Source organism: Rhea pennata, chromosome 19 (assembly GCF_028389875.1).
Source record: "Rhea pennata isolate bPtePen1 chromosome 19, bPtePen1.pri, whole genome shotgun sequence".
NCBI classification, from domain to species: domain Eukaryota; kingdom Metazoa; phylum Chordata; class Aves; order Rheiformes; family Rheidae; genus Rhea; species Rhea pennata.
In genome coordinates this window covers 808644-869591 of record NC_084681.1, presented here as the reverse complement: position 1 = coordinate 869591, position 60948 = coordinate 808644, and the positions used below count along the sequence as shown (strand labels likewise).

General features: G+C 56.4%; 4 protein-coding genes across 6 annotated transcripts in view; 2 read left to right on the top strand and 2 right to left on the bottom strand.

Annotated features, from left to right (window-relative positions):
- The first annotated feature begins 3662 nt into the window (after window positions 1–3662).
- On the top strand, window positions 3663–8602 carry CBX4 (chromobox 4). 2 transcript variants are annotated; one of them, XM_062592054.1, is made up of 5 exons: window positions 3663–3802; window positions 3908–3951; window positions 4820–4885; window positions 5726–5792; window positions 6391–8602. In XM_062592054.1, exons 1-5 carry the CDS (start codon window positions 3734–3736, stop codon window positions 7726–7728), a joined length of 1584 nt encoding a protein of 527 aa, XP_062448038.1. In that variant the 5' UTR covers window positions 3663–3733; the 3' UTR covers window positions 7729–8602. The 2 variants fall into 2 exon arrangements, with proteins under 2 accessions (XP_062448038.1, XP_062448039.1); XM_062592055.1 differs by lacking the exons at window positions 3663–3802; window positions 3908–3951; window positions 4820–4885 and adding an exon at window positions 5347–5423.
- Window positions 8603–31146: 22544 nt separating this feature from the next.
- CBX8 (chromobox 8) lies at window positions 31147–35775 on the top strand. 2 transcript variants are annotated; one of them, XM_062592057.1, is made up of 5 exons: window positions 31147–31253; window positions 31771–31814; window positions 32002–32067; window positions 32166–32232; window positions 32467–35775. In XM_062592057.1, the coding sequence occupies exons 1-5, from the start codon at window positions 31185–31187 to the stop codon at window positions 33298–33300; spliced, it is 1080 nt and encodes a 359-aa protein (XP_062448041.1). In that variant the 5' UTR covers window positions 31147–31184; the 3' UTR covers window positions 33301–35775. The 2 variants fall into 2 exon arrangements, with proteins under 2 accessions (XP_062448041.1, XP_062448040.1); XM_062592056.1 differs by having other exon boundaries at window positions 32142–32232.
- Window positions 35776–42491: 6716 nt separating this feature from the next.
- On the bottom strand, window positions 42492–47659 carry CBX2 (chromobox 2). The gene is made up of 6 exons (XM_062591834.1): window positions 47588–47659; window positions 47457–47500; window positions 46714–46779; window positions 44319–44383; window positions 44006–44049; window positions 42492–43841 (listed from the first exon to the last, which is right to left on the bottom strand). Exons 1-6 carry the CDS (start codon window positions 47657–47659, stop codon window positions 42492–42494), a joined length of 1641 nt encoding a protein of 546 aa, XP_062447818.1.
- Window positions 47660–58028: 10369 nt separating this feature from the next.
- ENPP7 (ectonucleotide pyrophosphatase/phosphodiesterase 7) overlaps window positions 58029–60948 on the bottom strand; it is a 4908-nt gene continuing 1988 nt past the window's right edge. Inside the window, exons 3-5 of the mRNA XM_062591833.1 lie at window positions 59843–60463; window positions 58986–59199; window positions 58029–58117 (exon numbers count right to left, since the gene is read on the bottom strand). Of these exons, the coding sequence (XP_062447817.1) occupies window positions 58029–58117; window positions 58986–59199; window positions 59843–60463 (924 nt within the window). The remainder of the gene's footprint in view (window positions 58118–58985; window positions 59200–59842; window positions 60464–60948) is intronic.

Below are 60948 nucleotides of genomic sequence, written 5' to 3'. Positions count from 1 at the left end.
ATCAAGCCTCGCAGTGCCACACGCTGCACACACACGGCGAGAGGTGGCCCGAGCCCCAGCAGCCTGGTCTACCTGTCGGCAGCTCCTTACGCCCTCCGTGTGGGGCAAAGTCTTGCTTGCTGAAAGGAGTGATGTCCATGTTGACTATGCTCTACAGAGAAAGAAAAAAATGAACATCTTTTTGCACAGGTGTGTAGCAGAGGAACAAAATATCTGCAGAATGCGTATCTGCACCTCGTTCCTGCTTTAGAAACAGGCACATAATAAACAAAACGTGTGCTGTTAAACAACCGTTATAGTCAGCTTTAAAAGGCAGCAGTCGGTTCTCATTTCTTTTGGTTGGAAACTCTTTTTCTTTTCTCACCTCTGTGACACGCCCAGGCCAGCCAAGAAGAGGCAGCAGTCAGAAACGTTTGCCTCCTTTCTTTATTTGGGATATTTTATGTGCTTCAGATAAGGTGTCCTCTTTAGAATTGACAAAAGGAAAGAACTATCAGTTCATGAACTGCTTGCTATCCGAGCAAGGCAAGAGATAGAAAATCACCACCATTACCATCATTACTGTGAATCATGTGCAATCAGCCTGGTAACAGAAAGCAGATGAACATCCTGCAGAAATCTACAGGAGAGGAGCTGGTGCTGAGCTGCTGGAGCCACGAACTCGAGAATGATTAAAATGCTTTTAATACTGGCTTTCAGGGTTGTTTTCACCTTATTTTTTATATTATATTTCATCAGCGGTCTCTCATACTCCTTCCGAGACAGGCTCTATAGAAATACAAAGGATGCCTGGTCAAGTTAAAAAAAAAAAAAAATGTGTGCAGCCAGCCAGCCCTCTGCCCTCCTTATCTCTCCTCCTCGGCTGTGTCCTAGGAAATGCCAAGCTTTCCCCATCTTGTCCTGGCAGATGCCGGGCCAGGCTCGGGCACGGCTGGGCTCAGCCTGGGCTTCAGCGCCTTTTGCAGCTCACCCACGTTGCAGGGGGGGTTGCACTGAACCGCGCTCGTCCCTGGGCATTTAGTTTTATTGCAAGCATTAGTGGTTTGTGCTCGGCTTGTCTCCTCTGGCAACAGGAGAAGCTTGAAATGTCAAAGGGGAGGGTTAACAAACTCCGCTGGCATAAATTTCAATGAATGTATGTTTCTCAGGAAAACCGCTAAGTTAAAAAATTTTAAAAAAATTTTCCTGTCTATGCTTTCTTTCGGCTGCCGTTCACAATGGATAATAATTCTTACATTAAGCCCCTTCGGCCCTCCAGGGAAATCAAAATTGTAATATCAGTTTGCTTTTTATTGGCTCGGCTCTGCGATCTCGGCGGCTGCGTCTTTGTTATGGTCTGCGAGGCGGTGACATTCAGCGGAGCCTCCCCAGGTGCCCTCGCACCCCGGGCCCGCTCGGGGCCCCCGCTCGGGGCAGGCTGCTGCCGGCCGGGGCCGCCGCGCTCGGGGTCCCTCCGGCGCCGAGCACGGCGGGGCCGCGCCGCAGCCGGCGAGCGGCGGTCGGGCGAGCCCGCAGGCCGGGAGCGCCCGGGGCCGCGGGGCTGCGCCCCGGGCGGAGCGGGGAGCCTCCCCGGCCGCCTCGGCCTGCGGGGAGCGCGGTGCCCGGCCTCCCGTAAGGAGCGTCTCCCGGCCCCGGTGCCGCTCCGCGCTCAGCCCCTCCGCTCCCGCACGAAGGCGAAAGTTGCCGGGAGCTCCGCGCTCCACCGGCCCCGGGAAGGAGGGGCGGGCGGCCGCCGTGCGCCGAGCAGCTGCCCCGTCCCCCGGCCCGGCGAGGAAGCAGCGGCCTAGGCACAAACCCTGCCCCTTGCCCAGCCCTTGCAGGCGGCGCGGCCCCGGCGAGAGCCCGGGAGGGGGCTGCGCACCGGCACGGCGGGGCCGGTGCCCCCTCCCCAGCCCATCTCCGCGGCGGCTCCCCCGCCCCGCCGTGAGCCAGGAGCCCGCAGCCGGGCCGGCGGCGGGGGCTCCGCCCGGCCTGCGCCAGCCGCAGCCGCGGCCCGGGTGGGCCTGCCCTCCGCGGCACCCGGCGCAGCTCCCGCCGGCCGGGACCGGGCAGGCTCCGCCGCGGGACGCGGCTGCGGCGAGGCTCAGCTCGGCACCTGCCCAGGGGCGGCGCGCGGTGCTGCGCTCCGCGGAGCAGAGCCCCGCGCGGGCTCGGGCCAGGGGAGCCATCCGCGGCGAACCGAGCCGAGCTGGGCCGTGCGCGCCGGTGGCACCGTGGCCAGCCGCTCACCCCCGCCCCTGGGCAGCGCCTTCCCGGGAAGGGCCTCACGCGCGGCCGCCTCCGACACGGGGGGGCCCGTCCTGCCGTGGGGGGCCTTGGCCGGGGCGCAGCGGGGCCTCGGGGGTGCGGGCGGCCGCCTTCTGCCTCCTGATCGGCGGCGGGGAAGGCGCGCAGCTGCCCGCCCCTGTGGCGGGGGTGAGCGGAGCCGCCGCGGCGCTGCACCGCGGACGCGCCTCGCTGCCGGCGCGGCTCGGCGCGGCTCCGGCGCCCCGGAGGCCCTGGCCCAAGCTCCGCTCCACCTGCTCGGGGGAAGCGCTTCGCTCCGGCCCCGCCGGGTTTCCAGGAGCGAAAGCAAAGAGGGGGCGGGGCCGCGCCACGGGCACGCGTGGGCCTCGGCCTCCCCGCGGGGACGGCAGAGAGGCTGCAGCGGGAGCCTCGGCACCGGCGAGCCGCGGGGCCGCTGTGCCGCCTCCGTCGGGACGGGCCCCGCTCCCGGGACTTCCCGTGATTCGCGCACACGGGAGGCGGGAGCGCAGCCCCGCTGCCCTGGGCTCGCCGCCGTGGTCCTCCGTGCCGGGAGCCGGCGTCCCGACCGGCCGGGGCCGTTGGCGGCCGCTGCCGCGCGGGGATTCCGCCACCGCCGCCACCTGCCTCGTGGCGCCGCGGGGATCCGGTCATTTTGGGCGCTTTGGTTATTTTGCAGAGTGGTGAATCACCGCCGCTGGGTGCTCCCCGGGCCGGGCTCCCCGGGGCCGCGAGGTCCCGCGGAGCAGCGGTGCGCGGCCGCGGCTCGCTCCGGCGGGGTTCGCGCGAGCCCGGCCCGGCCCGGCCCGGCCCGGCCCCGCGGCTGTGCGGGGGCACCCGCTCCGCTGCCGGCCGCGGCCTGGGCACGTGCGGGCCGGGCCCCGGGTAGGACCAGTCCGGTCCCCCCCACGACCAGGGCGAGGTGCAGACCCCTCGGCAGCGCGGGGGTCGCCCCCACCCCAGGGCCCACCGCTCCCTGCCCTGCCGGTTCCCCCTGCGCGCTTCCCTCGCGCATCCTCCGCGGGGGGCTCCGGCTCCGCGCCTGCATTTCAGGCCCCTCTAGGGCTCCCCGGGAGCACCCCCTCCCTCTCGGGGGGGGGCAGCGAGGCGGGGGGCGCACTTGCCCCGTGCGCTCTGCCGCCCCCCGCCGGCCGCGGGGCCCGTGGGGCCGTGCTGAGTCACGCGTGGGGCGGGGGCCGGGCTCCCGCGCCCCCCGCGCCGCTCCTCCCAGGCCCCCGCCCGCTCCCTCCCCGCCTCGCTCCCCGGCAGGTCTGCGCCAATCCCCCGGCCCCGCCGTTGACGGGCAGCCGGGCCCGGGAGGCGCCGCCTCCCTGACGTCTCGCCCCGGGATTTGCACGGGTTGCGGTGCCGCGGCGGCCGCGGCTCAGTGTCTGTCGGGTCGGCGGCGCGGAGCTGCCGGAGCCCCGCTCGGCTGCAGCGGCCGCGGCGGGCAGCGCGGACGCCCGGCGCGGCCCCTCCCGGCTGCAGCATGGAGCTGCCGGCGGTGGGAGAGCACGTCTTCGCCGTGGAGAGCATCGAGAAGAAGCGGATCCGAAAGGTGAGGCTGCGCAGGCAGGCAGGGAGGCTGCGGGCGGCGGCTGCGGGCGGCCGGGGCAGGCGGCGGGGGCTCGGGCTGACGCCTTCTCTTTGCTCCCCGCCGCAGGGCAGAGTCGAGTACCTGGTGAAATGGAGAGGCTGGTCGCCCAAGTGAGTACGGAGCGGCGCGCCGGGCGGGCGCGGGCTGGGGCAGGCGCGGCGGCCGGGCCGGCCCGGGCAGCGCCTCTCCCCGCCGCCGCTCCCGCCGCCTTCTGCACCGGGAAATGCCCCGGCGGCAGCGGGGAGGCGGGGAGGGGGGGGCGGTCGGGGCGGCGGAGCCCGGCGGCGGCAGGAGCGGAGCCAGGCAGGCAGGCGGCGGCTGATGTGCACCAGAAAATGGCTCCTTCCCCCTTTCCCTCCTCGGGAGCCAGGCTCCATATTGCAGAACCGAGCGGGGAGGGCGGGGGAAAGGGGGAATAATTACAAAAATAAAACGCGCAGCCCCTGCAGCCGGGAGCCTGCCCGCGGCGGAGGAGGCGCGGTGGTCGCGGGCTGCCCCCGCAGAGCTGCCCGCCGCCGCGGAGGGACCGGCCGCTGAGCCGAGGGCGGCTGCTGCGGGCTGCGGAGTATTTGGGGTTTACATGACAGTGCCTGCTGGGGGGGTGGCGGGGGAGAGGGTCCGCGCTGTTCTTTAGGACTCCGCTGTCGGATCCCTCCTCCACGCTAGAGCTGCTTTAATGGGTCCAGGAAAGGGGATTTGGAAAATTTCATCATGACATGCTTAGAATTCCTCCGGAATAATAACTGCGCTAAATAAACAGTTCCGTCCCCGTGTCCCTCCTCCCCCTCTGCCCATCCCCCTCCCCCGGGGACCTGAGCCCTGGATGCGAGCTCCGAGATGGGCCCAATGTGCCAGACCTGGAAATGGCCCCGAGCAGCTGTAGGCCGGGAGCACCCCCGCCCCGGGGGCCTCGGCCCCAGGCCCCCTCCCGTCGAAGGGCCACGGCGGCTGACGGCTCCTCTTTTCCCCTCTTGCAAGGTATAACACGTGGGAACCGGAGGAAAACATCCTGGACCCCCGTCTGCTGATCGCCTTCCAAAACAGGTGAGCGGCGGAGAGGAGGCGCAGCGCTGCGCGCGGGGCGGGCGGGAGGAGCGCCGCGCCGCGCCGCGCAGCGCTGCGCGCGGGGCGGGCGGGAGGAGCGCCGCGCCGCGCCGCGCAGCGCTGCGCGCGGGGCACCCTCGCCCCGTGCCCGGTTGTGCAATTGCAAATGCGTCACGGAGCGGCACGTTAGCCCGGGGGCCGCGGTGGGGGCCCCGGGCGGCCCGGGGGCGCGGCCCCGGCGGGGCGGGCGAAGCGGGACTGCCGGGAGACGCCTCCGGTTCAAGGTCCCCCGCGCCGCGCTCCCCCCACGCCGCCTCGCCTTGCGCTCCTGCCTGGCCGGGGATTTGATGCCTGCGAGTGAAGGAGGCGGCGCTGCTGCTGCTGCGCTTGAACTGGCTTTTTTTTTTTTTTTTTTTTTTTTTTTTTTTTTTTTTTCGTGCATTTATTTCCTGTAGTATTTTGGCGCAAACTGTAAACTTTAGCCCCTTGCTGCAGCAGGAGGAGGCGAGAGCGGGGAAGTCGCCTCCCTCCGTGCCTGGTGAGGAGTGTGCTGCCTTCACATGCTGGCCACATCCAAGTCCTGCTCACCTTCTGTAGGACCTGCTGGCTCCGCACCTGCAGGCAGCCCAGCTAGCCCTGGCTCTGGTGTTGGGGGGGGGTCCCCTTCCACCGCCTGCTTTGCACTGGCTGTTAAAGCCAGCTCCCTGCACCCATATGGGGTCGTTAGAGCCCCAGGGCATGCACCTCCAAGTGCCTCTGTGGTGCTGTGTGCTGCCAGGCATGGGGATCCATTGGGCCACGCGCTGCTGCGTGGGGCTCACTGTGACTGTGTTTCCGCAGAGAGCGGCAGGAGCAGCTGATGGGATACCGCAAGCGGGGGCCGAAGCCGAAGCCGCTCGTTGTACAGGTAAATGCAGGCTCGAGCCTGGTGCCCCACATCCGCTGCGCAGCCTGTTTGCCATGCAGCCTTGTCTCCGGGGAGCCTCTTTCAGTGGGTTTCATCATGCTGAGGAGCTGTGCGCAGAGCCCTGGGTTTTCCAAGGCCTTGGGGATCCCTGCTCCCCAGCTCTGAGCTCATCAGTCAGTCCCACCCCAGGAGTGGCCACTGTTGATTCACTCCCTCCCCCAGCTGCTGTGCAGACCCACTGCACCCAGGTCCCCACTCAGCCACGGACTGCAAATGGGACTGACAGGCCACCTGCAAGGAGATCTGCAGCTGCAGTCCTGTGTTTGGTCCATGTTCCCAGGCAGCTGATTGAAGGTTTTTTTTTTTGTTTTGTTTTTTTTTGGTTTTTTTTGCTTCATTAAGCTGGAGCAATGCACTGCCTGTAAGTGTGAGTGGGCCAGGGCTGCCTGCTAAAGTACACACTCTCCCATAATGCAGCATCCCTTAAAGAGAGCGACTAGAAAGGCAGCTAGTCTACCACAGTGTTTAGCAATTGCAGGAGCACCCGTGCCTTGTCTAGGGTCCCTGGCTAACCTCAACCCCTGGCTTTCTGTTGCAGCTTCCCTCCTTCGCCCGCCGCTCGAATATCCTCACGGGGCTGCAGGACCCTGCTGTGGACAACAGGCCAAAGCTGGACCTCAGCTCCTCTGGCAAGAGCCAGCAGCACCAGTACGAACTCAACAGCAAGAAGCACCACCAGTACCAGCCCAATGGCAAGGAGAGCAGTATGAAGCACCAGTCCCACAGCAAAGGGAAGTATTACTACCAGCTGAACAGCAAGAAGCACCATCACTACCAGCCCGACCCCAAGATGTACGAGCCCCACTACCAGCCCACTAGCAAGGAGTCACAGAGCCAGGCATGCTTAGACAGTAACAAGAGCCCCATGGTCACCCACCCAGACAAGTGGGCTCATGGCCCCACCAAAAGCTTGCTGGGCCCAGTCAAGAACCTGTCTGCAGAGAGCAAGAATGTGGCTGAGAAGAACCTATCAAGTGGTACTGGGCCACCCCCTCGGGATAGGGTAACCAGCAACGGTCTTGGGGGCAAGATGAAGATTGTCAAGAACAAAAACAAGAACGGGCGCATTGTGATCGTCATGAGCAAGTACATGGAGAACGGGATGCAGGCTGTGAAGATCAAGTCTGGGGAGCCACCCCGGAAGCGGGCTGCGGAGGAGAGGACTCCTAAGAAGGGTGGGGAAGAGAAGCTGGAGGTTTGGAGGAAGCCAGGGGAGGAAAGGATGGTGGGCAGCAATTCTCTGAGCAAAGCAGAGGGAGAGGGGAGGCAGCCCTCTACAGAGCTCGAGGAAAATCCCAGAAAGACTCCCCTGGCCAAGGAGCTGCCTCTTCCTCCTCCAGAGCAGCCCCTGCAGCTCACCACCAAACCAGACCTCGTGCCCTGGTCCCTGAATCCTGCACACGAGCACAGCCCTTCTTCCATGGGACTGAACCTCTCCAGCCCGAGCTCCCGGAAGCGCTGCCTCTCGGAGCCACACGAGGACAGGGAGCCCGGCAAGAAGCGCCTCACCTCCCGGAGCATCAGTGCCCCCACATGCCTCAGCCCCGCTGCCCCGGAGAGGCCAGAGGCCCCCGCCCCAGCCGCTGCCCAGCCGGAGGTCATCCTGCTGGATTCGGACCTGGACGAGCCCATAGACTTGCGCTGCGTGAAGCCGCGGGCGGAGGGCGAGCTGGCCGCGGCGCAGGTGAAGCCGGAGGCGCCGCTGGTGCCGGCGGAGAAGCCGGCCGCGGAGCCTCCGCAGCCCCAGGAGGCCGCGGAGGAGGAGGAGGAGGCCGAGTCCCTGCAGGAATTCAAGCCCTTCTTTGGGAATATAATTATCACGGACGTGACCGCAAACTGCCTGACCGTGACCTTCAAGGAGTACGTGACGGTGTGAGGTGGGCCTGTGGCTGCTCCCCATGGGAGGCGCCGGCCCGGCCGGGGGCTGCCAGCCCCACGGCCTCCCTCTAAGGTACTGGCACCCCTTGCCCGGAGCCGCGGCCGCCGGGAGAGCCTGCCCGGCGCGCCGGAGGGGCGGACGGGCAGGGCCGGCGCGGCCGCCGCGCGGGGCGGCCACCGCGGGCTGCCGCCGGGACCTGCCGGCACCAGGACGCGCGAGGATGGGGCCTGCCAGTTACTCAGAGTTACATAGTATTATATTTTAACAGTGCTAACTTGTCGAGTGATTCTTGCTCCCGTTTGTACGTGGTGTTATTGAAATGTATTGTTTGAGCTGAAAGCTGGTCTCTCTCCGGCCGTGCTAATATATTTATTTGTAGGTATTTATATAATGAAATATAAAGCCTAGATTTATGGAGTCCCTAGATCACCTTATAAACTATATCAAACAAATATTTTCTGTTCTCCTTTTTAACCATTGAGCATTTGTTAGTCTCATTCCCTTGCCCTCCTTACAACCTGCAGGACCATCCCCTGGTATATATTTTTTGATACTGTACACATGTGGTGTTTCTATGTGCAAAAAAAAAATCGTTATCTAAAGCTAAACAAGCTATTATAGAAATTGCTGCTATTAGAAATGTCTAAACTATAAGCTTTCAATTATTAATTGCTTGAATGTAAATATTAAATGGAGATGTTGAAAGTGCATTTGATGTTCTGCAGCTAGTGTAGATCGGATTGCAAAGCCCAGCTGTTCGTAGGTGGAGCACAAGCTGCCAGCGGCGCTTCCTGGTCCGAGGGCTGTGTCATGGGGAAAGAAATGTATCATGCAATCATTGCAAAGGACTATAAACCTTTACAAAAACTACCAGGATCTGGAGTGCATTTGTTACTGCATACAAACCGTAGAGAAAGCTTCTGCACGGGTGAGCAATGGCTGGGGTGCCCCGGAGCAGGTACTGCAGGTTAAAATCAGACCTGAGATACAGAGCTCACTTTGTCTCTCTCAGGACAGAAGCAGCGTATAAAATATTTGACTTCCCCCAAAGGGCAGAGATGAGCATTTTGCAGGCCTCAGTGTGTAAAGGCCACCACATTTTCTCCTGTGTGCTCCCCAGAAGACGACAAGACAGAAAAGCACATGCTTCTGCACCTGATCTAATCTAATCCTGGGCTTCCCTCTTTCTCTCAGCTGCATAGAGGAAGGGCCTTGCTTTTTCAAAAGCAGAACGAGCTGTATGACATGTGAGGCATGCAAATCTGCAAGGCTTCTGGAAATGCAGGCCGGGAAGGTGGCTGCAATGAACGGGCAATTACTAGTTATCAAAGGTCTAAAGCTGACACTCCAGTGCAATTGTTCACAGCTTTGGGCACGATCATGGCTGGAAGAGGAAATGAACTTCTTCGGAAAGCAAGATAGTCCAAACTTGACAAATAAGGCTGCAGACATCTCAGAACTAGATTAACAGCTGCTAGATTCAGCTTCATACACTATACAGGACTAATTCTTTACAAAATGGCTTACATTAAGGTGGCAATCTAGACCGGTGCCTGGCTGCATGCAGCTGAGATGCAGAGGAGAGTCTGCGGCCTGTCGAGCTCCCAGTCACCCAGTTACTCGTTATAACACTTCCAGGCAGATTTGAGTGTTCATGTAGTGACTTTCCTTTGAATCTAGTGCTTGCAAAACTGATGCCATTGGCAGCCTGACTTGTCCTTAGGCTCTTGCTTAAGTCGATTTCTCCATTTTCCAGGGAAGATCTTAGTTGAAATACTGTCACTGCAGTTTAATGTGTATGTGTAGGGGCCTGAAGCTTGTGAATGGCAGAATTGGTTTGTGTGAAGTGGACCTTGCAATTATATTAGAGCTGCTTGAAGACATACCTGAATTGCCCTGTCAGTGTGCCTTAACCTCTGCCTGGAGGGACCAGGTGGGCGGGTAACTCACCTTGCCATCTTAATCCTGCCTTCCTGGTGTGGCGTGATGCGTGTCTGCCCGAGCCCCCCAAGCGGGTGTGTGGCAGTGCTGTTCTCTTCAAAGTAAAAATAACACCTCCACCCAGCTTGTGCTGCCTGCCTTTTGAGTCGCCTAGTCTTCTCAGACTTAATTACAATTAAATATAAATATCATTTTGGCAACCATCTCTTTTCAGACTTTGAGGGTTATGTAGCACCCATAGAAAGACGGTGCGATCATCCAGCCAAGTGTCATCTGTGAGGACTTACTTGCAGTGGGAACTTAACTGCATTAGCTTTGTCAGCCTAAGTATGGGTGTTCCAGTTCCTGAATCAGAATGCTTTTCCAAGGCACTTTTGGTCAAATCAGAGGAAAAGCAATGGTTCTGTGTGCAGAAGCTGTTTTCTCCAGTTTGGACAGCCATGGAAACTTGCATCAAGAAGGAACACTCTTGAATGTGGATACTGTTGTTGCAGACGGATTGTTTCTGTTCTGATGTAGCTGAGGTCTGCTATTCGAGGTGTTCATGCTGTGCTGGAATTGCTTGTGGGAGCTTATGCCGTGAAACTTGTTTCATCACAGTTATTTTGTTCGACTTCTTAGTGTGGATGAGGTCAAAATTGGCAATGGGGATCATCTGTTGTTTCAGTTGGTGCTCCACAGTTAATGGAAACTTGTGTCATGTGTATTTAGTGGCTATGACTTTCCCCACCTGCATGGAGGGGACTGGAGACCCCAAAATCTAATAATCTAATTCCACATGCAGGGAGCAAGTGGAAATAGGTAAACTGTGATTAAAATCAACATTTTGCCTGTTAACTGTGCTGAGTCTTGAGAGGGTTTTAATCAACTCTGCATGTCACTAGGACTGCGTAAGTGACAGGCAGCTCCGGCGGTGGAGGAGGGTGGATTACACAGGTGTCAGGGCAGAAGTCTGTGGGTCGTGCAGGTGAACCCTGACCCTTTGCTGTGCCCTGCAATGGTTTGGTAAGAAGTGTTTCTCTGCCATCCCAGGCTTAGCTGGCAGAGCAGACAATCAGAAATAATGCATTGCCCTTGATTAATTAAGCTAATGGTTATCTGAAAACAAAAATGGCATGGAAGAAGAGACGCATGCTCAGAATGCAAAATGTGATTTATGAAAGAGGAAGTGCTGCTCGACAGACAGCAGCAGGAACCAGTCCAGAAGCACGGGGCTGGGCAGGCGGGCTCTCTTCGGGGGCAGATTGTGTGCAAAATAGCAACTTTTTCTTTATCCAGAAAAATGTAGATGAAACCAAAGGGGTTTCTCACAAATAATGGAGTATCTCTTTTAAACATGGGCTTGCAGACTCCTAGCCAAACCTGGAGTAGCTCTACTTCTATCACAAACAGGGTCAGCAGCCTCCTTCTCTAATCCGTAGGCGTGTATGACTTAACAATTACTAGCTGTTTGCAGGTTTACAATTAGCTTAACTCATTAACATTTTAAAAAATGGATTGTACTGTGTTGCCAGTCTTTAAGGAAATAATGTTCCTCTAAGTGTGTGCTCTCTGCAGTTTCCTTTCCCTGCACTCAACCACTGCTCCATTAGCTGCAGAAGCACCTAAAATACTGTCTCTTTTGGCAGTAGCTGTGGTTTGTTTGAGGCACCATTTCCCGGAAACCACATAGCCAGATATTTCTTACTTTAATAGTTTGATCATGTTTATCACAACTCCAGCAGCTTCCTGTGCAGTGAAAGATGTGATAAATAGTTACTGGTTTAAAAGATATGCTCTCCATTTTTTTTATACCAATTGGCTGAGAAGAAATGAAGTGTTTAGGGTATAAATTACTTATTTATACCATGCTCTTGCTATATTAAGTGCATCAAACCTAAATGTCTGCTACAGAGAAAATTAATGTGAAGTCCACTATGGTTTCCAATGGTTATCAAAGTGGTACGGGATGAGCTGTACCATCACTGCTCTCCATTAGGAAGAACTGGTGCATGCTACATTTAATGTTTTTCCCAGGAATGCGTTAACCTCTCTTTGGTTTGGATATATTCCAGACAAACATTTGCTGATTTAAAAGGAGAATTTATGTTTGTATTTTAGCTCTTCTAAAAGGGTCTGTTGCATCCATTTATACACGGCCACTGCTGTACGGAGAAGGAACTGCAAATTTGTTCTGTAAAGCCGATTTTCCCTCCCTGGCAGTTGTGATGTTTGTGCCATTAACAGTGTTTGAGTCCCAGCTGTCTGCCTCCCTAGCCAAACCCCACAGCCCGTGTTTACTGTGGCCCTGTGTTAAATCACCCTCTCAGGATTTTAGGAGCATCTGTGTGCTCCTCGCACTGTGGTGCGCAGGAGGTAGGGTATCCCATGGGGAAAACACAGCACCCCAGGGTGCTGGTATGTGAGTGGCCATCAGGATGGGTCTTGTAGGCTTTATAGAAGAGATTACATCTGTGGGATGAGGATCCTTTTTAAGAAGGCTGTTAGATAAAGACACGATATGGAACTTCTGACTTTTACTCAGTATCAGAAATAGCTTTGCAGGGACTGGGAGGAGAAGCTAGGATCCAAAATGGGAATGAGGGAGAAACTTCTCCCTGGTAGAGAGCAGGTATAAATGTCCCTGTGCAGTGGAAAGTGGAGGGTTTCCTCTCTGTGCTTTTGTTAACATGTGCATGTGGTAGAGGAAGCTCCTGTAGCAAGTCACTGCATGCATTTTGGACAGAGGATCTTTTATTTTTCCTGTTCTTCTCTGTCACATCCCTGTGCACCATAGGGAGCTGACTGCGTGACTTCACTGTTGTGTGTCGTGGCCTCAGTCTCTTTCTGTCCTGCTTGGGAAAGCCAGCAACAAGGTAAAGCATTCATGGCCACATGGTTGGGGAGAGACCCCAGTCCAAGCTTGTCCCCCTGAACCCAACGCAGGCTGCGCAATTTGGCCTTGTGCATGTTGGCTGCCATAAACCATTTTAACTGAAATGGTATCTAACCAGACTGCGTGCCCAGTGAACGGAGGTGAAGGCCCTTCTTCAGGAATCTTCACTGCATGCTGGTAGCAACGGGCTGAGGCACTGGAGGAGATTGCAACCAGCCTTGCAGCTGCAGAGTCGCCCTGTGCTGAGTCTGCTGCGGGTGGAGAGCTGCACATCGCCTTCTCGTCGGGGAGGAGACTCCAGGTTTAGGGCAGCTGGACCAGGTTCCTGTGGCCTGTCCTTGGGAATGCAGAGTTGCCAAGAGGGGAGTGGATGGGTTTTGCTCCATGTTACTGCGTCTGCTGGAGAGATTTTTCCATGAGCAGGGCTCCCATCCAGGTGAGCTGCTGCAGGAAGGGTGAAGTTTGGGGGCAGTCTTCGAGTGCCAAAGTGGAGGAGCTGCACAAGGACAGTAAGAGCAGTGCAGGAGGAAGGCTTCCCTCAGCTCTGCCTGGACCCACAGAGCCTCCTTACCTCGTCCCTACTGCAGGGCTGTCTCTGATCTAAACAGTCGAAAATGCTTTGCAGTAGGAAATCCTCCGTCTCCTCCACAGATAAGATCATTTGGATTCAGACCAGATTCGTACAAGATCTGTGTCGGGAAGGGACAACCACAAGGACATTGCTCTGTTTACGTTTTCCTCAGAAGAGGAAAAAGGCTCCATAGTGACAGGCACAGCCTAAACTGCCTCTGAGCCCTCCCAGAACCTCTGCAAGCAACATGCAGCTCTGAAGGACCCTGCACACAGGAAAATGCTTCTCTCTGCACCATTATGTGGAGAGAATTCAGTTAAAAACAAAACAGTTTTTAATTAATGAACACTTGTTCATTAATGAGGTATCTGCTACCAATTTATCTGATCTGAATATGGTTTTGCAGCATAACCCTGATTTTGACAAAGTTAGTGTGGAGAGGCTGGATGATTTTGTGAGCAAGACAGTCACCTGGACTGAGGAGATGTGGGCTCGGCTCCTTGTGACCTTAGCAAAGACAAGGTGTCTTTCCACCTGTGCTACCCAGTTGTGGAGAGGGATGCTGTGGCTTCTGCCCTCTCCACACACCCAACGAGGGACTCTCCTGACTCCTGCCGGGAGGTCAGACAATGTGAGAGAGGAGATGTGTCTGCTGTAGCAGGGTATCATGCAGCCAGCTGGGGTGTGATGGCAGAAGGAGACACCATCCCGGTTGTATAACTTCATAGGAATCATCCTTACGTCTGCCAATCTCATGAGCACTGTGGTGGTATCACTGCGTGATGGACCTTTGGGCGCAAACAGGAGAGAAACCATCATCTCTGTGATAATGGGAGTCTGAGGCAGGTGCTGACAGGGGCCAAAGGCAGACGGGGGTCTCCTCTCCCACTCAGGCTGGGAGCTATTGGTGCCTCCCTTCAAGAGGTCAAGATCCCAGTATCGTTCAGGCAGCAATTTGCAGGCACCTCCTGAAGTCATTTCTCAGAGTGAGCCATCCGTTCAGCTGACACCTTGATGTAGTTTAAAGCAAACTGCAAACATGAAGATTTATTTTTATCGAACTAACAGGCATATAAAACATGCTGTGCAATGCAGCACAGTCTGGTAGGAAGCACCCTGAATTTCAGGAGTCTTGACTTTGGCGTGCTTGGCTCTGTGTCATCCCTTGCCAACCCTGTTAATAACAGGCATATGTGGTTTAAGGGGCGGGGAAAGAAGCAAACTTAATCACTAACTGCCAGACCCTCTAGGAGCTCTGTCAAACACTAGGACTTTTTTTTTTCCGAGGGATAGTTTTAGCACCAGATGGAATGACAGTCCCTGACCCAGGCCAAGCTGTTGTGCTACATCCCAGCCAGTGTTATGGGGTCTGTAACCCAGTAAGGTACTGGGAAGGGAGGTATGGCTGCAAACTGCACCACTAGCCTTTTCCATGGGATTTAAAACAATTCCATGGCCCTAGCGTGAATGCAGTTTCTGTGATATGGGCATGTCTCAGTCAGAAGTGCCTAGTCTGAGCAAAGAAAGGGAATAACTTAAATCTTTAGAAGGCATCATTGTGGTGCTGTAGCAACTAGAGCAGAAAAGTGCTACGGATACAGAAAATAAATTAAGCAGAATTGGTTATTACTATAAAATGCATTAACCAAATCCAGGCTGCCTGAACGGAGGGGCTGAGCTGATAGAAGCTTTAACAAATGTGTGTTTCATGTCAGACAAAGATGATAGCACCAATTCTTATTGTGCCAATGTAAAGCTGTATCTCAGGTTCTCCAATGAAGCAGGTGGAAGCTCTGTCTTCAACTTCAGTAGGGATGAGACCAGGGTTTACAAAACAAGGTAATGTCCAGTTAACAGCTGTGAAATGAGCCGCAGCCCAGATCTTCCAGGGGCAGCAACCTGCCCTTACCTGGAGCTTTTTCAGGAGAAGGGCCCCTGAGTCAGCCCAGTTTGCTCCTTTTCTCCATTTGTTGTCCTCACAGCTGAAACACAGTGTGGGGAGTAAATCTTTCATTTATGAAACACAAGAATAGGAAAACCAAGCTGACTCAGACTTCAAAAGTTACCTCTTAGCTGGAGCTAAATACGGAAAATTGCAGACCACGACCTGGTCTAAGAAAGTTGTGAGCAAGAGAGGCCAGAATGGAAATTAGGACTCAACATTTCCTCTCTGTCAGGTGCTTGCCGTGGCTGGCGTCATGTGCACTGGTGTGCATGCTCCGGGCCTGGGGAGGCAAGACGGGCCGATCCAGCCTGCGCCGGGTGACGCTCCCAGGTGCCGTGTCACCTCGGGGCCAGCAGCTGCCTCCCGCCAGCATGGACCCACACCAGCATCGCAGCACCAGGCTTCACATAGGAACTGTTTAAAACAGCTTTAGGGATCAAGAAACTGGCCTCAGAACTTGGGTGCAAACAGCCTGTTTTACAGAAAGAAGAACGCGGCTCAGCAGGAAGGGAAGGGAAGCGTGTAGTTTTAAAATGGCCACGGTAGGCTGCAGCTGTGGGCTCTGCCATGCTTTAAGGGTTAACCCCCCGAAAAGGCATGCCGGGAAATAGGAAGGCAAAACTGTACTGAGAGCTAACTTGTTCTGTGGGGGTGGGTGAGGCTTCGCGGGGTCTGTGTTTCGGTACGATATATCCTCCGTACACCACAGGGCACCGTTCACATTGCCTGTAGCGCCCAGCTGCTTTACCGCTGTGAGCTCTGCGTTAGGGAGCATGGAGCTAAGGCTGGTTAGCCCACAGAGGATTTTGAAAATAACCTTTTGTGCAAGTCTGAACATTGATTTCAGAGGCTGGCACTTCTTTTCTCTCATTCAGCAATGAATTCTTGGTTATCTGCAAAGACATTTATCTGTTTTCTGCTTTCTGAGGGTAAGAAGCCTGTTTTCCACTGCTGATGCATTACGGGGGAATAAACTTCACAAGTCACTGTTCATCATGCTATTCAGAGCTCAGAGTCATGGTGACTTGGGGAAAGAAAAACTTATCTTGGTAAAAAAATGGGAGTGTCAGGTTCTTTTAATTGCAAAATATAAATCCTGGAAAGGGAAGCTTTGTTAGGTATCAGAGAGCCAAAAAAGCAGCTTAAAGCAGAAAATACATGTTATTTTTTACATATGTTAGAAATTCTACGTGGCTTGAAAAATAAAGGATGAAACATTGCCTGTGAATATACCCATCCATTTGCAGTGTGGTGCAAGCCAGGCAATCATTTTAACATCAAGAATGTATTTTACAGCCACTGCCCTCTGTTTGTGCTGGGTCCAGCCGTGACACTATCCTTTTTCTGCCTATTTCCTTTTGGCACATGAAATCACTAGCTATAGATAAAATAGGAAGATTCATTTTGGCTTATGCAAAGAAGATGATATGGTGGTTAAACACCAGTGGTGCCTTGAATCTTCCTGACTAGCTGTTGGAGTGATGTCTTATCTTGAGTTTTAAGGGCTCAAAATGACCCTGAGCCATTTTTAACCTTAGGTGGGAAGAACCCTCCCTGGGTGTCCTTTTCCACTTTGAAAAATTCTTCACTCATTCCATGGTATCTGGTTTCCTGTTGTTTTTCACTTTTGTACCTCTGAAACCTGAAGCAGACCCACTTTCAGCGTGTTTGATGCTCTGTTTCTTGAAGATGCTTTAGCTCTCAGTTCTCAGAAATAACTCTTAGCCAAATGCAGAATAGAGAGACCCAACAAGAAGACATCTAATCTAATGTATCACATTTCCATAGTTTACGCTGCAAGCAGCAATTTGTGGTTCAGCAGCAACGGCTGAGTAGAGACAAGCATTATCACAGGAATTTCTTCCATCTCTCGCCTGAGTATGTGACAAATAAGTCCTGGCTGTGGCACGGTCTTTTCTGGTTTCTGAATAACATTTAGGTTTAATTCTATTTTTTTTCCTCTTTTCTTTTTTCTGGAAAGGCAATTTTACCTTTGCCACATGCACCTCTGTTCCCCTTAACTACGTGTTTTCTACATAATGCAACAGCATGTTCACTTGGATAGCATAACACAAAGTCGGGAAACGGCACAGAGAAGCAGTAAATAAAGGTAACCTCTAGGAACTGAGCAGGTGAAAGCAATCGGCTAAGGCGTTTTAGTACCACTCAGTGCAAGGTGGTCTGCCCAGGGACAGAAAACGCAAAGCCATATGAGAAGAATTGCGACGGTGTCCTGCGAAGTGCTAAACCGCAAAAGGGCAGGGGGGTATTGCAGATAACGCCCCCCCACACACACTCCCGACAGCAGTCCAGTGCGGATCTGGCTGGCTCAGCTAGTCCTCAGGCTGGCACTGGACGTTCTCCTCTGACTGCAGTTGTTTCCCAAGGTGATGTCCCTCTCCCCTCCACTCTTTTCCCGTGAGAAGGGCACAAAGGCAGGAGCCAGCCCGAAGCCGAGGCAGCCCCGCGGCGACGGGCACGCCGCGGAGCCCCCGGGCGAGCCCTGCCCCGGCAGGAGCGGCTCTCGCCCGCCCGCGCTAGCGGGAGCGTTACCATTGCGGGATTGATCTGTACCTGCATCCATCCATCTTCTGGGAATAGCCTGGCTCGACGATTTCAATTACAAATCTTCTAGGCAAGGGCCATTTCTTACTGCCGCTCGGGAGCATCACTCTGGTGCGATAGGGTACTATTTCCAGTCGTCCCCTATACGGTCCTGTTTAAAAAATAATAAAAAAATAAAGTCGGGGGGGCACAAAAGCATTGTAAATAAAGATTTTCAGTGTTTGTAGGGGAAATTCAAGCCAGAGCAAGCTGATGGTCTTGCCTCAGTAAGTGACACTGATGAGTCTGCTTTGGAATTCCATACTGTCTCCAGTGACTGTATTTCAAAAGGGCTCCTGAAAATTTAGAGAGAAATCCGAAAAGCAGTACAAAAATGACGTGAGGTCTTGGAGAACCTGAGAAGCTAGCGGAGGTGGATCTGTTTGGCTTCTTAAAGAGAAGGTTAAACACATTTTGATCAGCCTGTAAACCTCTACACAGGGAGGAAATTCTGTGACTCAAATGGGCTTTCATCTAGGAAATGAAGACACAACAGGATCCAGTGGCTAGAAGTCAGTATCAGCACAATTTGAAACTGGAATGTGGTGCCATTTTAACAGTGAATGAAAGCAAGCGCCAGAAAAAAAAAAATAAAAATAAAAAAATCCAGGTGGGAGGGCAAAAATCTACATTGCTTGGCATCTTTCGAAGAGATTTGCTGTCATTTAATCACTGGCTGTACGGGCAGGATTCAAAAATGCAATGGATGATAATCCACAGCCCGCATTATAGGGAAGGTCAGACTAGATACTGGCTCCTCTACTCTTAAAATGCATGCATTCCCGCCCCCTGCCCCCCAGGATTTTATGCCCGCCTGTGATTTGCATTGCCTTTCTGTTTTTATATCTCTAGGAACTTTGACTTTTTATTGGATTAATTCCTTTCTCTCTAGGGCATGCTTTCTAATATTTTGCTGGCAGCCATGCCGTGAATATCTGACAGCAACACTCTTCTTCGGGTGCCGGCCGGCGAGGAAGCCTCTCCGGAGCCAGCAGTGCAGTGGAATGTTTTCAGGGCAGGGGAATGTCTCTGCTGCCCCTTCCTATGGATTTAGGTGTCCCCCTCCCCGGTGCTCCGTCTCTCCCACCACGCCGCCTCGGGGGCATTTCCGCGGGGCAGAGCCTCCCGCCCCGGGCTTGCCGGTTCCTCCCGCCGGGTGCGGCCAGGGCGGGCGCCGGGCTGGCAGGTCCGGGGCTCGGGCTCTGCCCCGGGGCACCGCCGTCCCCGCGCCCGGTGCTCGGCGCAGCGTGTCCAAGCACCAAATTCCGGACGCGGGGAAGGCGGAGCGGAGGTGGGAAATTCTTCTCGCCTACACGAAGCGCTGTTTGCAGGAGGCCCGCGGGGATGGGAGAGCGGGGGCGGGGAGAAGCACCCGCTCGGACATCGGCAAGGGGTCAGGGGGCGCCGGAGGGCGGCCCGGAGCAGGAGGGGGGAGAGGAGAGTTTGCCCCAGAAGAGAGGCTGGAGCGGACCCGGACAGAGACCCGGGACCTGCCCCGAGTCTGTGCCGCGCCGCGATCTCGCAGCGGTCCCGGCGTCGGGGAGGAGCCGCAGCGGGGGTAGGAGGGCCAGGGGCAGGATGAGGCTCCACCTCGGCAAACCGGGGCAAACGGGAGGTCCCGGGAACACGGTCCAGCCGCGGGAGGAAACGTCCCGCGGACACGGCAGGAGCGGGCGGAAAACGAAACAGGGACGAGAAAGCAGGGCAGGGACGAAGCCCGGCGCGGTGGGGGCCGGCGGCGGCGCAGGGGCTGCGCGGCGCTGCGCGGCGCTGCGCTCACACCTGCATTGCAGCACTGGCGGAGCGGCGGTGCGCTCCCGGGCCCTCGGCGCCCGGCTCCGCGCAGCGCTGCATTGCAGCACTGCGGGAACCCCCTCCTCCCCGCGCCCTTCGCCTCCCGCCGCCGGCGCTCTGCTCCGGAGCCCCAGCCCGGGGCATGGGCGCCGGCCCCGCCGTGCACCGCTCCCGCTCGCACGACGATCTTCCAGCGCCGCCGCCGCGGGGATCGGGTCTCCCGCTTCGTGTAGAGCTGAGCAGCCCCCAGCCCCGGCTGCGGCTGCCGTGAGGCGGGAGGACACGGGCTGCTTCCCGCTATGTCTCCTGCACGGCGCGGGCAGGCGGGAAAGGCTCGAGCTAGTGCCTGTTAAATAACCCCCGCCCGGGAGGAGCCGGACGGCTGGAGGTGGCAGCCCGTCCCTTCGGGGCAGCCGCTGTCCTGCCCCTGACGGCGGCGCACGCCCTTCCCAGAACCTTCGACACGGATGGCAGAGAGACACCAGCGACTCGTCTCGATACCAGAAAGCGGCGGCCCGGCTGCCTCCTTGCCTTTCCCGCCGGGCTGGCGGTGCCGCCCGCCCCACTGGGGCTGCCCAGCAGCACATGGGTCCCGCGGACAGGCTCCGCACCTGTCCTGGCATCCTCTCTCCGGGCTGCTCTGGTGCCGACGAGGGCGTTTGGGCTGGACCCGCGGGGAGGGACCGATAGCACGGTGGGAGAAGCAGGCAGGGCGAAAGGGCGCTGTGCCCGGCTCCCGAGTAGCCTCCCCCCCCCCCCCCCCCGGCCGCTGTCAGGCAGGGGGGTCCTGGGGGCCCAAGGGGCGCTTGCAGCGCCCGCGGGATGGGCGAGGGATGCGACCAGACCCAACGTCCCTGGCCCATCTGAAGGGAGACTGATGACCGGGATCCAGGCTCCCTCGCCTGGGACAGCGGCCTGAAGCCTGCAGCCTCCCCAGCGCGACCGGCCCCGCCGGTCCCCGACAGCCACGAGCCGCGGCTGCTGCGCGCAGGCGGAGCGGGGCCCGGCTGCTCCGGGGGGCCGCAGTGGGTGCAGCGCCCGGCCGACAGCGCTCCCCCGCCCGCTGCCCGCCGCTGCGGGACGCGCCCTGCGGACCTGCCCCGCGGCGCCTCGCGCTCCTGCCGCGGAGCGGGAAGGGACCGGGACGATGCCAGGGGGAAGGAGTCTGGCGGCAGCTGGGCGTCCCGGGACCTGCCCCGCTGCCGGGTGCGGCGCCGCGGGGCACTGCGGGGTGCGGGGTCCCCGGCCGCGGGGGCTGCCCACCCCAGCACAACGGGGGCCCGTTCCCACGGCTCCAGCTCCGTCTCTGCTTTGGGAAAACGCCAGCGCGGTAACAAAATGGCGGGGAAAGGGTGGGATTGTCACGGCGAGCCCTGCAGCGCGGCTCGGCCGCCCCCGGCAGCGCCCGGCTGGGCCGCTGCGGCCGTGCCGGCGGCAGCAGCGAGGCGGCGGCCCCCCCGGCCTGCGCCGCTGCCCGGCCCCGCCGCACGGCAGGGCTCCGGTAGAGACGCAGCTGCAGAAAATGGCTGCTCGGCGGAGCCCGCTGAATCCTGCCGTGTGTGTGGGGGAACGGCAAGGAAACAGCGCGGCCTTCCCCTGCGGCCACCGCCCCCCGTGCGCCCCCGGGACAGGCGGCGCACGGGCGGCCGGTGCCCCGCGGCGCCGCCGGAGCTCGGGCCGGCCGGAGCGGAGCCGCACTGCCGCATTGCCCGGCCGCCCGCGGGGACCCCCCGGGGGGGGGGGGCTCACCTGCGGCGCTGCGGGGGGCGGGTGCCGAGCCCGCCCCGGCCCGGCCCCGGGCGCGCTCTGCCCCGCCGCTGCGGCCGCGGCTCCGCGGCGCCGGCAAGGCACGTGCCCGGCGCCCCGCCGGGGCGGCAGCCCCCGCGCTGCTGCCCGCGGAGGTGGAGGGCAGCGGAAGCTCCAGCCCCGGCGCGCCCGGGCGGCCCTGCGCCTCGGCGCCCGGGGACCGCGGGTAGGGCGGCGGTGGCAGCCAGACTGACACTTCCCGGGATCCCCGTCTGCGCGGAAGATGTTGGGGCCCCCGGGCGGGCGCAGCGGTGATTCCACCGCGATTGATTTCCCACTCGGTTTAAAATAAAAGAGACGGAAGAGCGAAAGAGAGGCCGCGGCTCGGCCACGGCACCGGCTCCCCGGCGAAGCCGCCACGAAAACTCGCCCCCGCGCCGAGCAGCGGCCGCCGCGGCCCCCCGCGCCTGCTCGTGGGGACGGTCCGCGCTGTCCTGCTCCCCCTCGCAAAAAGGGGTTTGTTCCCTGCGCTCCCGCGGGCATTTTTCGAGTGTTTCCGCACGTTATACGTGGGGCGTGGGAGCCTCCTCCAAACGCAAGTCTGGCAGCTCTGGCGAGGAGGCTTGGAGACCGACCGCCGGGGAGGGCTCCGGCACGGACAGGTCCCGCAGGAGCGGCTGGGGAGGGCGCCGCGCCCCGCGGGGCGCCGCGTAACCCCTGCATGCGCGGAAATCGTCGACTCCCCGCCGCGCTGGGGCGAGACTGAGTGGTGCGACGGACGCGTCGCTTGCGCCCTTCTGGGAAGCCTCTGCCTGGAGCCGCCCCGTCTCCTCGGCGAGGGGTGGGGAGATCACGGCCCCGTCCGCTTGCGCGTCCACGGGAACTGTCGCGCCGCCGAGACTTCGCGGGCTGGCCGCTGCCAGGGAGGCGCTGAGGCAGCGAGCAGCCGTGGGGCTGCCGGGGTTGCCTGCTCTGGGGTCACACCAGACCCCCGGCCCACGCGCTGTGGGCGCGGAGCAACGCGCGGTGCCCGGCGAGCCGTGGCTGCAGCGCGTCCCACAGGCGCCGCTGGCTCGCGGCCCCTATGGGACCTGCCCGCGCCGCCGCCGCTCCCTGCCCCGCCGCCCAAACGCGGAGACCTCGGCCGGGCCCGCCGGCGAGCCCGCGCCCACGGCTCCCGGCCACTCTCGCTGCGGTTGGGAAGGAGCAAGACCCCGTCGCGACCGGGCTGCGGATGGGACAGGGCAGCGGGGTCTCGCCTTAACTCCCCGCCTGGGGGGGGGGGAGGGGGGGAAGGGCGTGGAGGCGTGCCGCGGCGGACCCGTCGGTGCCGGTGCGGAGGAGGGAGTTTCTCTCCTTCCTCCACGAAACGCGCGTCGCGGCGTCGGGGGTGCTCGCGTGCCGCCACGACGGGCCCGTCTCAGCCGGGGCGAGGAGGGGGCAGCGGGGCGGCCCCCCGCGGCGGCTGCGGACCGGGGGCGGCGCGCCCCGTCCAGGCGCCGGCCGCGCGCCCGGCCCCGCGCGGCCCGACGGCGCGGGCGGGAGGGGTGGGGGGGGGAGACCGTTCCACTCGTGAGAGCCCCGTTGCTGCGATACCGGTGGACCAATGAGCGCTCACCAGCTCACCCCGGGCTCTGGCACGGCTTCCTTATATGGTGCGTGCCGTCTGCGGGGCGCCGCGCTCATCACCATATAAGGGCATGAACCTAAATACAGTATCTACCTTGTTCCTTCCCCCGGGGGGGGGGGCGGCGCGGCCGGTGCCCGCCGGGGCGGGGGCCGCTGCCCGCCCCGCGCCGCGCCTCGGCGCAGATGTTGCCGCCCCCCCGCCCCCTCCCGCTCTGCAGCCCTGATGAAGCCTCTGCTGCTTATTAGGTGAAATGCAAATGAACCGTGATTCACGTCTAATTGCTTTTGTTAAAAGCAGAGTCGGAGGTCTGCGCTCGGCTGTGGGCACGGCGCTGCCAGCGCGCCGGAGCGGGGCAGGGAGGGACGGGGGCAGGGGACGGGGCAGGAGGGGCCCGAGCTGCCAGGTGAGGTGGATTCGTTTCTGCTCCCGGGGAGGAGCTGTGGGGGCCACGGAAGCGCTCTCGGGGTCCGGCGCTCCCACGCGAGGCCGTGGGCAGGAGCCTGGGGATGGCATGGTGGGCTCGGCTGGGCCAACGCGAGGGGAGAGGGGACCTTTGGCAGCGCCGGGAGGCTCTCCGGAGGGCTGAGGAGTTCCAGTCACACCTCATTACAGCTGTCAGATTCCAATTTATATCTCCCCCCGGCCGTGACGTCGGCTGGCGCCCCAGATACATTGCTGACATGCCATGACTGCAGCTTTCATTCACCCGAGCGCAGCAGCCGCGGGCACCGCGCTCCGGCGCGCCCGGCGCAGGCAGGCTGCGGCGGGCCGGTGGTCTCTGTCCACGCGTGGCGTTTCGGGGGAAGCGGAGTCCCTTGCAGCTGGAGGCGCGACAGAGCAAATTCGTCCTTCTGGAGTCCTTGTGAGGCCAAACAGTCCTGGAACTGACGTGGCCAGTGACTCGAGCGAGATGGAGCCAGGCTGGTTGGGAGGGAGGGGGAGGCTCTCACGAAATATTAGGGCTTCCTTGCCCGACGCAGAGCTTGTGGCGATTCCTCCTTCGTTAGCCTTTGCAAACAGCTCATATTTATGCTTCTACAAATAATCAGCAAATTCAGAAATCCCGGAAACAAAAGGTCTTTTGTGCAAAGTGTTTCCAGCCCGGAGTGTTGCGATAAAGCGCCCCCCTCCCCGATCCTCGCGTGGCGCTCCACCTCCCGGGGCGGCCGCAGCTCTCCCGCGTGTCGGTGGGAGCTGCAGAGTAGCGTGGCTGCAAGTTCGGCGGCCCCTCGGGGCCGGAGATAACGGGAGACTCTCGTTGTATTTTGGCACGCTCTGAAAGTGAGCTAATGAAGGACGCGGACTGGCGCTGTGCACGGCCGCTCGGAGCTCCACGTGGGCGCTGCCGCGCGGGAGGCGGGGGCAGGAACCGGCGCCTGCTCGGCCCCACCGTCGGTGCCGCGAGCAAGGGCTGCGCTCGGGGCACGCCGCCGCTGCGGGACCGCCTGCAGTTGGCTGGAGATCGTGTCCCAGTGGCACCCACCACCTGGCGGCCACATGACTGTGGAACACGAGTGGAGCTGGTCCCACGTGCACGTTCGACGCGCGGAACCCTCCCCGTCCCCTCTTCAACTGCCGCAGCGGTGTGCGGCAGGGAGGAGAGCGCCCGGTGCCTCTCGTAGGACGGCGGAGCTGGCACCTACGCACCGGCCCCGGGGTCGGGGATCCGAGCGGCGCTCCCGGGCCCTCCTGCAGACACACACCGGGATGTACCCTGGGAAGCCAGCGGTATAGCGAGGGGGGAGCCGGGGTGCGGGGAGCGCCGGAGCTGCACCGGGCACCTTCGGAGAGGTGTTCACCCCGAGGGCGGCGGGAGCGCCGCCGGCTGCGCGGCTGCTGCAGCCGCGATTTTCAGTAGGACGGTGCCACCTATGGAAAGCACCTGGAATTAATCGCGCAGACGGCGCCGCCCCGGGAAGTGTCGCGTTTCTTTATGGCACCCGGGGGACGAACTCATGCCGCGCGTGTCCCCGCGCCCGCCGCCCCCGCGGCCCCGGGGCAGCCGCCGCGCGGGGCCGGGCCGGGCCGGCGAGCGGCGGCATGGGACTCGGCTGCCGCTGCCCGCCCCGGCGGCGGGGCCGCTGCTGTCCTTCAGCACCGCCGCCCCGGGCCGAGCGGACCCCGCGGAGGAGAGGCCGTCCCGGGGCGGTGGTGCGACCCGGGGGGAGAGGGGGGAGAGAGAGTCCAGGGATGCACCTGCCCAGGAGCCCCGCGGGAACCGGAGGGATAACGATCGATGGGACAGAGAGACCGGAGCCAGCCCAGGCGCTGCCCTCGCCACACCGGCGGGACACGGCATGCTCGGCGTGGTCCGCCCGAAGCGTTGCCGGGTCTCGGCCCCGACGTGTTTCCAAGAGGCACAGAAGCTCTCCGCGGAGGGACCGAGTTCCACCCCGAGCCCCGGCGGCTGCGCTTTGCCCGCGGACCGGGAACTGACTGCACTGTGCACAGGTCCCGGCCGGTGCTTTGGCCGGTTCAGGAGGAAGGCGGGAGGGAGAGGCTTCGGGTGGAGCGGACCACAGCGCTGCCGGGGTCCCCGACGGTGGGCCGCTCCGCACCCGTGCAAAGCATTGCCCTAGGCTGTACCGCGTAAGTGCCTGGCTCTGGCGAACCGCTTCAGGCTGCAAAAGCCGGGTCCAGCCGCTGCCCGGGACACGTAGCCCTCACCAGCCCCGCTTTCACCCCCCGAGCCTCTCCTTCAACGCTGGATCCCGGCCTCCACCAGCCCCGCAGGTCCCAGGAGAAGGGTCAGGAGCTGCGCCCGGTGCCCTTTCCGGGGGAAGGGGGGGGGGCAGCATCCCGGCCTGAGCCGTGCCCACGGGAGCCGCCGCCTCCGTCCTGCCAGCCCTCGCTCCTGGCGTCTCGGGGGGCTCCCGGGAAAACCTCGCCGGACCTAAATTCGGTGTCAAACAAAAGTTGACACGAAAACTTCCTTGCGCGGGAGCTTCTGCGCTGCAGAGTGCGGGAAGGACCTGCTCCGCGCTGCCCGTCCTTCGCGGAGACACACCTTCCCCAGACACCCCGTTGAAATCCCCCCTCCTGCTCGGCCGTGGCTTGCACCGGGGGAAAAAAAAGGAGGTGGGAAACGAGGCCGGAGTAGCCCCGCCTGCAGCGAGCCCACGTGGAAGCTCCGTTTATGGCTCTGTCTCCGGGCCCGCCCTCGCCCGCTCTCCCGGGAAGACCAGTGCTGCCCGCCGCCCGCTCCCCCGCGAGGCTCTCCCCGGACACCCCCCTCGCTCCCGCGGGACGCGACGAGGGCAGGTGTCGCGGCCCGGGACTCGTCGCTGCTTCCCCTCTTCGCCCCGAGCTGTTCGGAAACGAAAATAGTGCGTCTCGGCGGCTGCGCGCCGCCCGGGCCCGGGACAGAGCTGCGGCGGCCGGCGGGGTCCGACGGCGCCCGTGGGGTTCCCAGTGGCCAGTCGGTCCCACCGAGCCAGCCCGGGACCGGCTCGGGGGGCGCTGAATTTGCCTGGAGCCTCGTCGCGGCTTCGCTCAGCCGCTGGTGGAAGGAATCGTTTTCCCGCTTGGCTCCGGGTTGGGATCGGACAGTGAATTGGGACTGGGCAGCCTAGAGCCTAACCGGGCCGCCGGCGCGGCGCAGGGCGGTCAGGCTGAGGCCGTGCGGCCGGGGAGGGGCAGTCCCCACCGGCAGCCCCGGGAGTCCGGGGGAGGCGGCGGCGGCCGCGCTCCGCGTGCACCGGGCGGTCGCCCGGAACGCAGCTCCGAGGCTGAGTTTCGCCCTGCACGACCGTGCCTACGGCCCGGGCGGGCTGAAGGATGCTTCTTCCGAGAGACAGGGGCGGAAGCGGCCGTAGCGTCGCTTCAGGGACTCTGCAGCCACTGCTGCTCTGCAAAAGGGGGCAACGGGGTCTCCGCCGGCGATGGGCGGACTCGACTGCCCGGGGAGCTGGACCGGACCGGGATCTGGACAGGATCCGACCCGCGCCGGGCGCAGCTATCTGGCGGGTAGAACAGCCCCTAAAGCGTGGTCTCCAGACAGCAGGGTTAAGCGGTGGGAAGAGCCGGGCTGCGAAGCGGGGATCCGCGGTGCCGGCCGCTGGGTTCGAGCCAGCTCCCTCCTGCCTCGCCGCCGCCAGGGGCTCGGCCGAGCTCGGACACGCGTGCTGCCTCCGGTGCCCCCACGCGCGGCCCCGGGGGGGGTTGCAGCTCCCCAGTTTCGTTGCAAAGCTCACATCTCTGGAAGCCCCCGCGTAGCGAGAAACAAGGGAGGGAGGCGGGACATTCTGCCGCCGAGGGGGCTCGCTGAGACTCGAAGATCTCATTGCACAAGTCTGAGCTAGAGGAGGGGATATCTAGGAACCGAAAGGCGAGTTTAGGGACAAATGGGCGGAAACTAGGGCCGCTTTTGCCTGTGCAGCTGCACCCGCCCTCGCTGGGCAGGAGCAATCCCAGTGTCAGCTCTGAGCGCCGGGATCTCGGGACTGGTCCTGGGGGCCCGGCGGTGTCGGAGCGTGCGGAGGGGACGCGGGCGCGGGCCGCCCCGCAGGACGGAGAGCCCGCGCTGCGCCCTGAGGGCTTTTGCCGTTGACCTCAGAAGGGTGGAGGGCGGCCCGTCCCCGGGCTCGGCTCTGTGCTCCGAGAGTCCCGGACGGGCCCGAGGGTCCCCGGCATCTCCGCAGCCCGCAGCGGCGATGGGGTCCCCGGGCCTCCCCCCGGGACGAGGGACCGGCCCGGGAGTGCTGGAGACGCTCCCACCCGCGGCGATCGCGTCCCGAGGCGCCGCGGGCGGCTCCGTCCCCGCTCCTCTTCCCCGACAAAGACCCCGAAGAGTGGCGGCAGCCCCGGCAAAGGCTCGCCCACGGTGCCGGGAGGGCTCTGGCGGGGCCCTTCCACAGCGGGCGCCGCTCCTCGCTGCCTTCTCCGCACTGTTCCCGTTTGTCTCTTGCCATCTCCCTGCCACTCTGCGCTTCAGCCGGGCACCGTGCCCGGGACCACGGGAGCGCGTGGGGCCCGTGGCGTTGCGACACGGCGCGAAGGTGCTGGAGTTCTTCCCTCCACGGGTGGCCAGGCGGGAGAGAGCGAGAGAATCGACTCTGCTCTCTCGGTGTTCACGCGTGTCTGCGGGGCTCCACAGAGCCGCGTGGCCGTGCGCAGGCGACCAGGCACAAGGGCTGCCCTGACGGGAGCTCCGCAGCCCCGGCAGGGCTCGCGTGCAGCGTCGCTGTGGGGAGGCGCGGTCCCGGGTGGAGGCTTCCCATTTGCACCCGGAACACTGGGAGTAAAGTCGCGGGGGAAATAAAAAAAAGACGGTTCCCCCGGCTGCGGCACCTCGGCGAGCCATGGGTAAGGGGCTCCGCACGGCCCCGCTCCGCCACCGCGTAGCTGCGGGACACTGCCCTGAAGTGAGAGCCGCAGAGCGAGGGCTGAGGAGCGGGTACCGTCCGGCTCAGGAAGACGCCCCCCTCCGCGCCCACCCCAGCCGGGTGCTCTGCGCTCGCTCCCCTCGGCCCTTTTTTCTCCGCAGCATTTTCCCAGGAGCAAGATCTGGACCTCTGTGGCCGTGCAAATTAACGAGCCGCCTGGGCAGCGACCTGCTTTAATTAAAAACGATTAATTCGACATTAACGAAAAACTCTCCGGGACGCCGCTTACTAAGGACAGAGGAGGGCGCGGAAGGTGCTTTCCCCCCCCGTTGCCCTGTCTCCCTGCGCGTCAGCGCCGGGCTCCGCACGGGAGCGGAGGCACCGCGCAAAACTTGTGCGGAGAGGGCCATTTTCGTGTCCGCGGGACTGGCGGCGGGGGGCCCGAGCGGCGGGGCCCGAGGGCTCCGCACCCGCGGAGATGAGGGCGAAAACCTCCCGCCTCCCCTCGGGAGAGAGATTTCATCGCTAAGAGCTGGCGTGAGAAACCTGCTTGGCCCGCCGAGGACGGGATCCTCAGAGGCGGTTCCCGGCAGCTGCCGAGCTCCCCCCGCGGCCGGCGACGGGTCGTGCCCGCCTTCGCCCAGGGACGGGGCGGAGAATGGACCCGGTCCCCCGGCGCATTCGTGGGGCTGCGTCCACCGAGCTTACTTGGATCGCGGGGAGCAGGCGGATGCCGCGGGCTCCCGGACCCCGTGGATCCCTACACTCGTGCCCCAGGAGTCCCCCGTGGGACTGCAGGGCTCCAGCCCACAGCTCTGTCGACGGATGCTCATGGCCTCACACCCCCGATTCCGCCCACAGAAGCAGCGGTTACTGTGACTCCCTTCGGAGGTCTGAGCCCACGCGGCTGACAGGACCCAGACAGAGCTCCACGCAGTCAAGCAGGAGCTCCATCCGCTGCTCCTGGGAGAAAACGATACCCGGGACAGAGATAACGCCGCGGCCTTCCTCTTCTAAGCGCCGGGGCTGGCGCCCCGCAGGCTCCCGTGGCCCCGGACTTAGGGAAGCGCGAGGGCTGGAGCCGTTGTGTTCGTGGGCTCCGTGGGCCACGATTCTCTCCAGCGCCATCCCGGGCCGGGCCCGCCGGTGGCTGAGGCCCGCAGTGGCGGCAGGTGCCCCGTCGCACGCTGCACACGCAGCAGGGACACGCCACGGGAGACCTCCCACGCCGGCAGCATCGGTGGCGGGACCCGCTGGCCGCCCCGTCCCCCTCCCCTCCCAGCTGCCCCCCGCCCCGACGGCAAATTGCAGTCAGATGGGAGCCGCGGTGCGCGGAAGCGCCTACCTTATTTACAGGAGAGGAGGCGCAAGAAAAAACCTCGGGGGCCACGTCCAACCCACGCGTGGGTTCGGCCGCCGCCCCCACCCGATCCCCCTCAGCTCCAACCAGCTCTTTGCGCCGGACAGGCAAGTGGAGGTCAGAACCGAAGAAGGCCTTGCAGAACCTTGTCACGCGTGGACGGGGTGACGGAAGCCCGTCGGATCTGCGCGGGCAGCAGACGGGCGGGTCGCGCCGGTGAGAGTGGCTCTCGCTCGGGTCCAAGGACAGTCGTGGAGGCGATGCTGCGCCCTGCACTGGAGAAATGCTCTTCTCTGAGGGACGGGGCTGAAGAGCTCCCGGGGCAACTCCCCCCCCTCCCCACCCCACGCACTCCGCCTCTCTGCGCGGGTCCCCGGTCTCCCGTGGCCATGCCCGTCCCGGGGACGGACTCGCTGCGGGAGAAGGCGAGAGATCCTGGGCAGGATGACAGCGATGAAAACACTGCCACAGGACGAGATCCAGAGCCTGTGGAGGGCCAGGGGGTGTGAGGGGGCGGGCTGAGCCCGGGGGCGCGGGGGGCTGAACAGGCTCGCAGCTCCCCAATGAATACCGGGCGCTCGGACACCGCCGCCATCACCCCATCACTTTGTTGACAGATAGGTCAGGGGGCAAAATCCCCCACGAGATGGTCCCGGGCGGCCCCCGACGCCCTCCCTCACACCCCGAGGGAGCCGGGGAGCAGAGCCGTGGGCTCCCGGAGCAAGGAAACCAGAAACTCGTATTATAGGCTGTTGAGGTCTACTTTATTTTTACTACCCAAACTGTTGGAAAGTATTTAAACTTAAACAGAAACAGCTGTATCGCTGGCACGGCTCGGAGAAACTATTTGTTACTGTGAATGGCTTTTTATGATTATGAACTTTGCTGGTTCGCTGGCTCCCAAAGTAGTGGCTTTCTTGGCAGATCTGGTCTAATGAGGTGATTTTTACGTAATCTCCGAGTGCTTCGTTAACAAATACTATTTTCTTTGTCATATGAACCCTCAGCCGGTTGTGCCGAGCCGCGCGGAGCCGCGGGGGAATGCGCGGCCGGGCCGCCCCCGCGGGGCTGCCCCGTCCAGGTGCGCACGGGGGGCCGGGCTGGGCCGGACAGCTCCGCCCCGCCGCCGGTACCGTGGCTGCCCCGCGGGCGGGAGGCGGCGCGGAGCCGAAGCTCAGGGAGCCGGTTGCAGCAAGACGCTCGCAGCGCCGCCGCCGGGGGGCCCGGACCCGGGCCGCCCCCGCCCCGACCGCGCCGCCTCCCGGCCCTTTGTGCTCGGCGCCGCCGGGCCGGGCCGGGCCGGGCCGGGCCGGGCCGGGAGGCGTGGGCACGCCCCCCCCCCCCCCCCCGCCGCAGCCCTCGGGGGGGCGGCCCTCGCGGGGGTGGGGGGCGGGCGGGAGCGTGCCCCCCCGCGGGCCCCGGCGGGCGGCCCCGCCCCGCCGCGCTCATTGGGACGCGGGGCACGTCGCGGGGCGGCGCGGCGGCGGGGGCGGGCGTCGGGCCCGGGCCAATGCGGCGCGGGCGGAATATTCCACCCGGCTCCGCCAGCAACAAGTGCGGGGGGGGCCCGAGGGGGGGGGCGGCGGGCTGACGTCAGCGGGCGGAGTATTATGGTCTGGGCTGCGCTGGCGGCTGCCTGTGTGCTGCGAGCGGCCGCGTAAACATGGAGCTCTCGGCCGTCGGGGAGCGCGTCTTCGCGGCCGAGGCCCTGCTCAAGCGCCGCATCCGCAAAGTAGGTGCCCCCCGGCCGCGCCGCGCCGCGCCGCCGCCCGCCGCGCCCGCCGCCGCCGCCCGCCCCGCGCAAGGCCGCGGCGGCGCGGGCAGCTCCGCGCCCTCCCCCGGCCGCGCGGCGCTGCGGCGGCGGCGGCTCGCGGCGGCCGCCGGCCCGCGCCGCGCCGACTGCGGCTGGGCGGCCGCTGGAGGCGGCTCTTTCTCCCCGCCGCATGCACGGGCTTTCCGCGCGAGCGGGGCGTGCATGTTCTGCTGCATGCCTGGCGTTGTGTGCGCCGCGCTCCCCGATGCATTCTGCTGGGGGCTCGTTCGGCTGCATGGGGCTGCTGCACGCGTATTTTTTTTTGTTGCAGCTTTTCCCCTCACCCCCCTGCCCTCTCCCTTGCATATTTTTGACACATGCCTTTGGTTCAGGCGTGTATTTGTTGCATGCATGTTATTGCATGTGTAGCTTTGTTGCAAGCATTTATCGTGATTTCCCTCCATGCATATTTATTTTCTTCTCTTCGCATCTGCAGGGACGCATGGAATATCTCGTAAAATGGAAGGGCTGGTCTCAGAAGTAAGTACACTGTTTATACAATTTTGCAGCCTAGGAACTATACAGAAGATGGTTCATTGTAGCTATTATTTCCCATTGTGGTAGAAAGGAAAGTTGGATCCATTTCTTTAGGTCATGTTTTTTTTATTTTACTATTATTATTACTTACTCCTGATACCTTCTCCTCTCTCTGTGCCTCCTCTGCCAGATACAGCACTTGGGAACCCGAGGAAAACATTCTGGATGCCCGGCTGCTTGCAGCCTTTGAGGAAAGGTACAAGGCCTTTGCTAATCATATCCATTGCACTTATAAATATTTTGCTGTCTTGTAGCTATGCTGAATTGAAGCTCTGGTTTTTTTAACACCTCTAGGGAACGAGAAATGGAGCTTTACGGGCCTAAAAAGCGAGGCCCCAAGCCCAAAACCTTCTTGTTAAAGGTAAGGAGTCAGGAGCCCCGCGTGTGCATTGATGTTGCTTTGCTGGTGAGTGGAGAGGGCTGCATGCTGCAGCAGGGAGCATGAAAGGCAGCATGCAAATAGCAGGGTCCCTCTCCAGCACTGCTGGAGAATGCTCATTGCAAAGGCAGCCTCTCGTCTTGTAACTTGTAATTATGCAGCCGGATGGCAGGATAATAAAGTCACCGGTTGATTTATCTTCTTTGCACTTTGCAGGCCCAGGCAAAAGCAAAAGCCAAAACCTATGAATTCCGCAGTGACTCTTCCAGGGGGATCCGGGTGCCGTACCCTGGCAGGTCCCCCCAGGAGCTGGGCTCCACATCCCGAGCTAGGGAAGGACTGAGAAACATAGCCCTGGCTCCCCAGAGCAGCACCAGCACCCCCAAGGGAGACAGCATCCGGGACCGGGTTATAAGAGTGGAAGAGAAACCTGGGGAGACCCCAAAAAAGAGAGGCCCGAAGCCTAGGAAGGAGCTTTACAAGGACCTGGCGGAGACTCTGGATGCCTCCAAGAGGAAACTGGGGGAGCCGGGGGACAAGGTGGGGGACTACCTCAAAGCCAGGAAAATAGAGGAGTCAGCCCCAGGGGCGGCAAAGTTCAGCTCGGGACACAGTGTAATCCAGCTAGCCAGAAGGCAGGACCCTGACCTCTCTGGCACCATGTCCAGCCCTAACAGAGTAGAGATTGGTATGAAGCTTGGAGCCTCCGAGACTTACCCTCCCAGGGTTGCCAAGCACAGGGCAGACTTTCTGGACCCCAAGGGGCAAGGAGGATTGGACCCAGGTGGGCCCAAGATCCTGCACAGCTCAGTTAACCCAGGCTCTATGGGCAGCCTGTACCGAGACAGTGTGGGAAGCCAAGCGGGGAGGCCTTCTCTCATTGCCAGGATCCCTGTCTCACGGATTCTGGGTGATCCTGAAGAGGAGTCCTGGAGCCCATCTCTCAACAACCTGGAGAAGGTGGTGGTAACTGATGTGACATCTAACTTTTTGACCGTCACAATTAAAGAGAGCAGCACGGACCAAGGATTCTTTAAAGAAAAGCGATGAGTTTTTTTGTTGTTCTTGGTGGTTTTTTTCAGTCTAGATCCAGACAAAAGCTTGGTTAGAGCTTGGTGGGTTTTTTCTTTTTTTTTTCTTTTCTTTTTTTTTCCTGGAGAGGATTTAGAAACTGTACTAAATTCATTAACTCATTCTTTTTCTTTTTTTTGTCTTACATTTCGTTTGGAAGATTATCTCTAGAGTTATATTTTCTATTAGATGTAAATATGTTATTTAAGAAGAAAATGCTTATATATATATATCTATATATATTTCAACTCTAAGTTGTTTTATTTAAATGGAGACAACAGTGACTGCTCAGTTGCTCTTAGAAAGGACAATAAAACTGAGAACTAATGGAGTTCATGCATCTGTTGCAGGAGCCAGTGTACATAACGAATGATGTTCATAGCTAATTATGTTGTTGGTTTTTTTAACTATTATTTTTCATATGATGCTATGGATGGTGAAGGGGGAAGTGTTATTCCCTCAGTGGGCAAAGTGCCCTGATTTCTTGATTGTGATATAAGGTGTTGCTTGTACAATCAAGTGTGCTGTATCTAGAACTGTCACCCTTGACAGTTGAAGTAAGCACTTGAATTTACAGTATTGTTGGGGAGGGGGGTGTTTCCAGTTAAAAGAAAAATAAAAGTTGCTATGAAATTGGGGTGGGGAAAAGCATAAGTCCATAAAAAGGCTAAAACCGTTCTAGTGGAGTATTAACTTGAATTACCTTTTCTTACAAAGGAAGAGGAAGTTTGTATGTGTAAGATTCCTAAAAGAGGTGATACTGAAATGCACTTTAATAGAATTGTCATAGCAGTTATGGGAGACTGAACTGAGCTGAGAATCTGTTTTCATTTTGTCTGGTTGCTTGATTCTTTTCCCCCACCCACTTCAAAAAAAAAAAAATCTGTTTACATTCCTGAAATGCCAGAGAAGTTTGGGAGGGTAGCATGTCACTGCCCATATTTAGATGCTTTATACTGTTATAGAAAATGAATTTCTTTTTTTTTTTTTTTTTATTCCACAGTTCACTTTGGACTGTTGGAAGACTCCAGCTAATGTGTTTTGTAATATCCACATCTCTGACAAATCCCAGAGCCACCTTTATGCATTCAGAGACAATAAATATTTCCCTTTTCTTATGCTAGTTAAACAATAGCCAAGAGGCTAAATATTCCTGTGCGCAGAGCAGCTCCTGCTGACTCTGGTGGCTTTTTGTATTTTTATTTGCCTGCATATTTCTTCTGGTTTTGAAGGACTGTGCAGTTTCTTTCTCCCAGGGCTCAGGCAGGGCACAACAGTGAGAATTTAATGGCTCTGAACAAAATGCAGCAGTTTCCCTCCACTGGTATTGACCAGAAGCCCTCTGCTACCTTGCAGAAAGCTTGTGGCAGTGTCTTGCAGCAGATGTGGGATGTGACTGCCTGGTCTTCTGCTCGCTTTCTCTCTAAACTATTACAGCTTAACCAAGTTGAGCTTGGGGTCTTTTAGCCTGATCTGGGAAGAGTGTAAGCATTTTGTTGTGTATTTTTAGTTGAAGTATAGCAGGTGTCCTTGTGTCCTAACATATTGATTTAAGCATCTCTGTCGGTTCAAAAGCACAAATCTGTCCAGCAGCCCCTAAGGGCCAGGGCAGGGAGAGATTGGCCTTTTCCATCCTGATTGGCCTAGTGAAGCTCTTAAATGCTTTCTAATTTGGGGACTGCACATAAGATGAAAGCACATGGGGCCTAATGGGAAGAGGAGGGGGCTCAGGCGAAGAGTGGCCTTTGCCACTGTCAGGCTCATCTGGATAATTATGGCTCCACCTTTCTTAGTCCCCTTCCCCTTCCATCTTTTGGGACTTTTGCCTTTGTCAGAGGACGTAGCAAGAGAATGCTGTATTGACTGTACAAAGGGAGCTGGTTCTGCAAGTTGGTATTATTTTTTAAGGCATATTTTGTAAAATTGAGATTTTTAACTTGGTTTGTACAAAAAAAAATGAAGCAAGCAGTGTACTGGTGTCAGTGCTGGTTCCTAGAGAATCCTGCATAGGACGTGTATGTTGTCAGATGGACAATGATGGGGATTTAGCTGCCCTTCCTTCACCTGCTGAGATACCTAAGGTTGAAAAATACCTCCCTTTGCAAAACAGATGATAGCAGAGCTCCTGCCTCACTCCAGCATCAGGGTGCGGTTTGGATTTCATGTGCTTCACTCCAGCCCTGTATAAGTATATATGTGTGTGTGTTTAGATGCACACGTATATAAAGCAAGACATACATGTGGGTGTATATGTGTGTATGTATATAGCGACGTATATGCTGAGTGTGTGTATGGGTGTGTGTGTGAATAATTTAAATCTAAGACTTGTACAAAAAATTTGGCTAAATCTCAGTCTCAGAAGTGAAGCTTAACTACGTGTCTTCTGCCAGCCGTGAATGTCCATATGAGACCTGCTTTTTATGTGAGTTTAAATATATACTTTGTAAATAGAAATGTGTCTCTCTTCTGTTTGTGGCCATGGGGCGAGGAGAGGAGCGGGGCTGGGGGCAGCTGAAGGAGGCCGGGCGCGGCTGGTGCCCGGGGCGGGCGGCCCCCGACGGGGCGGGCGGCCCCACCAGCACCACCCACCGGGAAGGGGCCGTGGGGCGCAGGTGCCGTGGAGCGGGCGCAGTGCTGCGGGCGGGGGCGGGCCGGCCCGTGGTGGTGGGGGTCCCTGCGGCGGCCGTGACTGCCGTGTGCGGCTCCGCTGCACGCCCGGCTGCCGCGGGGCAAAGGCCGGGCCGCCGCTCCGCCCCCGGAGAAGGCGCGCAGGTACCGGGCAGGGCACGGGCGCTGCCCCGGGCCGCGGCGCTCCGCCTTGCGCCGGGCGGGAAGAGCGGCCGGAGCCCGCAGAAACGTCTCCCCGCCGCGGGCTTCCGACGCCCTGGGCCGCGGAGGAGAGGCAGGCCCGGGCCAGGGCTCCGCCGGTGCGGAGGGCTGCGCGGGTCGGCGCCCCGCGGCGCGGGGCCGGCGCGGCGGCCGCCCCTGCCCGGCGAGCCCGGCCTTTGTATTCAAATCTCCGCCGGCCGCGCAGCCGGGGGGAAGCGAGCGGGTTGTGTTGTTTTTGGGTTTTTTTTTAAGCAGTGTCCTCATTAACCTCCTTTTTCTGCTCCGCTGGGTGAAAGGAGCAGACCCCCTTATTATCAGAGCTGTCAGCATCTGTGCGCGGAAAATGAGTGTCAAGTAGGCGAAGGAGAAAGGGCCGCACAATGGCGCCTTTCTCCCCCGGTCCCAGCGGGGGGGACCCTTTCACACAGGCCGCGGCGGGGCCCCAGGCCGGGGCCGGCGGAGGGGGCGGCGGCGGCGGCCGCACGGCGCGGGAAGGGCGGCAGCGGCCGCCGGGTCCCCCCGGGACCCACCCGCCGGAGCAGGGTCCCCTTCGCCAGGGCGTCTCGGACGGCCCTGTGCCGATCCTCCCCCCCCCAACACACACCCTGGGGGCTCCGCGGCCCGGGAGCCTGCGCCCCGCGGGCGCAGGAGCCGCCGCATCCCGGCACAGCCGCAACCCGAAGGCCCCGCGCAAAGACAGTCGCCCCGACGGCGGAGTTGCGGGCCCGGGGTCATAGCCACCTCGGGGCCCGCTTATGCCCCCGATGCTGCCGGCGTCCCGCGGAGGTGCCGCTGCCCGGGCCCTTCCGCGGCCGCGCAGCGCCCTCCCCAGGCCGGCCCGCCCGCCGGCCGCCGGGGCGGCTCCCGCCCCTCGCACGTGTGGGGCGGCGGGCTGGGCCCAGGGCAGAGCAGAGGCACCTGAGGAGCCGCCGGGGCAGGCGCAGCTCCAGCCCGCAGCAGAGCCCGGCGGCCCACGCGGAGTCTCCCGGCGCCCGGTAGGAGCCTGGGACCGGGGAGGGGCAGGGGGATGCGTCTTTCGGGGGGCCCGGGGAGGGGGGTCGTGTCCGGGGGAGGGGGCTGAGTCCCCCTGTTCCACACCACCGGGGCCATGGTGATGCATGATGCAGCCCCAGCCCCGGGGGGCTCCGTCGAGCAGCGCACCGGGCCAGGGCTCCCTGAAGCCTCCGGGCAGGCCCGGCTCCAGCCCGGGCAGGGATCCCGGAGGTAGGGGTGTGAATCCCGTGTCCGCGGGAGGATGCAGTTTGGCAAGGCAGCAGCAGCGGGGCTGCAGCCAGCTCCCACTCTGCTCCCAGCTGCTTTGGGTGAGGTGGGCGTGTGTCACCTCTAAGGCGAGGCAGGTCGGGGCACTTCCCTTGAGCGGCCAGGTATGCTTGGATCAGTGACCACAACAGGCTGAAAAGGTTAAAAAAATATTTATTGATATACTAAAAAACAGCAGTGGAAAAGTTATACAAAAGACCTGCCTGACATACCATCTCCTAGTGTTTTCCTGCAAAATAAATTAGAAGCAGCCTAGAGGTCTCAAGTCTAAACTAGCATTAACATCCAAAAGTACTAGAAAACACCTATCACAAAATGCAAGCAAGTCAACACTAGGGTCACGGAAAAAGCCCTGGTGGGAACACCCGGCAGGAGCAGTGACCAGGCAGCTCAGGCAGCCCCTCGTTAACATGCGGGCTGTGCGGCTGTCCTGGTCCAACAAAGAACTTCAGATTTCCCAGGGTAATAACATCTCCAACTTTTGTTCTCTGAAAATAAAAGCAAACAAACAGCTGTAGTTTAAAGCAATTATAAGTGTCATACAGGAACGATTTGGCTCTCTCTTTAATTAAAACATACAAATCAGACCAGTGACTGGTACAAGTTACAAGAACAATTGTTTGTTTTCACCCATCCCTCAATTTCTTTCAGTAAAAACCTCTCTCCAGCTCCAGAGCCCTTCACACCCAGATGAGAAACTCAAAGCAAAACAACCCTCCAACCATCCCCATTCCTCCACAAACTCCAGTTTTTTTGGTACAAAATATATATATAAAAATATACTAAACTTCTAAGGAAGATGACTGAATTGGCCACCTCTTCCAGTCCAATGGAAAACAACAAGTATACTTAACCAGATTATGCCTGGAGAAAATGTCCATTCAATATACAAATACTGCAGGACTTTCCACGTCGGAAACCCCTTAGAAAATGACAAGTGACAAACCTTTAATTGGCTGTTTGACATACAACTAAACACTCAAACCCATAGCAGCAAAATAAAAAATAAAAAAGGTAGACCTTGAATACTAATGGTATTGACTGGTAAACACAGTTCGCACCAGCTTTCAATCTCTGTCCACAAAAGACTGCATTAAGTTACTTGCATAATGTGCCTTTGAGAGGCAAACTTCAGCATGAAGCTTTCACTTAAACACACACCAGAGATGCTGGGAGATCCTGAAACATGAGGTTGGAAAGGAGACTGGGGAAGGACAAGATGAGATGAAGTTTAGTAAAATTTCTGGATTATAATTTTCACCATCCTTAAAACTTTGGAATCAAACCAGCTGGTTAACAGAAAGGCACAATAGCAAGAGTGGGTAACAGCAGAGCCCTTCTGCCACTGAGAGACGAAACATCTGTGAGCGGTGGGTGATGAAGAACAAAGCCACTCGCTGCTGGGATGTTCGGCCTCCCGGGCTCAAGCCGAGGGCCCTGGGAAACCAGTTTGGCCCTGAACAAGCCACCAAATGGAAAAACATGCTTGAGTTTTCACAGGGTGCTCTAGAAGGAGCAGCCTTCTCAGAGCTAGCCTGCAGTGAATGCAACACATCTGCAGCGCCGAGCACCAGGAGCACAGGGCTTCCCATGGAGCGCTGTGGCCCAGCAGGCTGGCCAAGACCCCTTGTACTCTGACAGCTCAGCCATGTGTCCCTCCACCATCGCATCTTGCTTCCATCGCTCTTTCTGGACTCTCGAGGCCTGACCCTTTCCAAGACCATCCTCAAAGGCTTTTTTCTTCAACGACCACTTTGATGAGTTTCTTCGATGCACCAGCCCCTGCATTCTATTCTCAGCAAGAGCATCCCTGCCGAGCCGGCTTCTTCTCCATGAGTATTTGACCAGCTGCCTGCAGTGCTGAAGCAGGGCTCTGCAGGACTGCTGGGTGCCACACTGAGGACCAGGAGTGCCTCTCCCCATCAGTGTCACAGCTGTCTGCAGGACCCCATGACCACTCAGCTTTGCATAGGCACAAACCTGTCATGGGACCAATGCCACAGACAAGCCTGAAATAAGGACAGTTCCAAAAGGCACATTGTCATTTAGTTTGGATTTGTAAAGGCCAACTAGCAAATATTTGGTGTATGGGGAAGAGAGCCAGGCATTACCTCCGAGAACCCATCAGTCCCTTCGTTCTTCTTTGCAGATGCTCACATCTTCAGCACAAGAGTACATCTAGCAAAGGCCATGCCTAGAGCACTCATTTCTGCAACCACAGGCTAACATTTCCTGGGATTTCTCAAAGCAACAGTATTTCATTTGGTAAAGTTAAAAACTACAAGGTAAACAAGCAATATATATGTGACATTTTGGCACCATGGCGTTCCTCTGTGAACCTCTTTCATGGACAATGCTCATTTCTTTCCACGTGGCCCTTTGCCTCACAAAGCAAAGCACAGCACATTTGTGGGAAATGCAGCTAGCTGCAGACTCAAAGCTGCACAAGTCCTTTTGCAGGCAACTTGATGCAAATCCCTCTAGCCCCAAGTGGGCTGACACAGTGGTGAAGTGACATTCAAGGCTGTGTGGCAGCACAAGAGAAGAACTGAAGATTTCCAAGTAGTCTACACAGATGTTGCTCAAAGGCAAAAATACACCCCCACCGCCAAATCGAAGGCATGCTGTCATCTCGTGCAGGCCCCCATACTTAGGCTCCATAAGAGGACAAAACCAAAGCCATGACCAACAGGAAGGCTTCAAAATAAATATAAAATCTAAGTGAAACTATTTCTAGATCACAGGAGTCTTTTCTGGCAATGGCTGCAGCTCAGGGAACAACCACTCCTTTAACAACCAAACGGCAGATGCAACCTTTGCTGGTTTTTCGTTCTACCTGAGAATTGCACTGCCACCAGCCAGCAGCTTGGGAGGCAGTGTTTCAAATATCAGTGAAGTGTCTGATGGGGGGTTAAGAAATAGGTGAACCCCTAGTTTGATCCATTTACCTTGCTGCATTGCTGTGTACCAGTACTATAAGTGCCTCAGACTGTGGCAAAATAAGATGTCCTTGTGCCAGATCAGTGAGCAAGAAAGCAAATGATCCACATGGAAGCAGTACCTAAATATGCAGACACACTGGGCAGCCACCCCAGGAGACACTTGCAGCACAGACCTTAGGAGGCACTTCCAAATTACGTATCCAGAGCGACCTGACAGATTGCACACATTTTCTCTTCTCTGAAAAAGGAGCTGAGCATTAACAGAAATAAAAGAAAATGACCTCAAATGCTACTGAACTTTGCCTGAACTAGTGCTGTTAATTTTGGCTTGTAAGAGTAATCTATAATAGGGGAAAAGACCTCAGTAAAAATTATTGGTTGCAATTACAAGCCAAAATTAACAACCCTGCTGCTGGCACAGGATGGAAAGACAAATGAGAATGGTTGCAGAAGGCCCAGTTGTTCCTCAGGGAATGGGCTGAGGGTGGGAGCCTCAGGCGATTCCTGCTGCTGCTGGGGCGGGCCCTTCCCAAGGCCTTTTTTTCTGCTCCGGCCTCTGCTCCCAGTCCCTTTCCCACTGCTCCAGACAACCTGTGCAGGTGTTGTCCTCTACTAGCTTCGGAATCCTCCAGTTGAAGAAAAAAGTGGGCGATCAGCATAACTGAAACCCAGCAAGCGGCCAAAGCACACGACTTGCCTGCAGTGTTGAAACCAGCTGGACCACACAGCGGGCCCCAGCCTGCCAGCAACAGGGGCTCAGTGACCCCCCCCATCTCTCCACAAACTCTGATTTTTAGCTGAACTTCAGCACTAACCTCACAGACAACTGCAAGATAGAGCAGCAGCCTGTTCACCATCAGAAGCATTTGCATGTTCTGCAGGACCTTTAAAAAAAAAGCCCCCAAACATAGTCCCTAAACTGGTCCCTACAAGTGCCTGGAAACTGCTAAATGTGAAGGTAAAATGGTAATGGTGCTGGGACAAGGCAAAGGAGTGGCTCTGAGGCTCACTGGGCTGTACAACAATTAATCTTCTGGACTCGAATTTCTCTTTCATCTGAAAGCCAAGTCACTGCAAAGAAAGCAGCAGCTCGCCCTGGCTCCCACCCTTGCCAAGTGAAGACTGGCTCTGGGTGGTAAGGAGATATCTCTTGCCAGTCCCCTACTGCTCTGCGAGAGATGCACTTGATGCCCTGTCTCATCTGTGGCATCCAGGAGTCAGTCTTTCTGAGACAGCGAGGGCTGAGTTTATTTCCCCTCCTTCCAAAAAAGCTGATTTAAAAAAAAACGTAAACAATATATCTCTATCAGCTGGAAATCACAACAGAAATGTTGTGGTCTTCATCATTGGAACTGACCTAGCCCAGGAGGGTGGCTGGGCTTAATGTACCCTGAAAACCCTCCATACTACAGCTACCACCCCCAGCAGACCTCCATATGCGGGGGACATTGGCTGTCTCATTTGGATTGACTTGTGACTGTCCTAATGGCTTATGGACAACTTCATGGAGAGCATAGAGGAAAGAAACGGAACTCCTTTTTTCTTCTGAGTATAAGCCTGTGACATAGCATCTCCACACCTCTCTCTACTGCCAGAGAGCTGCAAACCTTGTCTTCTGCCATTTCAAGCTCTAAAGCAAAGAAAACCATGTACAGTGAAACCTGGCTCAAAACTTGCCAGCCTGTCACCTCCCAGCAGCACAAGCACCTCTGTTGCTGGGAAGTGGCTTAACTATACCCCATGCAGGGGGTGCACCTACTGTATAAAGGAAGAGGAAGAAAAAAGCGGGGAGGAATCCATCTCGTTAACTAGCAGTTCTGAACAGGTTTCACTGTAGCTTTTTTCTTAAGCTGCCCTGAACACAAGTTGCAATAGGTGTCAAGCGATCTCCACAGATGCTACAGACAGTGTCTAAGATGGCACTGGCTGCAGCACAGGACACCTCATTGCAGAATACAAAGGCACTGCTCCCAGCCAGCTGCTGAGAGGGGCAGGGGAGGATTTCCACCTCTGCACTCACTTGCTTTCACTTAAAGAAAGAAAAAAAATGATGAGAGAGATGGGCAAAGCTAAGGGAGAGGCTGGAGGAACCTTCCCCCTCTTCTTACACTCCCTGGTTCAGTATTGCCGTAGGTTGAAAAACCCCACGCTGGTAGGGGACTCCTTGACTGTCACTGTGATCAGGTTAGCTGTGACATCTGTGACAAAGACGTGCTCGATGAGGCTGCGGGTGGGTTTCCAGTCTTGGCTGGTCTGGATCGAAACAGACATGTTCTGACCTACACCAGGGAAGGACGCAGAATCCCGATCGGAGTCTGAGCTGGTCTCTTCCCCTGTGCTCATTTCAGAAAGGGCTCCTGGCTTGCGGTTCTCTGAGGTTGCGTGCCCCTCTTGCATACCAGCTGCACCACTTTTGGTCGAGTCTCTTTCGCCAGCGGCTGCCCTGTGCGCTTGCTTGTCACTCTTGCAGCTGTCCCCCCCTGAGAGCACTCCGGTGCTTGTAACATTCAATCCGGAACCCGCTCCACCACCCTTCCCGATGGCAGCACCCGTGCTCGCAGCTGTGCTGCCGGAGCTTTTGGACAGAGCGTTGCAAACATGACGAGAGAGGCTGCTTCCGCCTGCTGGATTCTGCCCATTTTTGACACTCTGCAAGTTTAAAGCTTGAAGGTTCAACTCCTGACTGGATGCCAACTGGCTACCAGGAACAGATGAATTCACAGGAGTCTTGCTGCCATTGTGTAGTATCTGGGCTCCTGCAGCAAACCCTGATTTCTGGTCCCCCCCAGCACTGCTGCTAGGACCCTTAGCAGTTTTGGGTCCCTGTATGTTCAGTCCGAGCTCCCCAGATACTTTCTGGTTCCTCATTTTTAAGTCCAACCCTAAGCCACTCTTATTTGATGCCTGTGACTTCAGGGCCAGCCTGCCCAAAGGTGAGGTCTCTGCTGAGTTCTGGTTTTGGGACATCCTGTTCATGTAGTGCACGATAGAGCTCTGCCAGCTGATGGCCCGGCTTGGGCTCGTGGAACCACTCTTCATCATGTTGGGAAGGTTTTCCGCAGAGGACGCAGAGCTCAGTCCGGCCAGAGTGCCTGGGGCTTCCTTCAGCATGGCAATCCCTGAGCCCTGTGCGCTGTGCTGGGGCTGCAGTTTCCCCATCAATTTGGCACTGCCTCCTGCCTCCTTCCTGGATGTTTTTAGCACCTTTGTCAGGTTCACAGTCCGTCGAGCTGCTTTCTGCTCTGGGGGAAGAGGTTTCCGTCCACGCTTCTTTCTGGAAGTGTCTTTCATTTCTGGCTTTGCAACCAGGATCTGGGCTTTCTTCTGAGGTACTGGGTGAGTCTCTCTGCCTCGAGGACCTCTCTTTGCTTCCAGGTCACTTTCATCCTCTTCTTCAGAGGAAGAAGAAGAGGAGGATGTTGAGGAAGAGGAACTACTTGATTTAGTTTTTGGAGGCATCTCTGGTTCCTGTGAAGCAATAAAGAGGGAATAGAACAAGAGTTAACAGAAATTATCTAAGAACAGTCATGGGCATTGCAAATTTTTCAACTTTGCCAGGCCAGCTGCCTCAGACAAATGCACAGCCTATTTCCATGCGTTCTCTGATCTGCCAGTCCTAGATGGTATGTGACCTCTGCCTTAGAACGATTTAGGGAGCATGTGCTACAAAACAGAAAAGGTTTAAATACCATGTGGAACTGCGGTGCCATAGAACACTTTTATTTCCTTTTACACCATTGCCAGATCAACAATGAAGAAAAGTCTTCCTTGCTAGCCTCCTCCTCCACCTACTCATCACTTCAGCCTTCTAAACTGGGGTCTCTGAAGATTTAGCAGCCACAATGCTGTGTCGTAGGACATGAGCTCACTGGCACCTTTCAAGGTAAGAACCTGTCAAGAGCAGCCACTGCTGTGGATTCCCATTACCTCCAGGACTTACCACATGTTTCCGGGGCCTGCCTCTGGGTCGTTTGCCTCTCTTCCGGTTCTGCACCTCTTTTTCGTGTTCCCTGGAAAAACACTGATTAAGGACAATGCTTGCAGGAAAAAAACAATACAGCCTAGTTCCTCTCTTTCTTCTGTCTTTGGGAACAGACCTTGCTGGGGGTGCTGTAGGCTCAGCTCTCATCTGAGCAGCAGCATGTATGCATGTGTTGGCAGGTGTCCTGTGACTTCTATCAACATATGACAATCTTACAGGCTTCAAGCACATCGCTTACTTAAACCCCTGCTGTTTGTTATGGGTATACTGTGTTTAAGTGCAGTAGAAGGGCTACTGAGCCCCAAGAACTCTACTGAAACCAGAAGACTTGCCCAGTTAAATCCCTCCCCACATGATACCTGGACCATTTATCCTGAAGTAACAACTGCAGGCCACTGGTGTAGAAACTGTTAGTACAGATGATGTGTGAAGTTTTTATAACAGCCAATCTGGCCACCACAGCAGCAACTGTCATCCTCTGCAGTGCCCCACAAGAAACCGAACTAGCTGAATAGACATCCTTGCAGTAGGACTGAGCTCCTGGGAAAGCACGGAAGCATGGGGGCAGTATTTGTCCCTCCCACAACCATTTCCAAGCTTTTGAGGCCACATATAACTGCCAATACTTAAAGTTTCTCCAATTGCTGTGCACCTTAGCAGAAGGCTTTTGAACAAAAATACCACAAGGCTGCCATTGTGATTTGAGAAGCATTGCTCTGCTAGACAACCTGCTGCAGACTGGAAGACTCGGAAAGGCCCTGAATGTGATGCAATGTAAGAAAAAGAACCATGAACTGAGAGAAGGATTATAAAAATTGTGTTTTTAGAACAAATATCTGAACGTCAGGGTTTTCAGCTGGTTCAACAAGCAAGCATTTACCCTGATACACTGGAGGAGAGAGGAACAAGAAAAAATTCTTGCATAAAGCATGAGATTGAACTGTGTAGGTGATTGAAATATATTTACTAAACTGCTAGCAGAGGCAAAAATCATTTGCCAGGCAAGACCTTTCCAATGGTTATTCTAGTCCTGGTGCCTTTGTTTCACTGGCAGCCAGTAACAGGCCTTGGAAAGAGAAGTATCGATTTTTGAAATACAGCTACTGAGAGCAACTTCCTGATCTGCTCCCTCCCAGCCTTCACTCTGCAATGGTCAGGGAAACCGAGGTGGTTCTGGCAGTGAAGAAAGAGTGGTTTGTTTGCACAAGAACATCCCACAGCAAGGAGTTTCCAGTGGTCTGAAATACAATAGACAACTCTTTACCTGTCTTGAACCAGTGGCTTTCCCAATTCACAGTGAAAATGGCAATGTTTCTGGATGGAAACAATGGAAACAGGAAAACAGAAGCATCTGGATTGTCCCTGGTAAGCCATTCATTATTTACACACTTTTAGAGCTGTGCTTCCCCTTCTGCTCAGAGTCAGAAGTCTTAGAGCCTCTGTGCAGAGGAAAAACAAATGCACTCTGTAAACTCAACACTTTCTCTCATTTTACCTCTTCTTCATCTCTTGTTTTGGACGTGGCAGCTCAGGCTGACAGCCATACAGAGCCCAAGGTGATCATATGGAAAATGTTTTCAGGTCACTATACTATTTCATAATTCTCTATTTAAAAATGAAAGTGTTAAGCTATAATACATATGGCTAATTAAACATTGTGCTGTCTGCAATAACCGCCAGATCCCAATCTTGAAAAAATAGATCCAGAAATGAGTTATAATTAAATCCTATCGTAAACTTTAATGATTTTGTTAATCTGGAGCCAAAATATTTAGCAGAACTGTGCCTAACGTAGCCAGCTGGCTACTTTTTTTTTTTTTTTTTTTAATCTCCATGCGTGATTCCTAGTCTGTAATAACTGTAGAACAATTGCAGTTCTCAACTCAGCTCCATGCAGTACTCTGAGCTCTTACAGAGGACACCATTTTCTCCCACCCATTACTTCCTCATCACTTTCTTGGCTATGTTCTCCACAAATATGTTTTGGTTCCTTTTCAAGCCCACCATCTCTGTCTCCCTACCTGGGCATATGGTCACCCCCCAACTGCAGTCAAGGTGCTGACTGCTTGATGGGGAACAAGATACTTCTAAAAGTTTCTGCTAAGCACTAGTGCACTCACATTGTACAATGAGTGCAAAAGTACATTGTGCAGGACCATAAATTCTTCCTGTTTACATAGCCCGGGGAGCGATGGCCCTAGGTGGACCTGAACTGTAATTTCAAGAGGTGAACAAAAGAGATGGCCACAAAGGAGACGGCACACTTCACTCTGTTGTTTCCAGCACTTCCACTACACAAGCAACCAATTAGAAGTTAATTGACTTTATAATTTGTTTAGAAATTTATAGTTTGCTCACTTCTTTTGGAAAGCGAGGAGGAGCCTTGGATCAAGAATGTTCTCTTCAGGTTCCCAGCTGTTGTGCCTGGAACAGAGGACAGGGACTAGCGGGGAGCGGCAGCAGCTCTCCCGGCCGGCCTGGCTCTCCCGGCCGGCCCCCTCCCCTGCTAGCTCCGGTACCAGACGGAGCATCGGGGAGTTCATCCAAGGACGAACGGGCCGTTTTCGCGGCGCGGCGCGGGGGGCGGCTCGGCGAGGACACGACGCCGGGCCCCGCGCTCCCCTCGGCGGCGGCAGCGATGGGGACGGACGCGGCGGGACGCGGCGCCCCAGGGGACCGGAGCTCCCGCAGCCGCAGGCGCCGGTAAACGCCGGTGAAGGAGCACCGCGGGGCGGAAAGGGAAAGGGGCCCGCGAAGAGGGCAGGTAGGGGCGGCCGTCGGGGGGCCGAGCCGGGCGCCGCCGCGCGAGGCGAGCCCCGCGCGTCCCGGGGGAGCTCCGGTTTCAGCGGGCGGGCGAGGGGCGGCGGGACCGGTGGCTGCCCGCGGAGGGGGGCCGGGAGCGGGGGGCAGCCGGCCCGTAGTGGGGAGCGGGGCCACGCGCGGCGGCGGCGGGGAGGGCCGGGCCCGCGGCCTTGCTTATTTGTAAACAAAAGGAGCGGCGCGGCCCGAACAAAAGCGGCGAGGCGGGCGCCGGGCGGCTGCACCCCCGCGGCCGCGCAGCGCCGCGCACCGCGCCCGCATCCGCGCCCGCCCGCGCTCACTTGGAGGACCAGCCTCGCCACTTCACCAGGTACTCCAGCTTGCCCTGGGGAGGAGAGAGACACAGAGAGGCGGGTTAGCAGCGGCGGCGGGCGCGGAGGGACGGCGGGCGGGGGCGCCGGGGGGGGCCCACCTTGCGGAGCCGCTTGCTGAGGATGCACTCGGCGGCGAAGACCTGCTCTCCCACGCTGCTCAGCTCCTCCATGGCGCCGGCCGGCTCCGCTGCGCTGCGGCTGCGGCTCCGCACGCAGGCACACACAAGGGGAGCCCCCGAGGCGCGTCCCCGACGGCGGCCGCGCGCGCCCCCGCCCCCCCATCCCCGCGCGCCCCCGGCACAATGCGGCGCGCGCGCCCCCGGCGGGGAGGGGGGAGGTCTGGCGGAGGGGGGCTCCCCAAATTCCCCGCCAGCCAATGGGGAGGGGGGGGCGGGGCCTGCAGGCCGAGGAGGGGGGTCGGGGCGGAGAGGCATTGTCTGGGAGCGACCCCTCCCCTTCCTGCCGGCCGGGGGCGCGGCGCGGCACGGCACGGCACGGCGCGGGGCGGCTGGGGACAATGGGGAGGCGGCGCGGCCCGGCCCGGCTTGGTTCGGCCCGGCCCGGCCCAAGCCGCAGCGCGGTGCGCGCCTTGTTCCCCTTGGACGCGGGGCCGGCTGGCAGCGTGTGCGGTCCGGCTCGGCTCGGCTCGGCTCAGCCTGGCGCGGTTCAGCCCAGTGCCGCGAGCTGCGGCATGCTGCATTGTTCCCTTCTGGATGTGGGGCCGGCTGGTGGCATGTGGTCCGACTCCGCTTGGCTCAGCCCGGCCCAGCATGCCATGGCCCGGTTCGGCTCGGCCCGTGTGCTGGGGTGCGGTTGCGTGGCCCTTGCCAACCCCAGGGGACGGCAGGACTGGCCCGGCCCTGCAATGCTCCTGTTTCTCCAGAGCTGCTACTCCCTGATCCCTGCGCTGTCCCGCTCGGACAAGCAAGGTCCGGAGCCGGTCCGCAGCATGGCCAGGGACCAAGCCCCGGGGTGCAGCCCCCCGTGGCCTCCGGGCGTCGCGGGACTGGGACACAAGGCAGTTGCATGATTTTGGTTCTGAAATAGCTCGTTATAATGGAATAAAGTGTATTTCATGAGAGGCAATCGTGTTAAAAACCATTTCGTAGTATCAGCTTACAGCCTCGGAGCCCGGTGTTGCCTAGCTCAGAGTTACTTCCCTGCCGCCAAGCCGCGCTAACGAACACAGTGTGTTAACAAATGCACCGCGCTGGCATGTGTGCCACAGCAGCGTGCACTGCCGGGGCGTGCGAGCCAGCGTGAGGAGTTACTACACCGCGGTGGTGTGTTAGGGGCGTGGAGTAATGAAATACGGTGCGTTACAGGCATGGAAGAAGATGAGTCAGCACCTCAGAGTTTACAACCGCGGGCCCTGAGCCTGCAATTAACTCTGTATGAGCCTCAGGGAAATTAATTTCTGCAGCCCAAGTTCTTCAGTGCTATCAGTGCACGTGGACCAAGTGGGATTCGTTTGGGCAAGATGGAGTGATGGGGTGTCCTGCACGCAGTGTTGTATTTCAGACCTGGAGGAGTGCTCTATCTGGCAAGCAATGAATTTAGAAAACCGTTTTGTATACACATCTATGAGCTCTACAATGACAAGTTATCCCAGCCGTTGACAATAACAATGTAAGTTTGGATGCAAGATGGAAAAGGAAAATACCAGTTTTATTAATGGAATTTGGCTGAGTCTGTATAGAGTACAGTAAATGCACTGGAGTCCTTTAGGTAATTCTCTTACTTTGAGTGCTATCACATTTTACTGTTTTCTCTTTACAATTAGTCTAAGTTTGTTGCTTGCTCACAAGAATAGTTAGAAGCCTTTTTTAAAACCAGAAATGGCACAGAAATGTAACCCAGTGCTATACTTTTTCTTCCTTCAAAGTTAATTCAGCTTTTGTTGACTCTGTTCTTTGTGTGCAACACATCTTAAATTTTAGCAAAAAAAAAAAAAAAATGTGAGACATTACATCCCCGCATGCATGAGCTCTGTACACATACAATACAGTATTCACGACATTTTATGTATCAGCTCAAGTGACCAGCCACTCCGAACACTTGGGAGCAAGGAATGCGTCGAGCTCTAACAGCCTCCATCTGGCTCGCAGGCAATATGAAAAGCTACGTCTGGGAAATAAGCACCTATTCCCGTAACACCGCGCGGGCTCTTTCCCTTCACAGCAGTCCGCATGGGTGTTTAAGTACCCTTGCTGTTGTTGTTCCTGCACTCCTCTTGAGTGTTAAATGAAATAACAGTGTTTTCTCCCTTCATTCCCAGAGCGAAGAAGAAAAGCTTGGTTTAAATGTGGGTGGTTTGTTCGTATGTTCAGTGAGACTAAGCGAAGTCGAGGTTAGGCAGCAGGAGCAGACCTCGGGGGTTTGGTCTCTTTGGGAGCTGAATGTGTGCAGCATTTTGAAGGTTGTGTTTGATGGGCAGCTATAGCAGCTACTTCGTTCATGACCCCTCAGGGGCAACACTGGCCATTTCATTTCCAATAAGAACCTGAGTTTCTTTAATGCCTTGTACCCCAGAGTGCTGTGTGCATGTAACAGCTTGCACCTCCATTTAGATTTTGAACTGAGTTTCCTTTACCTGTTTGTGGGAAAAAGTTCTGTATCGCTCTGTGGCCAGTTCTTACATGAACTGAAACTGGACTTGAAATCTCTTAAGTCCCATCCTCCTTGGTTTATTGGGAATCCAGGAGTGAGCCGTCATGATTTGTGCCAGGGGCATGGTGTACTCCATGGTTTCTACCAGTTCTTCCCAGCTGGTAGCTGCAGGTTATTTAACTTTCTTTAAAAGCTGCTGTGTTTCATGGCTGAGGGCAGAGTGAATATTTTCTCATAGCTCAAAGGTACGTCAAGCCATGGTTATAATCATGGTAATAGTCCGTTCTGGTGTAGCAGCTTTCACAGCTTGATTACAGATCTCCCATTATTTGATATCTTTAATAAAGCCCCAGATCCTGGAGCCATGTGAGTAAGTGAAAAATCTCACTTTTATTCAGAAAAGGAAAAGGAAAGAAAGTAAAAAGAAAGAACAAATCCATATAAGCACTGAAAAAGCTTGAACTTGTGGCTTTGAAGAGTTACAAAAACAGGAAGTGAGTAAAAAAAGATCTTGCATTTGTTCATATGTTAAAATCTCATGAGTTTTTACAGTGTGTTTCTTTTTTCTTTCTTTCTTTTTTTTTTTTTTTTTTTTTTTTTTTTTTTTTTTTTTTTTTTGCTTCTGGGCTCAACAATAGTAAAATTATCTTGCTGGAAGTACAGCTGTCTGACCTCTCTCGATGCTGGGGGTGTTGATTCAGCATTGTGCCATTGTGCATGTTTGTCTTTGTCATTTCAGGGTTTTTTAGTGCTGAAAAAATAAAATTGTCTGAGAATGCCCTTCACCCCTGCCCATTTGTACTCTGCTACCACTCCAGCTGCCCCTGAGAGGTGAGGGGAGATACGGGCTCACCGGGATGCAGGGCAGCAGGGATTGGGGTTGTTTCTTCTGACTACAAAGAGAAAATATGCGAGGGAGTTACAGGTCCTTCATAGATGGATGTTCCCCTTTCTGTTGAGCCTGCCAAAAGGGGCCAGTCACAGTGACAGTGTTTTTGAGGGCAGAACTCACCAGATCCTTTTACAGGGGCCACTGACACCAATGGCTTTCTGTTTCTGTGACTTCTGGCTGGAGCAGAGCAAGTACAGGAGCTATAGGAAGAAAGGTCTACATGTTCCTGCCAAAGCTAACCTTAGGCATGACTTTACCTGGAAATGTCTTTGAGTTGAATTCTGCATCATCCATCCCTAATAGAGACTTTACCTTCTCCAAGAAACTTGGGAGCATGCAGTTAATATCTCAGCTGCCACATTCCCCTGCTCCGGCAGAGCTAAGTGACAGTGAAGCCAAAAAACTCCGCAGTTGCTGAGAAAACCTTTGGCATCTTAAAAATGAAATTCAGACTCCTTAACTAATCTGGTGGAACATAATTTTATAGCTCTTCCCAAGTATGTCAGAAATCCCAGGAATGTCGTGTACCATGCGTTATGTCTGTAGCAGGGGGCCTGTCATCCTAAGGTGAAGACAGCAAACGTTTAGCATCAGATGAAGTCAGTTCATCAGAGGACCAAAACCTCCCTGATGAAATTAATGACACTCCTGGCGGGTTAGAGGAATTTGAAATAGACATATCAAGCAGGACTTAGCTAAAGTGTGTGGAGTGGCATTTGCCAGGAAAATGTGTTTTTTTCACAGGGTAGTTTAGTTCTGAATGGTGAAACAGTGTGGGACTTCTGTCTCCACGCTAACCAGTCCTCCTGCTGGAGCCCACTGTGGCATCCTGAAATTAAAGCTGCAGTTAAATTCCCCTTGGTAAAATAGTTAACAAGGTCAGTCTGGCTTTCTGTGTTACTTTTCTTCCACCAGCACTGTGAAAATTGCCTCTTACTGTAGCCTATGACTTTATCATGCTGACAAAATAGTTTTGTGCTGAATGGAGGCAGGAAACTACCAAACTTGGACAACAGACCCAGGCTCAGGTTCGGGAGTGAGGGAAGCCTGGGAGCACACGCAGCCCTGAGCTAGGCTGGAGCTGAGAGCCGTTGGGCATCTGGGATCTGAGAGGAAGATGTTTCATAGCCCAGGAAATGAGCCTTTCCTCTTGCACGTGTTAATGCCATGTGAAATAGGATTTCTTGTGGATGATATCCTTTCTGTGCCATGGAAAGGAGAGCACTGTGCTGCTTCTTAGGACTAACACCATGAAAAGATCTAGCAAACGGGGCAAGAGGCATAATAAACTAGCCAGATCGGGGCGTATCCCAGGATCAGTAAATGTTAGTAACAGAGTGTAAAGCACAAGTGCTGGAACAATACAGACCAGGTTACTGCAGTAATGACTGTGTCGGGGCTGTGCATCGGCCTGGAACGAGACCCTATTGTCGGGCTCTGTACCAGCACCAAGTGAAATGGCCCCTCCCGGGGGCTTGCAGACCAGCGGGACCTGAGGTGGGGAGGCGAAGGGGTGGAAGGAACCCTCGTGTGGGGGATTAGTGCTGTGCCTATTTCCCTGGGGGCACTAACATCCTCAGGGGAGCAGGAGGGGGCACAGGTCACACCTGATTCTTCCCAGCGGTGTGGCCAGTCAGCCCGCATCCTGCGGCTGCGCTTGTTTATTTTTGAGCTTCCAGATGAGATGTCAGAGACTTTGGGAATGGATGTGGACCCTCAGTCTTTGTGATTTGACCTACCAGGAAAAAGTGAGCAGCTGCCAGTGAATGCCCTGTGCTTCTAGCAAGGAGCCTGCCCCAGCCCTCCTGCTCAGCAGGGTTGGTGACTTTGATTAGTAGCAAGAGGGGTTTTTTTGTTTGTTCGTTTGTTTTTAAAAAAGGTAGAAAGGGGCTTCTAAGAGGGTGCCAGGCACTCATAATATTTCTGACTTCAAAGGCTGAAGCCTTGGCTGGCTCAGGGGGAGCAGATGTGCCGTAGTAGCCATGTTTGTTGTGGGCAAATGGTGGTCGTTTTTCCCAAGGCATCAGCCAATCAAACCAGAGGGATCTGCATATCATTTGGGCACTGCAACCGAGTGCAGCTCAGTATGAAACTGTGCAGCTTGCTGGGATGGGATAGCCAGGGAGCACATGGAGCCAGCAGAGCCAGAGCCCCGTGACTGTGCAAGGGAATCGTAGGGGCCCTTGCAATATCCTCACAGCCCCCAACTGAGCATTTCTAGAGGCAGTAGTTTTCCTACCAAGTGTGTATGTGCCATAAATAAATATATGTATGTATGTTTGTTGTTATATTACCATCTTGGAGCAGTTTGGACCCCTGGGTAGCAAGCATCTTTCTAGCGCAAGAAAAAGAAAGGGAAGCAAATGGTGTGGAAATGCATAGCAAATTGGGATGCAATACACAACAGGCCTCTCCCTGCTGTGTGATTCCCCAACCCTAGGGAGGAGGGGTTGGTGGGGAATGAATTGCTTGGGGAGGAGAAGGCAAGTGGAGAAGCAGCATGCAGCAGAGCTTCCCAGGCAGAGCAGGAATCTCAGCTGAGCCTAGTGTCATGCTGGGCAGCAGTGACCATGTCCACCAGCACATACCAGTGCCAGGCTTGTTAGCAAGGCAAGTCAGGGTTCTGTCTGTTGGTTAAATGTTTGGTTGAATTATGATAAAAATGTAAAAGGTGTGAGACGCAAAAGGAAGGACTGGAAAAGTCTCTTAAGGAAGGACATGCAAAATTTGATAGTAACTTCTGGGTTATGGAGCCCTGTCTGAGCGAGAAGGGAGAGGCTAAGCTGGAGAAATGGTCCTGAGCTAGGGAGTGGGGGCTCCCTATAAGCAGGGATCCCCTGTCAGCTCAGACTGTCACAGCTCTGTACGTCTGTGGGGCTAAACCATCTCATATCAACGGAGGATCTGCCTCACCCATCCACCCTGCAGCTTCCAAGCATCTGTAATTCTGGGGACATGTTGTCAGAGAGGCGGAGACGGCTGCGAGATTAAAGCAGGTGTGTGACACAAATCTCTAGGGCATCACTTGGAGCTATCTGGTATGTCCTCATGCAGCCAAAGCTGAAAATTTGGATTAATGCTTCGTCAGCACCCCTGGGATTCAGGAGCTGCCAGCTGTGAGCTTTAGTGTCCCAATTTTGTTCCATTCAAAGCTTCAGCTTTTTATTTATTACTGAGCAGCATTAGAATAGGAATTTCCTTCCTGCATAAGTCATGCAGGCCTTTAAAGCTGAAACCTAGGAGGAGTTTATTACCCCAAGGAAACGGTCTGATGGTGTAACTTAGAGGGTGAGCAGTTCCGGTAACTTTGGGTGCCATGGCAACCGTACCGGCGAATTTAACACTCAACAAAATGTTCCTGGACATGGTTTTATTATAAGCTGCTCCCACCCTGCTCTGCAGCTGCTCAGGGCTCTCCCGGCGGGTTTGGGACGTTGTGGCGGTGAGCACGACTTGGGAGCCACCGCCCGTCGGCGCTCGGTATTGCACCGGGGTAGCCCTGCCGATCCCGGTGCACCCGGTATTGCGCCGAGGGAGCCGGTCTGGTGCCGGTGCGCTCAGTATTGCACCGGGGTAGCCCTGCCGGTCCCGGTGCGCTCGGTATTGCACCGAGGGAGCCGGTCTGGTGCCGGTGCGCTCAGTATTGCACCGGGGTAGCCCTGCCGGTCCCGGTGCACCCGGTATTGCACCGAGGGAGCCGGTCTGGTGCCGGTGCGCTCAGTATTGCACCGGGGTAGCCCTGCCGGTCCCGGCGCGCTCGGTATTGCACCGAGGGAGCCGGTCTGGTGCCGGTGCGCTCAGTATTGCACCGGGGTAGCCCTGCCGGTCCCGGTGCACCCGGTATTGCACCGGGGGAGCCGGTCTGGTGCCGGTGCGCTCAGTATTGCACCGGGGTAGCCCTGCCGGTCCCGGTGCGCCCGGTATTGCACCGGGGGAGCCGGTCTGGTGCCGGTGCGCTCAGTATTGCACCGGGGTAGCCCTGCCGGTCCCGGCGCTCGATGTCGCTCCCGGGGGAGCGCGGATCCCGCCGGAGCCGGCGGGCACAGCTCCGGCCGCAGCCACCTCACCGCCCCCCTTTGTCAGACGAAAGCGTTTAACGAGTGCCGCTGATGGACGGTGATCGAAACCTTCACGAAAGGTGAGCGCCCTTCGTACAGCCTGAGCAGCGGCACAGCCAAGGGCTGAAAGAGCCCAAGCCCCCGCCCAAGGGATGGGCTGGAAAGGCTGGGGCAGAAACAATGGCACGTTCTGGAGAGCAATTGCAGATTAACACGGGGCAGCTTTTGCAAAACAGTGCAAGAAAGTAGCGAGTTGGGGGAGAGGAGAAGGTCAAAATGGGGATGATCTGCAAGGGGGATGAAGACTGAGAAGCATGGCCAGATTCCTGGCCAGGGAAACGAGTCCTCCTGGTTCCTACTGTGTTCAGAGATAGAAGATTTGAAGGATTTTCTTTACTGTAAACAGGGTTGTACCAAAGAGATGTTCGATGCATTCTTTTATTTTCTGTATTCTCCCTCCAAGTTAAAAAAAAAAAAAAAAAAAAGCAAGCTCCTGGAGGTCCTGTATATTGGCAACTGTATGAATCCAGGGGCACTAGAAATGTTTCTACCAGGGTTTTGGAACATCACAGAGTCCATTCTTCAGCCAGAATGATACCTACATTCACTGGAGATCTCCACAACAAAACCCTTGTCTCATTGAAAAAGTGCCTGTTCAGTCAGAAGCTAAATTCCCATTCACAACCGATACAAAAATCAATTGTTAGAAAAAGATTTAACATCAGGAAGTTTATTCTATGAAATTTGTATTGTTCCTGTGTAGTTCTGGGAACTTGACTAGGAAGAGCCACTGCAAGTGCTTGGTCTTTAACTGGTGCAATTAAGCATATGTGGCACTGCAACTACCTGCTGCACACTGAGGTCGCCCCACACAGAGGTATGCAGAGACTGGCAATGCTTGCAGTTTAGTTGTGAAATCTGAAGGATCTGACTGCCTTGAGATCACCATCTTCACAACAGACCTCATTTTCTCTCTCCATTAAATGGGCATGGTTTTATTGACCTATGCAGGAAGTCCCAAGTTCAACAGAAGGATCGCTGGGAAAGTTGCTGTGCTATATTATCATGAATACTATTTTCAACAATATTTGCAGCACTGGCCCATGTTGCTCCCCTTGAGGAGCCTCCACACTGTTTGCTTAATGGACTGTTTACTCTGAGCACTGCAGTCCTGACCCCCACCCCCAATATGGTTCCAAGCCAAACGTTTTCTTCCTGTTTTTCTGAGTGGAGTGTGTGTCTCTTGTTTCATCTTGTTAGTGGGTGAAACCAATGCAGGGAAAGCAGCTAGAGCTAGTCACTATGGCAACAGATGTTTATCAAGCCCCTGAGATGAGGCACAGGGCTGGGGAGAGGCACATCAGCATCCGGGATGGGGTCTGGGGCAGCTGCCACACTAATACCTTGGCTGGAGGTGCAGGAACCAGGGCTCTGGATCCAGAGGGTCTGTCCTGCTCATTGCCTCCTAAGTCTCAGTGAGGCAGAAGGATCCCAGGATGCTTCCTACAGAAGTTCGGTTTCGTACAGGGGCCTTTCGTATTCAAAGCACATCAGCACCTCTGCAGAATGAAGTATGAGAAGGGCCCTTGGTATGAAACAGGCTGGGGAGATCTTGTGAATGCTGTTAAGGTGTAATACAGCTGTCCTTTGTGCTGTGGTTTTTGAGCTCAGGGATAATTATGTGATATTTTCCAATTTTTGTCCACAACCACAAAGGACAGAAAGTTTTGATTTGACAAGCAGAGCAATACTCATTGCACCCAGGGTTCTAGGAGTGGAGACTGGAAACACTGTGATTATCTTCTGGATCCTCTGAGGTTCCTGGGCCTGGTAGCTATGTTTGCCAAAGCAGAATCAGTTCCCCTAACATCTGGAGGGTCCCTTGGGCAGCCAGACCTGGCCCAGTGGCCAGTAGAAGTGAGATGGTCCTTACCATCATCTCAGTTTATGAAGGCTGTCCACTCTATGCTGGTTTCCAGCACCATTTGAATGAGGCTCCCTGGCACATTCAGAACTTCAGGTACACTTTTAATTGCTTTAAATACTCTACATGTATTAACTGTCCATGGTCCAAGCCAAGCCAGAGTTCTTATGCTTTGCACAGATGAGGAAGTTGAGGTAATGCAGGTATGGGAAGACTTTGTCAAGGTCATACTGTAAATCAGTGTCAGCTTCCACAGCGGTGCATCTCTGTGTACATACCTAAGCTTGGGAGAGGTGTCTCAGTAATTCTGGAGAGAGGCGCGTCAGTAATTTGGTGATGCATTGAGGTGGGGTCTCTGCACACTTCTCTGAGACTGTGACAAGATGTCTTCTTGAGAGGTGTCCTTCCTCATCTCTGCACATATTTCTTGTAGTGCTGCCTGGAACTCAGAGGCTGCCAAGATAAGAAGATGTAACGGTGTTGTTACCTATTTCATGTATATGCAGACTTTGTATATAAGCTGTGTATGCACAGCATTGGAAGTGCCAGGAAATGAGACTGGGAATTATTGCTCCTGATGGGTCTCCAGACACATATGTGCATTGAAGGCAAGCAACAAACTTGTGTTCTTATTTCTCTTGCAGACACACACAGAGCCACAAGCAATGAAGAATTCACCTCTCCTAGTTGACACACAGTTATCATCCTCTGCACACAGTGGCTGGGGAGCAGAGGACAGCTAAACAGTGGCAGGTAGAAATCTAGAGGGATGTTCAGCCCTTGTTTCTAGCCCAGTAAATAATCTGAGAGAGCCAAACAAGCATCTGTGGGTAGTGTTAATGCGATCTGAGCAGGGAAAATCCAGAGTGCCTCTGCTTCCAATGCAGTCACCGAGGTCTGTTGTGCCCTGGTGAGCAACGCTTCTCACAGGCATTCACAAACTAACAAAACCCAAAGACACCAAGAACAAACAGGGCACCTGCCTGTAGACAAGGCAGCACTTCTGTAGAGTTTCTGTACATCTTTGCAATAAGTTACCTCTGTTGAGCGAGGGGTTAGTATATTCCTCCCCAGCATCCCAGAATGACAGCAGTTCCTAGCACCACTGGCAGCTTCTTGGCAGGAAGGAAAGGGGCACTTGAATCTGCAATGCCAAAAGGAATCCAGCATTAGCTTGGTGCCATGGCCTCTGCTCTGGTGGGCAGCAGCCCCTTGCACCAAGCACAGCCAGGACCCCCATGGCAGACAGCTGCCAGAGAGGGGAGCAGGCACAGGCAGCTTGGTGAGCACAGCCACCAGAACCCTTGGTACTCCCTGCACTCTCCAGCAATGCTGCTGTGCTGACGACAACACTTTGTGTGCATCTTGTTTCTAGCCCCGCCAGAGAAGGCTTTGCTTTTGTTACGTGGGACATTTATACATCTTTGAAGTGAAACCTTTCTAGTCGCCGAGTTAGTCAAGGCATGCTTGTAGCTGGGATGCTGCGAGCTATGTTCTGTTAGGGAGCAAAGTATGTAACATTTGGCCTTTTCCTTACAACAAAAGCAGCCCCAGCCCCTTATAGTAACACAGTGACATGGTATGGACCGTGAGTCCAAAGGTGTGCAGGACAGGGATGGAGCATGGGCTGGGCAGGGCTCTGTTTCCTGTGGGTGAGAGGCGCAGAGGGGCGTGCTTGGCCATAGAGTGGGTGCTGCAGGCCCTGCCTGCCGCCTCGGAGCAGCTTGGTGGCCCCGGGAGCTGGAAGGGCTGGCAGGGAGATGGACTGGAGCGGGGTGGCACGGCTGCCGCTAGATGTCAATGTTCCTGCAGGAATCCCAGTGCAGTAATTGTGCAGCCCTGCGCCACAGCTCCTGCAGGAAAGCTGTGGCTGGAGAAAGCCAGCAGGCTCCTGAGGCCAAAGAGAGACATCAGGCCCCTGCTCCTGCAGAGCTCTCCCTGAGCCCTGTGCTGTGGGGCTGAAGCAGGTCTGGGGAGCCTAAAGCAGTCTGAGTGGGTGCCCACAGACTCACACAACATGGGCTTCATGATCTCCAGGGATCCATCATGAGGCTCCGGGGTGATGCCCAGCAGCTCACAGAGGAGAGCGTAGACATTCACACTTTCAAAAGGCTCTACCACTAGCCCTTGCTTGAAGGCTGGTCCCACAGCACGGAAGATAGTTTTCATGTTCATGTCCTCGTTATCAAAGCCGTGTTCCCCCTTATTGAACTGGACCTTAAATCTCTGAAAGGAATAGAGGATACGAGTGCCCAAATCCCTCAGCATCCAGCTCAGCACCCCCAAAGCACAGCCTCCTGGAGGCAGCAGTCACCAAAACAGAAACACTGCTGGATACTTCCACCTGTCTCACATGTGGGTCTCACATACCATGTTCTGCAGCCACAGTGTTTGACAGTTTGATTGATTTCTTTTAGCTTTTATAGTTAGTCTAATAATGTTAAACTTTTCAAAAGCTGGAGGGTGCTGCCTAGACACAGCTCTCAAGTGAGTATATCTTGCAAGGTCCTTCCCTCAGCATCATTGTATCCAAATTTTGTTGGACTGAGGAACTTTACAACAGGCAGCTGCCTGCTGCTCCTGACTTTTGTCTTTTTCCTTTAATGCCAAGATAGAAGAGGATGCTCTAACTGATATACTGTGTTCAGGAAAGTCCTACTCCAAGATTTCTGGAATGAAAGGGAAGTGAGACCTTGTTTTCTGAACAGCAGAGAAAGTCACAAAGAGCTGGATTTTCTATCTGTTTGCAGGGAGACTAGTCAAAATGAAGGCATAAAGCCTCTTAGGTACTGGAATGATATGCAAGAAGAGAAAGAGACAAAGGAACATCCAAAAGAGACAGTAAGATGTGTCTGCACATGCATCTTACCCCATGGATCACATATCCTGGATCACTGTACATCAAGAGTGGGGTGATACGGGAATTATTGGCATAGTGGAATCTCTTTGGAAACTCTTCTTTCTTGTACACATGTAACTTTGGGTGGGCATTTTTCAGGACTGTATATACATGCTCTAATTTTCCTTCTTTTGGCACCAGTAGGCCATTTGGTCCATAATCTAAGAGTTCAAACTGGATGTCATTGAAGGTGAAGTTTTCTACTGCCCGAATGTGAATTTCATTGGTCTTTATGACAGTTTCCATACCATGGTCAGATGTGATGATTAGGTTGAGGTTTGATTCTAGACCACTTTCTGCAATACGTTTCCGTAAGTAACCAACAGTTCTGTCCACCTGGCTAACCATGTTTTTTCTCTCTGTGGATTCAGGGCCATACTTGTGTCCTGTTGAGTCTGGCTCACCAAAGTAGAGGGCAATGAAATCTAGGTTGTTCACTGTGAACCATTCCATGGCAGTGTCGATGTTCTGTCTCCAGTTGTTTTCATTGCTGTAGTTGAACAAAAGGGGCTCTACCATCTTCATATTTACTTCTTCCCCTTGATATGTTGCTTTTCCTCCAGGGAAATAGATGGAGCCTGTCTTTAAACCCTGTTAATGAAGGCAGGGCATAAATTCACCTGAACTCACTCTTCAGTATCTCTCCATCTTTCAGTGTAACCACCTACTAATATGGTTAGTTCACTTAACCCCCCACCAATGTCTAGTCCTGCCTCTGAGGAGGTTTTCCTGCTTATCGCCAATTAAAAATGATTAATCAAAAACACTGTCCTTCCCAACATTCCTGTACATTGATATTTGCATTCTGTTAGTAATGCTAGATATAACTTAAAAATAGTGACCCATTTGTATATTGCATGGATCCTTAACCATCAAGGCATTAAGGTGTGCTTAACCTTAACCATACAAGCAGTCACCCTAAAGTCAATGGGACCAATTTGGCAGGCAAAGATAAACAAAGGTATGTGTCTTATTGGGCAGGTCTCAGATCCTGTCTCAGAGCCAGAGTCAAAGCCTACTGAGATCTAAGAAAACCTTTCTGTAATCCTCAATGAGTAGGAGATCAGCCCTTTATA

Bases quoted from the DNA above. Each gene is read 5' to 3' on its own strand.
- CBX4 (XM_062592054.1), top strand. From the start codon at position 3,734: ATGGAGCTGCCGGCGGTGGGAGAGCACGTCTTCGCCGTGGAGAGCATC. The intron at 3,803-3,907 runs GTGAGGCTGCGC...TCCCCGCCGCAG, and splicing joins AGAAGAAGCGGATCCGAAAG to GGCAGAGTCGAGTACCTGGT. The intron at 3,952-4,819 runs GTGAGTACGGAG...CCCTCTTGCAAG, and splicing joins TGGAGAGGCTGGTCGCCCAA to GTATAACACGTGGGAACCGG.
- CBX8 (XM_062592056.1), top strand. From the start codon at position 31,185: ATGGAGCTCTCGGCCGTCGGGGAGCGCGTCTTCGCGGCCGAGGCCCTG. The intron at 31,254-31,770 runs GTAGGTGCCCCC...TCGCATCTGCAG, and splicing joins TCAAGCGCCGCATCCGCAAA to GGACGCATGGAATATCTCGT. The intron at 32,068-32,141 runs GTACAAGGCCTT...GCTGAATTGAAG, and splicing joins CTTGCAGCCTTTGAGGAAAG to CTCTGGTTTTTTTAACACCT.
- CBX2 (XM_062591834.1), bottom strand. From the start codon at position 47,659: ATGGAGGAGCTGAGCAGCGTGGGAGAGCAGGTCTTCGCCGCCGAGTGC. The intron at 47,501-47,587 runs GTGGGCCCCCCC...TCTCCTCCCCAG, and splicing joins TCAGCAAGCGGCTCCGCAAG to GGCAAGCTGGAGTACCTGGT. The intron at 44,384-46,713 runs GTGAGCAAACTA...GTGTTTTTCCAG, and splicing joins CTCCTCGCTTTCCAAAAGAA to GGAACACGAAAAAGAGGTGC.